Source organism: Tachypleus tridentatus, chromosome 13, assembly GCF_004210375.1.
Source record: "Tachypleus tridentatus isolate NWPU-2018 chromosome 13, ASM421037v1, whole genome shotgun sequence".
Lineage (NCBI taxonomy): Eukaryota > Metazoa > Arthropoda > Merostomata > Xiphosura > Limulidae > Tachypleus > Tachypleus tridentatus.
Window position 1 is genome coordinate 108,011,636 of NC_134837.1, and position 59,979 is coordinate 108,071,614.

A 59,979-nucleotide genomic window follows, 5' to 3' on the forward strand; every position below is an offset into this window, starting at 1 on the left:
TAAAAATAAATACAACATTATTATATCCTATAACGATACATGTTAATTAATCTTCTCTTTGATGTTAGAAGTCATATGTAAACTGGGAACAACTTTAAAATATAATCTCTAAGAACAAAGAAACAAGAAAATCCCAATCAAAGATATGTTTCTTGGATGAACTAGCAATACACGTGAGAAGTGTTTGTCAATCAGTTACAAAAGCAAGTATATTTGCGTGATTATAAATACAAATCCTTATGCAACTACATAATTTCTATGAAAATTGTGTAATGATGCACATCTGTTTTATATATGTTATTTATATTTTTTAAATAAACAACTGAGAGACGTGATCGCATTTTGTTCAATTGACATATAGCAACAATCGAGCTTCATATCTGTTCGTTATCTACATTTTCACAGTTGAAGATGTAGTGCCAGTGTGCTCATTTTCTGGTTAAGAGCTGGTTTTCTTAGCTTTAACAACGAGAGATTCTGACATTCTAAGATTAAATTCTTCCTGGGAGTGGAGGACGACATGGAAGAAACTGGAGGTAGGAATTAGAACAAATTATTTTAAGCAGTAATTGGTAATATTATTGGTGTCGTAGGTTTTAGCTTTACAGTTATTTTATTCGATTGCAGAGCCTTCTAGTGGTTAATTTAATAATCCGTGGTTGCACTTCCGGCTCGTGAACTAATATACTACTAGCGAGATAGCCAATGGATGTTGTTTGCCTTTAAAGTTGAAGACCTTTTAACTTCGACTTCATTTTAAAAACACATTTTAACTGGACTTGTATATCTAACTGTTTAGCTATTTATCTTAATCATATATAAAAATCAGCTCTTAACCAGAAGATGAGAAGAGAGAACTGCCACTACATCTTCAGTAATTAAAATGTAAAGGAAGAAGATAACATGAACTTAGATCGTTAAAACCGCGTAATATACTATGGAATACAATATTTTATATTTGTCGATATTAGAAAGAGTATATGTCTATTTTCTTCAGTAATTTTTATTATTTTCAAGAGCAAGGATCTTTGTATTTACATTTTTTGACATGATAAGCGCCAATCATACATAGATTGTACTTAAGGGGTCAATTATTTTTAACCGATTTGACCGACTAGCTATTATCCTTCCAGTCAATAGTTCATAATTTGGGACGGCTGTGGGTAGCTTTAATAGATTTGCTATAAATACAAAACTGCAAGACGGAGTATTTTTTGCCATTCATTGCCAGCAGTCACATTTCTTGTGTATATACATATATATATATATGGCAACGCTTTATTTTGATCCGTTTGCCTGACGATGATATGCTAACTCAGTGAAGCGTGGCAAATAATCTTATCTTCCCTTAAATCTGACTTTTTCATACAAGCAGAGTAAACATTATAACATATCAACGATATTTAACGTGTGTTGTAAAAACTAAACTAATCATCTGTTTGTAGCTAGCTTTGAAGTAGTACACATGGAAACAAAGATTTGAATGCTATAACAGCATAGGTAATACCCCAAAAAAATACAGTAGACTCGACCGTAAGATCACGTGACTACCGTGCCTTGGTTTCGACGTTCAAAGTCCCAGAGCTACGTTAATGCTGCGAGGCTGTAGAGGTAGACGGTGGTAATAGTGTTACTTGTGTTATACTTTTTTGTTCAATACAGGGTTAGGGCGCTCTGAAGACAACGAACTTTTGTTAGGAAGGAAGTTGGCCGTTTACTTACCTGTAAGGTATGTGTATGTTTTAATTTCTTCTGCAGTTATTTGCTTGACTTACTACAACAATAAAAATCGTAAGTTTAAAAAACTTAATCGTTTGATACGATTACTACTACTAGTGCAAGAGTTTAACTTACTACTGTTATCTTATTATGTACAGTGTACTATAGTACTAATGTTACTAAGCATAAACCTAAATTTAATTTCAAATTTGAATATTACACAGTCATTTAGTTCTAGTACAAGTGCAATCTGAGTTTGTATTGTACTAATTAGAATATGTAATTACAAAACCAAACAGTACTTTTACGTAAAACCTGTCACAATATATTGATACTAGCCTAGAAGTTGAGAATGTAACTTAAATAAACTACAATTCATTGTATAATGTTTTATTCCCTATTGGTGGTATTTTCCCTTTTATAATTTGGTAACTAGATGATGATACTAACCAGCTCGTGATTTTTACCGCTGTTTCTTAAATATGAATTTAGCCCCTCTGCATACAGTTTATATATGTTTAGGGAATTCATTTGCGACACATTCTCCAATCAGGTTATGCAAGATTGTTTTTCAGACTTTGTGCATAAATTAAAGTTCCTATACATTATATTAATTAGCGCACATATATCGGAAAGCTGAAACCATGGAACATTGCCATGTTGACCTAGTTAAACGTGGTCTGCTTTTACTTTTGATGTTGATGTGAACTGCGAGTAGCTAGCTATTGAGGGAATGGTACAAGAGGTAGAGCAGGCGCTTTGGCTCAAGAACCTTCAGTCTTGTTTTATCGAAAGATTTTAATATTAAAATTTATAAGGCCAGGTGGTTAGAGGGCGCTTGACTCATAAGATAAAAGTCACGGGTTCGAATTCTAGTTACACCAAATATGCTCGCCCTTTCAGCCGTGGGGGCGTTATAATATGACGGTCAATCCCACTATTCGGTGGTAAGAGTTAGCCCAAGATATGGCGGTGGGTATTAATGACTAGCTGCCTTTCCTCTAGTCTTAAACTGCTAAATAAGGGACGGCTAGCGCAAATAGCGCTATGTAAGTATGCGCGAAATTCAAACCAAATCATTAAAAGTAATGGCATTTATCGACAGTGTAGTCTTGGAAAGTTATTAGTTTGTGTTTATTACATAAAATCTACGGAAACTAGTTTAGTATTACTTGTTTATTACTGGAAACGGATTTTTTACTTTTTATCTCCCTTATTCAGTTCAGAAATGAAAGGAATGGGAGATGCCATCCATAACTTATCGATTGTCCTTTCACTCCCGATAAATTGGGATTTATGTGAAATGAAGTATAACCAAATACAGACCCGTGTGCAAAATGTAGGGAGGGTTCTGATTTGCGAGATCAAAACTCAACACATTGTGTGAAGTATAATCAGAATGCTTGTGAAATGCTTGTAAGCCCACCCCGAGAAAGGTTGAAAAATAGGTTATACGAGCTTAAATCTGGAGGCACCTTTGCATGAAACATATCTTAAACAGTTGCAAGGTTACCTAAAATCCACAAACATCCAGTAAAAAGTCAAATCTTCATTCTGTTGTTACGCTACATGGAGAGCTAAATTAGATTACTATAAAAATGTGGATATTTTATTAAAGTACTTGTATTACTAACTAACTGAAGTACCTGTCCCCTGGGTTGAAGTTAGAAAAATTCATGATTAATGAAAAGTTACCTTAGGGCAAAGAGTTTCTTCCCGTATATATAATTGTAAAAGACGCTCATAAAAATTGCAAAACACAAGATGTAAAACCGCAAATATGCATATATCTTCCATGGATCTAATAAACCTCCTTTGTAGATTTGATGAAGATTCATCTATAGAGGGTAAAGTAGTGGTAAAATCTCAAAATGCAAAACTGAAAATTTGTATATACTCCGCATGGACCTAAGGAACTTCCATAACACTGTTGGTAAACATCCATCCACAGTGTGAAGTTGTTACATGGATATAAAATAGATAGTACTCATTAAAATTTTATAGGGATTTAATGAACTCCGTACAACAATAACATATTATTCTTAGCTGTTTCAGTCATTGGCCAATCATATACGTACATATATGCACTACTGAAATAACGTGTTCCATTCTTTTGGGATGTTTTTCCATAAATAGCTTGCATACAATTTCAGTGTCGTAATGATCATGTATTAAAGTCTTTGTTTGGTTTGTGTTTACCACAGATAATTATTCAGCCTGTAACGAACATTTGTAAATACGTTTGATTTGTTTTAATATATTTCGAAAAGAATGGACTGTGTTGCTGTTTGTTTGTTGTTGAAATTTATCACCAACAAGCCATACACCTGGAAAGAATCCGATCGGCGAAACCTAACAGTAGCAATAGGCTTTCGGGATTCCAGTTATCAAGTGTCAACAGAAGTCACTGCATGCGACAGTTTCACAACAGAAAGCGCAAATTTTTTATTAGAAAATTGTAGACAGTGCAGAAAACATTAAATAGCGTAAATAGCTGCACCGTATCTTTATATGCATAGCTATGTCACATCACAGAAATGAAAGGGTTTGGCAGAAGCTTCTCGAACTACCTCAGTATATGTGCGTGATTACATGTATATGAACTCTGAGTACAAACGACCCAGTTGATGCACAAAAGTAAACACTTTAGGTCTGTAATTATATGATTATTTTAATATTCATCTTTTAATGTTTTCTCTTACTTAAATTGACTTGCTATACGAGAAGTAGACTTGAAATTTCTTAGGTTATTGTTATCAATCTGTTGACCTTAAACCGTAGTTTAATTGTAAAATGTGATTTTTTTTATAAAATTAATTTGACCTCAAGTATTGAACTGTTTTTTCTTTGCGTTTTTGTTATTTTTTCACTAATCAAGCTTTATTATTTTGTATACGTGTCACGTAAGCAGTTGTGACAACGGGTACGGATGACGTGATTTATCGAAATTAACACCAATCTGCGAGCTTGGTGCAGACTTAAGTGTATTGCTAGTAGTAATATCTTTGTTGGTTTCCGGTGATGAATAGATATAATTTCGTTCTAATCACGTGGACTGTCTACCATCTTATTTCAACCCTAGTACAGTTTTGTTCCTTTTGCAGACTTTAAGCGCCACCCTCGTGCTTCTCTCGAACTCGTTTCTGGAAAGTTTAATAAATTCGGAATTATAAACAGTTTTTCGAGTGTTGATCTCGATAATTAATTATTTTCAGAGTAAATACTTATCATGTGCAGCACAATCTAACCAAAATTAAAATGTAAGTATAAATTAAGCATTGCAATCTTATGTTTGAAATCAAAATAAGTAGTTAAGTCATATAAGTTAAGTAACTTGTGTGAAGTGTGGACTTAACGTTCTTTCGTATTGATTGTTTGTTCATGTAACCAAAAATGTGACATTCTAAGCATTCAGAGTAAATACTTATCATGTGCAGCACACTCTAACCAAAATTAAAATGTAAGTATAAATTAAGCATTGCAATCTTATGTTTGAAATCAAAATAAGTAGTTAAGTCATACAATTGTGCTGCGATGTCTTACCCCACAATAACTTTTGTGTAGTGTGGACTTTACGTTCTTTCGTATTGACTGTTTGTTCATGTAACCTATAATGTGTGACATTCTAAGCATGCTCTCTAACGTTATCAGACAACTATTTTTGTTTTCAAATATTGAGTAGTTATAATGGGAAAATAAATTTATAAATACGCACGCGAGGGTTCATTGCAATTAGGTACTTTAACTTCGAAATTATCTATATAATAATTACATGTTTAATATTAATATACAGGTGACATGTTAACGTCTTAAAAAAATAAATAAACGTCATTCTCTCAAGTGGTTTCGAAACTGTTCAGTGATCAATTGCAAACGAATTTTTAGATTATGGGATAGTTGCGTGTCCCTATTATTAAAAGATGATTCTTGCGGCAATTTAAGGCTGTTCAGGTTTTTTTCACTGGTTTTCTGGCGCGTGTCTCATACGTGTGCAGGAGTCATGCTCATTCCAAAAGATTTAAATAGAATACTACAATTTGTAGTATGTCAGTATGATGAATGAAATCATTTGTTTCATTCAAATTGCTGTCGAGAATTATCGAAACATTTTATAGGTTTATCGAGGACTAATGAGTAATGACTAAAGAAGACTTGATTCTAAAGCTTCACAGAAAGATAGCTTATCGGCTGCATTTAACATTTTCGAAAACTTCCGATGTTTATTGAATAATTTGATAGTTTAATAAATTCCAAAACTAGCACAAGGTTAAATATTTTACGTATGTCACTAGACTTTGAACTTTAAGTTTCCAGATGTTGCATACTTTATAGCCTCCAATTTATTTAACGGGGTTGGTAACGAATAAACACCAAGGACAGACGGTGTCGACTTCTGTGACCTGAATAATCATAATTGGGTTTAGTTATCTGTAATAACGGAAAACAAAATTGTTTCGGGCTATAGGCACGGTTTCAATTCTCACGACCTTGGGACTTTCTCAAGCAGTTGTTTACTCCATGGAGAGGTTTGCGGTTTTTGAGTTGCCAATTTTCAATTCAATTCTCGATGAATATATGAAACTATATTGTTAGAAAATGTTGGTGGAGATAAGAAAAAGACAGTGAGTGTCCATGTTGAAGATTAGAAGCATGCGAGTGGGGTGAGTAGCGCCACCTATAAGTTAATGAGGTCCACTTTAGGATGTTTAAGAAGTGAATGGTATGCAACATCCACTTAATATGTTAAGATAAAGACCGAAGAACGTTGAGATTGGGTTAATATAGGTGTGAGTCACGAAACATGGCCTATATAGCTTCAGCTTAACTACATTATTATGATTCGTGTTTAACAGTTTAAATCGGGGACTAATGTAACTTTTCACTCCACGTAGATGTCTTTAAGTTTATTTTATTATTATTAGTAATACACAAACTAAATATATAGTGAGTTTTACGGAAAATCAAGAATGATTCAGCCGCTCTTTATCATTATAAGAAATAATAGTTTGTTTTGGATTTCGCGCAAAGCTACTCGAGGGCTATCTGCGCTAGCCGTCCCTAATTTAGCAGTGTAAGACTAGAGGGAAAGTAGCTAGTCATCACCACCCACCGCCATCTCTTGGGCTACTCTTTTACCCACGAATAGTGGGATTGACCGTAAAATTATAACGCCCCCATGGCTGAAAGGGCGAGCATGTTTGTCGCGACCGGGATTCGAACCCGCGACCCTCAGATTACGAGTCGAACGCCTTAACACGCTTGGCCATGCCGGGCCGAAATAAATTAATAATTGAAACAAATCGTCTTCAGGTTTTTGTAGATTTAAGAGATGGAAAGGTAATTTCTGGTAAGGATTGTATAGAGAGTATTTTTTATTTTGTTCATTATTTGATTTATAATACAGCACGTGTGTTAATAGAGCTGTAGTTAAATATTTTATAATGAGAAATATCATGTGATGGTTCCATTTTATATGATTTGAGTACGAGTAACTCCAGTAGTAAGTTGTTAGCTTTGTTCACCTGAGTTGTTGGCCCACCCGCTGTGAATGGTTTGTGCAGGAAGATAAGTTTGGAGAACGAACCGTTGGGGGTGCTCTTCTTACAGTCATGCTCTGAAACGTAACACAAAAGAACAGGAAATGTGTAAGTCTATAAAACTAGTACAAAGAAACGTGAATTCTGTATGAGTGAAGTTTGGATTTTTTAGGATGGATAAATTTGTACTCGTTCTTTATATTTATATATATCATTAACAGCTGGTAGTTAGGTTAATATTTTGTATTCTTAGTTCTTAAAAGCGTGTTATTGATGTCACGCACAAGATGCAATTCTGCCCATTTTTGTTTTATAAAATAATAAAAGATTATTGAAGTTGTAGAAAGCGTAGTACTAGAGAATTGATGTTGTGTTCTAAGAACCAATAAGTGAAAGGGGATTTTTAGCGCAAAGTCCAGGAATCGGTCGACTAAATCCTAATGGCGTTAAGTTGAAAACTGATTATTTAATATCGTTATTAATTGCTATTACCAGGATTATTTAATGCTTGTAAATAAATTATATCATTATTTTGATAACTCCAGGGTGGCTCGTAAGTCCCTACCCATCCATATATCTTATGTATCTAGTGTATCGTCCCTCATTCTCGCTGCATAATATTATGCGACGCCATATTCTGTGAAACATTTTCCTCAACATAGCAGGGGTTATTGTTCCAAATGCCGCAGTAACAGCTGCCTTCAACTCATCATTAGTATTATAACGTTGTTTAGACACAATGTCCTTTATAACATATGGATGGGTAGGGACTTACGGGCCACCCTGTACAATATCCATGTTAAATCCCATCAAGTATTTATTTTTACCTGTTTTTCCAAGTCTGGCGCTAACGTTAAATTATTTGCATATACGTATGTAACAAGTTTATTTGCCATTAGGCAAATGGAAAGTTTTGCCCCATTAAATGTTTCTTGTAAATTTCAAGGTTTCATTTTCTGATTATAATGTTTGGTGTAAAAAATCTGGGTACACTTAAGAGTACCATCTTAGACATACGTATTAAACACATTGGATAGTACACCCATACCCTATTTATAAATGTACAGAGCCATCGTCTTTCGAATACCCCCCGGCCATTATTAGCCCTCTTTTTCCTGATAAGTCAAAATAAATTCTCGGTGCAGTAACAGATCTGAGGTCATGCAGAACAAATTATCATTACACTGATATTCGGTTTCCAGGAGAGAACCTCTGTCTCAATGGACGACTGTTATGTTTACTTGTTCACAGCTTTTAAAGGAAAATGTTGTGGTTACTCATTCACGATTAGTAACTCGCAACTAAAACAAGGCGAAACTAAAATTCAATGCTGTGGTATGAAGTACTCAATATAATAAACTTTATACCTCAACTGGAGAAACTGTGGAATTTCTTCAATGAAGAAAAAATGTATGCATTGATTTTATTTTACACTTCGCTGAGCTGTTTTTATGTAGCTCCATTGATTGCCGGTAGGTGGAGAATCCTCTATTGTGGCACGTGAAACAGCTGCTTCATTGCGTCTTTTTGTAAAATCTTTCTCATGTTTAACGAATACGCCAAGTCATGTTTTATATTTAGCTTTGATTGTATTAAAAAGAACTTACCTAAATATTTAATAAAATAATTGGTAGATTAAAGCCTTTTTTATGAGTGGGATAAAAAACGCACTTGTGTTCCAAGTTGTGTTTAATACGTAGTTGCTTTATCTATCAATTTTAAGAAACCAAAATTGGCTTTAAAACAAGTAATAAAAACTTCTGTTTCTATTAGACACGTTTGATCTGGACTAACCAGACTTCTTATGTCAAGTTTGTAAAGTATTATACCTTTATATATTTTTTGCCTTGCTTGATTAAAATTATGTACTATGTTTGCCAACCAAGACTGATGCTTCAATATTGGGGAGGGTAATTTGGGTGTGGCTATCTTAAATTGAACGTCTGGTCCTGGTCTGGAAGCAGTGAGATGGATGAAGTAATTTATTTCAACTTCGAAAGATATCGGAGATTTTTTTTCTTCTAAAAAGTGTTGTAGAAAGAACATTGTCCCAGCAAGAATTTCTGGGTGTTGTACCCAAACACCGAGAACGGATTATTCGTCTTGTTATAAGAGTGAGTGCAAGACAAAGAAGTGGTTTTGATGATGCATTTTTATGGCAAAATGGTAAGACAACATGTAAAACGGTATATGTATGTTCTTAGCTGACAATACTGTAAAGTCGTATTCGAAGAGACGTGTATATAACTCAAGTATGAAGTTCACTCTAAGAGTGTATATCGGGGCAACCCGTAAAATATCATGTCGGAAATTTGCGTAGCTTTATTTTATGTTCTTTTAAATGGGTATATTTAATGCCAGTCACGTTTGTCCAACTTGCACATAATTGACGTTCTCGCTATGATTCTCTCTACTACAACCATTTCACTTGTGTCACAGTTTAACTTAATCTGAACCCAAAATTGAGTACCGGTACTTGCTACCCAAGCGTTACCTACAATATTTTTGCAGCGTGATACGTAAATATCACTTTTTTTGCATAAATATAGCCTAAATCACACGCACACACAGGATATATAAGGTAACACCATCATTCGTTTTAGTAATTGGCATTCCGCCCAAAGTGAGTAGAACTATTCGTGTCTTGTCATTTGACGATTGTTCTTGACACAGCTGTAAATAAATACTTGTTACCACGCCTATACTGTGTTAGGCCTAACGGCTTTTGTTTATTCTTCACTGTGTTAGTTTCTTAACATAGATATGAGGATGGGCTTATTGATAAGTTTGCAATTTTTCATTTTACTTTTCTAGTATAATGTTATTTAATCTTTGAACTTAATTTTTTTAACCAATGATTTAATTGTCGCAAATCAACTTTTGTTGAATCAAGTAATTTTATGAATGTAAAAACCGAGTATATATGATTGTCATCAGCCGATTACGTAAATTTTTTTCGGAGTTAATCTTCCAACTCTTTACTCTAGTATGGCCCGTTGGAATGACGTAAGTTGTTTTTATGACAAAATTTTACGGTTATGAAATTGTTAATGACTTAAGTGTCTCATATAACTTATTTGGATTTTTCAGCAAATACGCATTTGTTTCCTACCATATTGTATTAATATCAGTTACTCATAATTATGTTAATGTTTATGTGAACTATCAGAGGTGATTGTACTTTTGGTTTTGTGTGTAATGTTATAACAAATATCAGTGTACATTATTATCGCTTTTTGAAGATGGTCATTCAAAGAATCCACGAGTGAAAGCAGATAAAAATGTATGATGTCAACCACAACTAAATGTGCCATATCTAGTACCAACGAGGCCTATCGTTAACAGCAAATCACATCAGATCGGCTAGGAATACAACAAACCAAGTGCTGTAAGCACTATATACATAGATAATAGTGTAAACCAATTAAGCAAGTTACTTGTAATTATCATAAATTTTAGTTAAAGATATTTGCATATCAGATTTTTATGCCAAGAACTAATAATACAGTAATATTTCAATTTCAACACCAATTATTTAGTTACTCATATTTATTATTTCTTAATTGGTGAACCAGGAAGCCTATTTTCTGGTGTCCTTTGTTTCTTCTACATTCATAACTATTAGAGAGAATTTAGGGCCACTTGAAATTAATTCTTAAAGTATATTCAAGTGTATTAAAATGTATATATGTATATATACGTACTTATTTTGCAGTCATATTGAAATTAGTTTGTTTTTTTAATACAGAATTCTGAGGTAATTTTATCATATTTGCTTTATTTTAGACTAATGTTTATCAAATATGTTTAGCATAAAAATTCAGTGATAAAGTTAAGATAGATATGAAATTTAAAAGCTGACAAATTTTGTTTGTCTACACCAATCCTCTTATCTTGTTATCGCAAACCAGACGTCATGTTGGATTGTTTTCTGACTTTTTGACAAAAATTGCTTTGTAACTTTACTGCTTTTGATAAGTTTATTCTTCCAAATTTATATATTTTTTCCTCTTTTACAGGCGTTATTTAGTTACTGTATCATTATTTTTCACATGGACTTGTACACCTGCACGCTTCATTGATTCATTTTTGAGTACAAATTAATAATTTCATAAACGTAGTAGAACTATCTCTGTATACCCTGCATTTTATAACCTTATTAATGCACGTTTTCATCAACTTCCATGAATGAGTACTCCGAGTTCCTGAACAATGTTTTTCTTCATTCGACAAACCGCTAACAACCATTTTCAGATTATCAGTACTCCAGATGTCGAACGATAAGAACTCGTTTTGAAGTGATGATTTTTGTATTAGCCAACGTAGAAACCTTGGTGCAAATATTCGAAAATTACGCCCCTTCATTTGACAAATAAGGTTAGACAGAAACGTTGAATCATTTATGAAGTAGTAGAATATAAGTATGCTGTAAACATTATACTATTCTTATTAAAAATAATACTGACAGTGTACTTTTTACTAGTACATTTTGACAAGAACAAAAAATTTTATCCATGTACATTACTGTCATTTTAACTATTAAGCTGAAACTATCCATTAACTACAATAACTTTGCTACTTCTTTTCATTTATGCTTAAGGCTAAGAAAAAGGCTTACATATCGCCAGGAAGTGCAGAACGATGTTGCTGTTATTTACATCATTGTTGAGTTTGGTTACGTATTTTTTCCGTCTCATTTTGCAGTATATGGCTAGACTATATATATGATCTTGAAATTCGTTTTGAGATAAACATGTTAGTTTGATAAATGCGGCATTATCTCACGTTGACTCTGGTGTGTGACTTTAGGTACTTGACACTAGGAAAGTACTCCAAGGTTGTTGGCAGGCGTTTCGTGAGTCAAGGGTGTATGTGTCGACAGATGAAACACGAGACCTTGAGAACGATATTGCCGTTATAACCTGTTTATTGAAAATGGAAGTAACATTTGGATCATACTGACGATTATTGGTTAGCAAGTTAGGAATAAAAATATTAAACACACTCACAAATCGTATGTGTATGTATTTCATTTTAATATTTTATTACACATTATAAACTGGAAGAGGGTTTAAAAATGACTATTTTTCCATTTTTGTGGATGAAACGAGCACTATTTGAGTGACGTAGTTGTAACGTTGAAAATATTATGTATATTTATTACTAACATCGTTAAAAGTTGAATTGCGTCTTTTACTCTGTTAATGTTTATATTTCATAAGCATAACATACCGTCGACTTTCGACTTCTGTAAAATATTTTTGAAAATATCAAAGCTGCATGCAATTTTAACGAAGAATAGTCTTTAAGGTTATATACAATTTGTAATTCAAACTCTTATCAATCCAGTGAAATCTTATTTCAGAATAAAGTTAAGAGGTCAGCGTGTCGAACTGAGGTATAAGAATGACGGTCAAATTTTATTTTTGAGTCCGGTATAAATTCCGAGGAGTTAGCGGCAGGTGGCGGCAAACTGCCTTACGTTTAGTCGGTTAATTCAAAAATTTTTAGGTACGACTAACGGAGGTAACCGTCGTATTACTGTAATATCTAACAGATATTAATGGTAAAGTTTTTGTGTTTATTTATTATAAGTCATGTGGTTCGTGATTATGATACATGCGCAGTGCGTGTTTACGTGTTTCACAATCACGACGTCAAGTTTAGTACGTACCATGTTTAAAAAGTTGAATACTTCTTCCGGGATAATATTGAAGGGCATCTTGCCCCTCCCAGAACAAGCGATCACGAACAGACTGACTAAAACAAGTCATGTGGCTGAATGCTTGGTTAATTTATAGTCACGTCACAGACCAATTATTTTTACACGCCAATTTTACAATGATTTCCATAAAATATAAAACAAGATAAATATGTAGGAAAAAACTGCTAAATACATTCATAGACGGACACTTCTATTGTTAACTTTATTACAAATTATAGCTTTAACAGGAAAGGAAAATATATTCTAAAACAGGTACGGCGTTTCATTCACCGGTTCTCAAGTATGTGTGTTTTAACGGGTTTTTCTTATCACGCTTGATGTTTAACCAACTGTAGTGTTGTTAGAAAAGCAAGTTTAAAAAATCTGAACGTAATATATATTTGTAACTTTTTTTTCAGTATTTGGCCGGCTTTTGGCGTTTGAACATTAGCTTACCCATTGTCTATCCATTGTTGTTTGGCGAGTTTTGTTTTTCTCGACCAGGAAAATGTTTACCACGTACCAATATTAGTCTTCACAGTTTAAATTCGATGTATTTCTCTTTTACGAGTGCTGCCTGGCTCTAACAGTTGATTTTCCACTGTGGTAAGGATAGTTTACCCAGAGTTGCTTTATAAATTTAGCATGTAAGGTCAAAAACACCGAACAAAGTATAGAACAAGTTATGGTAACCCTTGAAAAATATATAGCAGCTTTGAGCCTTTAAAATGTGTAAATTTCGTACACAGAAAAACATCCAAGTTAAGTTTGTTAATTTTAAAAGTAGATTTCATAAAGGAAACGTTGAAATGTATGAACCGTTGGATAATGAACTAAAATTTTCGGCAAATTTAAAAATAAACATGCGAAATTAAGGTTCTACAATCAAGACAAAATACTAGTTACATTTCGAGAGTGAAATCAAACCCCAGTAACTTTGTTCATATATTTAGCTTTCGCTTTAATAGATTTTTAAAATGAATGTGAAAATAGTAATCGTACTTTTACCTAAATTAAAGTTAACTGACAGTAAAGGTATGAGAATGTTTTACACTATAGCGAAGAATACACCTCTCGGAGCCTTCAGTGAAACATCTATTATTCTAGTATTAACAGTGGCATTAGTAATTTATATTCCTTTAGTTGCCGTGTGTTGTTATTCCATTCACGTGAACTTCTTGTTTATGCTGGTGATTAGGTTCGTAAATTGTCGACACGAAAGATCGCTAACAAATTATGTGGGTGTGTGGTGACCGGGAAACCAGACAGTTAAGTTCGGAACCTGAAGGGGTTGATAAAACAACCGGGAGGCCTTGGTTGCATTACATATAGACTGAATTATACTAGAAAGTCAGGTTGTAAATATTAATCAAATATTATGCTTATATAAGGCCAAACTGACAGAGGAAAACGTGTATTTGTTGCTTGGTAATTTATTCCTTGGTAAATAATCGTTCTTGCCGCAAATTTTAGTAGTGTAACACCAGTTGTAAACAGGGATGAATATATGACATTATTATATGGACATTGTGCGTGTATCATATACATGTAAATGTATTCAGGATTGTGTTTATTTCATGTAATATTTCAGTTTTACATGCCTACGTTAAGAAAAACTAATTTTCACTTCCTTTCTATTTTCCAGAAATGGTTGAGTTGTACGTTGCTTTTCGTACTTAGCAGTTTTACGAAGAGGCTGTGATGAAAAGTAGAAAACGAATGTTAGTGTTTCACAGCTGACATTTTGTTATTGTTTATTAACTTCGTCTCGTAGATTTTTGAACATGAATTTACCGTTGGCCCTCCTCAGCGCAGCCTTGCCAAGTAACTGTGCTTCCAAGAATGTGGAAATGTCAATACCAGTAATCCTAGTGCTTTCGTGTGCGATTATTTTCGAAGTGGAAGCCACCCATGTGGACGTTATTACTAATCCACAGGCTTTACAGAAGAGTAACTTTCACGTCAAGAGGTTTTGGGGAGTGCCAGACACCGTAGCGACTGCTGGTAAACTATTCAACTACACTATACCTGAAGATGCATTTACTGGACAGGTCGATCGGTTCGAGGTAAGAACTGTACATGTTTACTTCACAGGTATCAACTTCTTGTACCGGATATATTATTAACGTCATTAATATACCACTATAAACATGATTTTAACTTCAGTATAAAAAATTAAAACGTTTTTGTCCATTTCGAACTGAGCGTTTTCAAAATTTTTCATTTCCAGATTTGGAAAAGTTGTAGAATGGAAAAAGTGAATAAATAAACCACAAGTGAAAGAGTAGCTCGATCTCAATGTTGAATTAGGAAATTCGATCATCTTTCTTTATTGGGCGCTAAATACGTATCTGGAATTTCGTTTTAAATGACGTAGTAAAAGTCAGTCAAGTGTATCTTAATTGTTCAGGGTGTCTGTCAGGCTGATCAGATAGTCAGTCCATTGTGTAGCTTTGGGCTTTATTCCAACCAAGTTTCCAAGTATCAAAATTTCTTGCTTGAATCTCCATGTGCCAGTGTTTAGAAATATATAATTCACTTAAGATTTTTTAAACAATTGAAATACTTGATTTGAATAAATATATAATCTGTTTATAATATGATACTGACCTTAGAGATCTTTTGCGCTATTTTGTTCACTTAGTTATTATGGATAAAAATGCTTTCAAATATAACTACATAATGCCGCTCTCTGTATCATTACTTCATTTGTTACGTCACCTGTGTATAGTCGTAATTAAAATCTAGTTAAATTAGATTGTACAATTTTGACATTTTTTCGGAAGGTGAGTTGTTTATCATTCGAACACCTATCCATCACGCGATAATTTTGTTATTGATACTGGATGAAAGTATTAACACAATTTTGTTTAATCTCATTACATTTAATAATAGACTAGTGATTTCTGTACATGCTATGGCCTGGTGGTTAAGGTGCTGGATTCGCCATCTGGAGGCCGCGGATTCGAATCCCCATCACTGAACATGTTCGCCCTTTCACCTGTGGAGTTATAAAGTGATTGTCAATTCCACTATTCGTTGATAAAATAGTAGTCCAACATTTGGCGGTATGTGGTATTGACTAGCTGCCTTCCCTCTAGTCTTTCTGCTGAATTAGAAACAGCTCAGATAGCCCTCGTGTAAGCTTGCACGAAATTGAAAACAAACTGTACTCGCTTTGTTTACTGGTCTCGAGACCTTGAACGCTTGTTGGTACAACAGATGAGATTTTTCGGATAACGTAACAAATATTAAAGAAGTTTGAAATAATTATTACCGTTTATGATAAGTATGAAAAGTACCCTTCTACAGAATACAGATAGGTTGTATCGCAGTGTATTTGTACAGGGAAAATTAAAGATGGCATAGGATACATACACGGCTATGTAGAGGGCGCTATTTCTGTATATTTGAGCATTGAAAAAAATGTCCTTGAATTCGTCGTCTATTTCCAAACTATACCATAAATGGCATGTTCAACAAAATGCATGTGTTTAATAGTTATTTGGTATAACTACCGCAATGGATTCCAAACAAATGTTGTCACTTGCATGATTTGAAATTGTCAGGTTCAAAACTTGAGAAGATTGAGCTGAGTTTCAGTAGTGAAGTATTAAATGCCAGTAGGATTGAAATTATTGTGTTAAATGCGTTAAAATGTTTTCAAAACTAAATTATGACGTATTCAATGAAATACTTCTCCAGTAGAAAAAAAAAAGTATTGAAAATTGTGAAATTAAGGTGTGATACAAATATATAGTAACCGAAAATGAAACCAAACATTTTGAGGTAAATTTTTTTTTTTTTTATAAAGTTTCAATATCCTGAGAGATATTTCTGACCTTTATAATGACAAAGTAAAGATCATTTGTGACATAGCTGTCAATGAAATACTTCTCCAGTAGAAAAAAAAAAGTATTGAAAATTGTGAAATTAAGGTGTGATACAAATATATAGTAACCGAAAATGAAACCAAACATTTTGTATTTTTTTTTATAAAGTTTCAATATCCTGAGAGATATTTTGACCTTTATAATGACAAAGTAAAGATCATTTGTGACATAGCTGTCAATGAAATTGGATTTTGAGAACTGGTAATGTAAAGTCATTGTATTGAACATGACTTTTAAAGGTAAGTGTTTGTGATGGTGTGTACAAGTAAAACGACGAACCAGATGTTTCAAGTACAAACATCAAAAGTTTATACTCCAGAACTGATATGTTGATAATATTTTACCTTGTGGATGATATTTCATTAAGTATTTGGAATTATTAATTATATTATTTTCGTAACTTAAATACTTGATTTTTGGTTCGCACTTGTGTATACATTTTATTAACGTTACACTTTATGGTAGTATGGTAATTACTTTTGTGCTGGAATCCCAGGTACGTTTAATACGGTTCGAGCAATCGTTAAATAGCACCAGAAGTGCTGTTGTTCTACAACGAAGAGGGAGTTTGAACCCAACTGGAGCGGATGAATTCCCAATTTTTTTAGTTCATTTTATTTTTGGAACTTGGATATTACAGTTTACTTGAGCTACACATCTTTATAATTTTTGGTGCAGAACAACTGTTGTTACCGTGTAGGTTAGGCACCGATATATTGCATAATAAGGCGTGCCCCAGTTTTGACTTTTTTAGCTGAGTTCCCTTTGAGCTTTAAGTGGGGAATACTGCCTTGTATGTAACTGGAAAGAGTTTGTTTTGAATTCAATGATGATGGTTAATATAACAAGTCATTTCCTATCGTAAGTTCTCCCCCCCCCAAAAAAAAAAGTTTCTCCGTCTGTAACTTAGGTTTGACCTTTATGTATTTTAGCACCAAATTATACTCCAGGTATTATATCTTGGTTGAATTAAATTTAACTTTTTACTTTTTTACGCAGTTTGTTTAAACGCTCTTAGTTTTGTATTTTACAGATGATATACAAAGTTCTCTTTCCATTACGAACAACAACATATGGAATTGTTTTTTCTGCAAATTTTAGAATTTCAAATTATCATTGACCCTGCAGTTATAACGATTTAAATATCGGATTAACTCGATTTAAGTTTTTTATTGGGGTAGAATTTTTTTTGCGTGCGTGCGTTATTTAAAATCGAAGAAGATGGCGTAGACGTTTTTTTAAAGCAGATGAAAACATTATTCTTTTATAAACCGCCAACTTTTTCCTTTTCAAACATCGTGATATGTCTAGCTGTGTGTAATGAAAGATGAAACCATGGCTAGTCGTCATGTCGGTGAAACCGTGTAACGCACACGAACAAAACAGTGCTGTGCATGTGATGGAACACGTGGGATAAATTACTGTTATACGAACTCGTATTACTAACTTGGCATGTAGTCCAAGTTGGTTGCCCTCAGCTACACTAGTAGGAGTTCGCGAAACAGTGATGACGTAATGTTTTGCCTTTTTACGTGAAAAACCATAATGGGATGGCACTGCTTTCATCCGTAGTATTGGGATGAGAGGTTTTGCCCCATCATACAAGAGATAACATTGGTTTGTTTTGAGAAGAGCATATTTAATTGAAGATGAGATTGTCATAAAAATGGTTTCGTTAAAAACAGTTGTGATGGGCTATAATTATGGAGTCTTGTGAATATACCGTTTCCAAATATTATCTTCGTTTTAGGGATTATTTATGCAATTCAGTATAATTCAGTCAAATGTGTTCTAGAATTTCACTGAGATACACTTCTGTAATGTAACTGTGTATGACAAATAAGGTGCTTAGTTGGGTGTACCTTCATTGATAAGGCACTTTTTAAAGAAACGTTGCAGCTTGTTTGTGTGTTACGAAAAATCATTGACGGTCCCTGTAGCGAGCTGCCTTACCAACAATAAAATGAGCTGTTGAAACAATATAGGGTTACGTGATCAGAGCGTTGTAAACATTAACATAGTTAGACCATTAAGAAATTAAGATCATTTAAACCTAAAATGCCAGTTGGTTTATACTTAAAAATTATCTATATATTTAGTGGTTTTCTACCTTTACTTTCCAGTGTGCTGCTAATGACACTTGTATAACGTAGATATCGTTTTTACACGCACGTGGTAAAATGGAGATTCTAGAACGTAACAAGGGGTGGAGCACCGATGGCAACAGGATTTAAACCTAGAGAATACGCATATTTATTGGTCTACTCTTCAGGGGTCTAAAGTGTTTTACACATAAATTAAAATGCACCTTACAAATTTTTATTATAAGAATGTTGGCACCAGTGTTTTATGTTTTTCCCCAGGCAAGCCCATGGATACGCCAATGTGAAGTTTTGTATACAAAGTGTAATGTTTTATGTTTTTCCCCAGGCAAGCCCATGGATACGCCAATGTGAAGTTTTGTATACAAAGTGTAATGTTTTATGTTTTTCCCCAGGCAAGCCCATGGATACGCCAATGTGAAGTTTTGTATACAAAGTGTAAAGTCTATAGATGTACGTTTCTGTGGTGACGTATGGCAGACAAGGTGGGCAAACTGAAGCGTATAGTAGGTTTAGGTATATTGACGAGTTACTTTAGATTCTAAGGTAGCAGATAACCAGACAAGCAGGCAACTAAACAGAAAACGAATTTTCCGTGTAGTTCTAACAACGCAGTCATGTATATATTAAAACTGGTGTGAAAAAATGTGAAATCATACAAGATCTAAAGTCGTTAGTCAAGTAGCTGCGTGTGTGTGTGTGGAAAATTTAATAATAATTCTATCTTTTATACCTCATTATTCACATAAATATAAACTAATTTCTAAAATGTATTTTAAATGTAAATATAAATCTGTTCATTTGTGATGTGTACAACCTGACAGAGAAGTAGTTCTTTAACTATACGTGTTCTATTGAAAAATTCAATAACAAATTTACGTTATAAACCGCTTGGCATATTAAAAGTACTTTTTTCTTAATCGTCGTGGTGAATGTTGTACTTGATGTTCAAAGTTATAAAATAAACCTTAAAACTGACAGGTATTTCGGTTTGAATGTCTTTGTCCTCTTTGCTTGGAAACAGAGATAACCGGGGGTGCTCAGAAAATAGCTTTCTCTGCCCCGCCCTTGAATTGGGAATGTGATGGTGCGACTCGAGGGGAGAAAAAAAAACCAAAAAAACACACACTGAAAAGAGCCGATGACCGGCACCCGATTGCAGTTGTGAACAACGTACACTAGATCACAAAATCAACGACCGATATTGGACAATAGGGTCCATCAGGGTGGCTGGGATCTATAAATCCAGTGCCACATTTTTGATATGGGGAAACAGGAGAACCCCGAGAAATATAAAACAAAGCGTGTACAGTATTCTACTTACATACAACTTAAATCATAAACAGTTTAACAAAATCCTCTCTATGTAATTTTTCAATATTTGTCACAGAACGCCAAGTTTTGAAATGTCCTCTACACCTGTTTTTACAACAAGCAGTTGATTTTCATTCCAGTTCACTCAACATGAAGTTTTCATATTCATTTTTATCAATGTTAAAATAATAAAATATGTGTCGTTACTTTATTGTTATTTATTTTCTAGGTTTATTAACTTGAAATAGTTTAGTGTTTTGTTTTTGAAGTGAAATTTCGCCATTATTAAGAAAACGCTGTATAATTTATAGTAAAATTAATAACCGTGCTGCATATGGTCTGGGAGAAAATGTTGAAATATAGCTCTAAACTACCATTGTGTTTCAAGTAGAGCTGTTTGTGCTGTTGACTATTGGGTCTTATAGGTTCCAGTTAATTATTAAGGTAATTGACCAATATAAAACATCTTTCATAACATGACCGAGGGATTGGGTATTAAAGAAGTCCGCTCTTTAACTATTCCGTGTGCAGTATGTGTTTAGGATTGTTTCTGCTTACTTAAAGTCAGGATTGATAAGAAAGAAATTTTTCATTCGTCCAGAAATATAAGATTGAACAAATTCTTAGCTTTAAGAGGACTTATAACTGTGTTTGAAATTGTCCTTAACTGTCAATTACTGCTAGCAGTAATCAGTGTGTAACCCCTACATGTCCAACACTAGAAATGGAAAACGTGGAACGAAATACGTTTGAAATATTTTCTCGTATATTCCCGAATGGTTCGTTGGTACGTTACGGAGTCACAACGCCAACCCACAGTAGACAGAATACAGTTAGTCAGTTGTGTTGCTTTACACTAACGAAAAATTAATTTTAATTGAAAATATTAGAGACATTTAATTGATAATTCTTTATTATATGGGATATTTTATCTAACCTTACAGAGTTTGTCATTTAATGAATGGAATGAATCTTGATATTCACTTTACCTTTTGAAGTAGGATATTTTAGCTGTAGTGTCTGAAGATAGGACTTTAGGAACTCATCAGTATTTTGTAAGATGTGTATTTTTCAATACTGTTTTAAGGCTAATGTTTGGTCGGGAATTACGTTGGTCCATCCCTCATCTCGAATACTAAAATAATATTTTACTTTTGTAATTAATGAATTATTGCTCGAGTATCTGTATAAATATTAGATATACTGGCATTCAGTTTGAACCAGGGGCGTAGATCCTGGGGGTATAGGTGGTATACATCCCCTTCTTCATTTTAGGTGGGGGGTATGGACCATACAATCATTCCCCCTACAGTTTGGTCTGTTGAATTGTTTTATTGCATCACAGGCCTTCAAATTGTGTTTGTTCTTGTGATTCTCGTGTTCTTACCAATCGAATTACATAATTAGGCCTAAATGTAGGCTTTGTCAGTAACCGAAATGTACATTTTTAATATAGGCGTGCTTCTAAGCTTTACGATCTAAGCGATAGTTCGTAAGTATCAGTCAGTAGGCTTAAGTATACATGCAAGTATAGTGGAAACAAGATTACTCTGTGACATGTTTACAGCTTTCAGGTTCACGTAATCAGAGATTACCAATTTGCCAATTGAACAGTTCACATAAGTGGTTGCAAAAACATCCCCCCCCTCATTGGGTGTAAAAAATCTACGCCCCTGGATTGAACAATATGTAGATCCTGTTGTAAGAAAACGTTTTTAATCAATGTAAACTTGTTTTAATACCAAATTTATACAGATTAAACACAAAAATAACCACTAGTAAACGTGGAGTTTTTCATATGGAAGAAGTTGCGACTCGTGCTGTAAAGGCTACAGAAAACAAGGGAAGTGTAAAATTATTTATACAGGGTGTTCCAAAATTGTATACACACTTTGAATGATTATAAATACAATGTTTATCAAGATATATCTAGGTTTTATAATCCAAGTTTAAGAAACAAGTGTAGAATCTTTGGAGTTATCGCAGGTGTTCGAACTGATGACCGTTCTGATCCAGGCACTGCTGATAACACGGACAGATAGAATTGCAAACTTTACGAATCATTTCATTTGTTATCTGGGTGCATTCTCTTTCAATTGCTGCTCTCAGCTCATTGATTGTTGCAGGTTTTGTGCTATAAACTTTGTCTTTGACGTATCCCCATAAAAAAAAAAAAAAGTCCAGAGGTGTGAGGTCTGGTGAGCGTGGGGGAAATTCAGTGCTACCTCTTCGCCCAATCCATCTGTTCGGTAAATTTTCGTCAAGATAGGCCCTCACATTATGATGGTAGTGGGAGGTGCTCCATCTTGCTGGAAATAAAACTCCTCGTCTCCAAATTGTTCTCGAATGCGTAGCACAACAGATTCTTGCAGCAAGTTTAGATAAACGAGACCAGTGACTGTGTTTTCGAAAACGAATGGTCCAATTACGCCCAACGCTGATAATCCACACCACGGTGTAACCCTGGTAAGTTTACATGGTGTTCAACCGTAACATGTGGGTTCTGAGGTGCCTAGTAGGTGCAATTGTGGCGATTAACTGATCCTTTTAACTTAAATGTGGCCTCATCACTCCAGACAATTTTGTTTGGAAACTGTGTCTATCCTCTGCAGATTTTGCCAGGTACCACTTACCAAATTCAACTCTCGGTCAGGATCATCTTCATTGAGGGCGTGGACTAATGCCAGAACAAAACTTTTCCAATGAACGCCCTTCAACATGCGATGGACGCTCGATTTTGGGATTCCTGTCTCATGAGCCTAACAGATTTTCTTGGACATCGGTGGAAACTTTCCAACTGCTCTGCTTCTCGTGTGGGGCTGGTGGACGGCCGCGGTCTTCCAGGACGCCCTTTATGGACGTTTTGAACAGTTCCATTTGTTACAAAGTTATCTCTGCGAGTAATGGTGAACCGCGTTGGCGATCTGTTTGAAACTTCCTTTTAAACCATCTTTACACTTCAGCTACGTTCTCACACTTCCAGTAACACTTTTAGGTAAATTTCCTTTTCTCAAAGCTTAGTGTTGCTTCTGTCATAACTTCAAATCAGTTGCACCTGCAAAAAAAGAAAGTTTGAGTGAGTTATAATCATTCAAAATGTGTATACATGTTTTTGGTACACCCTGTATAAATAACAATCACAGTTCGTCAGATCTTTTAGGTTTTACAGTACAGAAGCATGCTAATCTTTATATTGGAGGATCTGAGATCGCACATGAACCCAATCAAAGTCCGCTGAAAACGAGTGAACATTTCAAATATTGTATATTTTAATAATATTTTTTTGTAATTTGTGTCCGTTTTGTCCATGCAAGGATTACAAAAGTTAGAAAACATATTTAAACTAGCCACTTCATTTAAAACTCGTTTAAATAAATGATTTGGTCTAGCAAATCACTGGAGATAGAGCATTATGAAGGTCAACTTGAATATTTATTTATAAGGTAAAACTTCTCTAAGTTGGCTTAGTTTTAATGTAATTTTGATTATTTTATTCACTTTCCAACCGATTTCAAGTTTTGTGAATGTAGTTTATTTTAATTTGTTATTATGTAATATTAACAACAAATAATTTCATTTTTCACGTGCTATATACGTATAACCCCAAGTCCACTTTTGAAGAATGCCATTTAGGTCACGAAACCAGTTAAAAAAATAAAAGAATTAATATATAGCCGAACCTTTCTTTTTAAGTAGTATAATTTACTTTCTAGCGTCAACATAACATTGGTATTATATCGTAGTATTTTTTGTTCTGACCAAAATGTGTTTGTGTACCTTTTTATTAGGTGCGCTATTTTATAGTGTTTACAAACCATACCTTTATCACCTCCATCAGTTTCGTTTTCTTCCTAGTTTGATTGTAATCATTTCTAAGTAGCAAATATTGAATAATTTATTCCCGAAGAATTAGATAAACGAACTCGTTGAATTATTCAAATACTCTTCGATCTTCGTTTAAAATTCCGGAAATATTACACAAAATGCTAACGTGTAATCTTATTTTAATCAAAATTAACAAAAACTTTTTTAAATTACGTATTTTTATTAGCTTTCAACTAGGACAGATGGCGCTTCAAAATAAAACGACGATAAGTGTCAAACGTCAAACTAACGAATAAAGGAAATCTAAAAAGGATTACCAAAATGAGATCTCGTTTAGTATATATATAGCCTGAGGCGTTGTTTCTATGACAGTCTCACATTAAGGATACATTACATAGTTTAAGGACACATTTTGCACTAATTTCAGTGATAGTTGTAACTAATGTCTATATTTCTTCAGTATCTTGAATAGGAAAAACAAAACTGCAAAGCGCGGAATTTCCACCACCATCTGTTGTGTAGCATCCTTTTGATTAGGCGCCCCCACATGTCGAGTTGGTTCCATAAAGACTTGTGTAATATGACTCATCTCATACAATGAGTCAGCGGATGTCGCTTTTCGAGACAAGATTTCTGCAGCTCCGCTATCTAGTGAACATTACTTTATTATTAGATGTGTAAAATTCATTAAATTTATTTTTTCTTCCTTTGTTATTCACATATTTGTGTACATCCTGGTATGAACCACGCTTCACATTTACATCTATTCATAAGATAATACGCAGTACTCCTTCCTAATCTGTATATGTAATTTTTCAACTTTTGTTTAAAGTCATACAACAGATGGATGCGTCTCAAACTCGATAACAGAAGTTTTTATGCAACCGGCACGCCGTGTTTAGTAAATGCAAAGGTTTTTCAGTTATGTACTTAATTACAGCACCACAGTAATTATGGTAGTTATGATTAACAATAACATCCGGAATAGTCTTTCAGCAGCGAATTATTTAGCATACAAGCATAAGACTTGCAAAAAAAAAAAAAAAGAGAGAGAATTCTACTGATTTCACGGAACAACTAAATGTTGCCTTCCTTACTTGCGATTAAAGCACCCATGCTGACAGTGGTACTGAATATGTCAATGTGTTATCTTCCCAGAATCGCCCGAATCTTTGTCGCAAAGTTATCCCTTAGTCGAGGAATGACAGCTATGTTAGGGTAATAAACCCGCATCTATAATAAAAACAGCACAACCAACTGTCAGCAGGATGAGGTCGTGGTAGCAAGGGTTGATAGTGGAGCTGAAAACCTGGCTTTACGAGTGATTTTTATGTGAAAAACTATCAATGGAAGTACATTTAGGTTTATTCATGTTATTTGTACAGACACTTTGAGTAATCTGTGAGAAAATAACAAAGTTGATACAACTCCAGATTATATTCATGTTATTTGTACAGACACTTTGAGTAATCTGTGAGAAAATAATAACAAAGTTGATACAACTCCAGATTATATTAACTAGTTGTAGAAACGGTAATCCTAAAAAAATGATTTTTAGAAACAATTGAAAATTTGATATTTTGACGGACGTATTAACGAGATAGTCCATGCAGTAAACATGATCGTGTAGTCTATAATGTTTGAGAGCTTTCAACATGCATGACGTGGTTAAAGAATTCAGTGATTGGAAATCTCGACCGATCGCCAGTATTTTATTGTTAATTGTTTTCGGAGCAGTTGTTCTGTAGAGCTGTTATGTATGTACATATTTAAATAACGTCACATGCCGTCAGTCTGAGTGCCTAGTCTTACACAAAGGTTTGTGAACACGATTGCCTTACCCGTAATGATGATCTGTTTGTGATAATCGTTGTACAAACAATTCACAAACTGTAGCTGTTATAGAAGTAAAAATACCACGAAATCCTAGTCTTCATGACACGTGTAAAATTAAACTTAATTTAGCAGAATACATATCAAATATTATGTTTAACTAGTAAACAAGTTTTTTTGTTGTCAGGAGTTACGAATCTGTCTCATTATACTTTAGGCTAAGCAGATGTGGGTGAGTCAAGCGTGTGGTCATACGATGATTTTGAGTGTTTTTGTTATAATAAGTTTTAGATGCTGCGTTACTTGTTAATCCGCCCTTCAGTTCCATGCGTTTCACTTTTCTTTACTGTAGATTTATATGTTCGACTTTTGTGGGTTTTTTTTTTTTTGGGGGGGATGGATGGCCAGTCAGCAGTGCTACATATTATTGGCTTGCCGACGACTGGCTTATGTATTTCCGTTTGCTTATGTCAACTTTCTCAATTTCGATGGGACTTGCATTTACTGTTAGATAGGGACTACCCATAAAAAAGGAATACAAGTCCTTCCTTGAGTGAAATTTCCTTTACATTTGTTTGTATTATTCGTAAAGATGGTGAAATGGACGTAAATGTGTCTCGCGAAACACCTTTAATTTCCATTTTATTGTAACATCTTCCTCATCTTTTGATCATCCATTGAGGTTTATGATAAAACATTGTCCTGTTATCTTTTAATAGTGCACCGAGGTTTTATTGTAACATCTTCCTCATCTTTTGATCATCCATTGAAGTTTATGTTAAAACGTTGTCCTGTTATCTTCTAATAGTGCACCGAGGTTTTTTATTGTAACGTCTTATATTTTAATTATACAGTGAAGAATATAACTGAAGAAAGCTTTCAAAAGAGCCGTGTAGGCCTCAAAAATAGGTCGGGGTTCGGGGGAGCTTTCAGATGTGATTGAACCAATTTTTAAATCTATTACTTAAAAATTAAATATGTAAATTGTCACTCCAAATAGATGATACCAATCCTTTTGCGATTTTTTTCAGCAAGTTTTCACCGCAGTTTATTTAAGTTTATTTTTGCTTATGAAATTAAAATGACCTAAACGTTTTTAAACATTTAACTGTAGTATTTTTCATGCAAACGTTTCATTTCCGAACGTATGCACACTGTAACTTGTTACACGCACATTCCCGGATGTATGCTTGACCTCATTGTAACACCTTGATAACATCTGTTGATAAACAAGTTCAAGACGAAACTACCTAAACAGATCGCGTTGTCACTGGGTTTTTTTCTTTTTTATTGTTTTATAGATATTTTACCTGGTGCATTACAGGTAGGATATTTTTGTTGGACTTGAGGGCCACAGTCAAAATGATTATAATATAAAATGGTATAGTTGTTCTTTGCATGTGTTTTTGAAATAGCTCTCTTGAAAAAGTTAATCTTTTATAAACTTTGAGCTTCATACACAGTGCATGTAGATCAACTAAAACCTCAAGTCCAAATATACGTATTTATGTGGTGTACGTCTTTGTAACAGTTTAGTTAGATTTTAACAAAATTAATATGAACTGTACCTTACACTGATTAGAAAAGTGTTCAGGTGTTCTGTTCTGGTTTGAATAATAAATCAACTACTTGAAACCCTACTTAAAGTAAAACCTCAAACCCCAATCACATATTGGCTCTGACAGTCACATCTTTGATACTTAATTGCTATTATAGGAGGTATCATACGTATATTATAGTTGTGATAACAACTAGTCATTCATTAACCTGCAGTGAATCCTGAAATTTTAAGTCTTCAGGTTGAGTTAATGTACAACCACAATGTTCTCTATTTAGTGAAACAACTTGCAGTATTCTTCAGTGAAAGGGTGTCTGCTTCTTTCTAACTGCAAGATAGTAACTTCTCAGTAATTCCTGCCTCAGGTAGGCTTTATTTTCCCTTTTACAATTTCTGTCATACTTAATTCCCCCTTTATTGTTACTGAAAACTGATAAAAATCACTATGAAATAAGAAATATAAATATAAGGTGCTGTGATACCTCTTAATAGTTGCATGAAAAATTTGCAAAATACACTTTAGTTCAATAAATAAACAAGATTTTAATCTCTTATCACATGAATAACAGAATTTTTTTTCATTTTTAAAACATGCAAAAGTATGTAAGACAACAGTGGCTTTTCACTCTGGATTTTTTTTTGTTTTTTGTTGCATGGACAAGGTTGATTTTGATCAGTGAAAATGTAAGTTGAGTCTAATATCTGAAATTCTATTTTTGAGGATAGGGTTTGGGATAATTCTTGTAGCTTATGATCTGGCAAATTAGAACATCCAATGACTCAAACTATTTTATATTTATGTTATAGAAACCTGGTTGTCTCACTGTATTTCTATTTATTTAAAGATTAGTGGCAGTATATCAATGTAGTTTTCTAACTCCTCTGTGTACATAACTGGTGAGCTTTTTATGTATGATTTTTGGTTTGTTAAATTGTCCACTTGTTTTATAGATGTGTACTATAATACTTCAGTGTTTATTTAATGCAGGGGGTTGAATCATAGTTTGTAAGAATGATTTGCATATATTGATGAAATGGCTTGTTGCCAGCAGCAGTTTAACACATGGATAATTTTCAGTCATTCAGTGGTGAAATATTGCAGTGGATATCCTGTCATTAAAAAAACCATGTAACATCTATTTTGAAAGAAAAATATTTGTACAACAAAACTGTCAGATGTAGAGCCAAAAAAAACAATTCCTTAGAAAGCCCTGTTTTCTTCACAGAAGGTTCCTAAAGAGGCATGGTCTGAGATTGATCTTGGTTCACACACAGTTTGTAACAATGAAAACTACAATTCCACATGTAGTCATAGCTATCAGATTAAGTAAAATGGACAGTGGAGAAAGTAGCTACAAGGGCAGCAGGGTATCTGGAAGATCACTTTATAAAGTACAATAATTCTTCAGTATGTTCATATTTTGTTTATTGATAAGCAGCACAAAATTGGGCCTTAGTAGATCAAGTTAGATGTCCAAAAGGAAAACAGTCCTTCTGTGTTTTTGTTGTTTTTAGTGTAATGCTATGACTTTATCTACTTATACAGATATTTTTCTTTGATAATTTCTTGTGACATCACAATAAGAATGTGATAATTCTTTCTTCACTAAATTTATGTTTATTTCCCATATGACATTAGGTTTATTCTTATTTTCTATGGTGTTGGGTAATCTGCTTATTTCCAGACTTCAAGAGGTTCATGTCAAGTTTGGGGAGAATCTCCTAGTGGGCTTTAGAAGAGGATTGGATTACAGCTTGGATATTGTAACAGCACTGGTACTCAACTGTAAACTTTATGCAGTCTCATTGCTGTAGATTTTAATTTTCTTGTGTATTGATTTATAGCAATAACTACTTGTAATTAGTTGTTGTTTTACAAGTTTTTCTTTATTAATATACAAGTCTTTGTGTAGTTAATTACTTTTAGCCTCAAGTTGTCACTACGTGTCATCTGAAGTTCTCTAAGTCAAATATATAAACACACTCACACCTACAAGGGTCTATCAGTGTAACTATTTATCCATGTATGCTAAGGGATTATATAATAATTAGCTGTTTTACATTGTTTTACTTGGTTATTGAACTTGTTTACTACAAATAAAACTGTTCTTGGAAAGAATGAGGAACAGCTATACCAGCACAGTCTACTTTAGAGGACTTAACTTTATAAGGGTGTAGTAACATTTCTACTCCATTAAGATGTCAATTCCATTTCGTCATGAAAGAGGCTACATTTTCAAGTCTGTACCAAACAGTATAATTTTAAATTTTACAAGGTTTAACTTCTTTCAGGTGGTAGCAATGCTGTTACTTCCTTAAAACACTGTAACCACTTTTAAAAATATCAATTGATTGCTACCAACATAAAATTATTTGTTTTGATATTTTTGCTTCAAAACTTGGTAAAGATCAAAATTATATTACCACAAATTGTATGATGTGATTACAGTTACATACATACAAAATTGATTAATAAATCCTAGGAAAAGTAAAAACAAATTTTTATTGACTCAGTATAATCTGGATTTTGAGAAGTACAAAAAGAAATAACAAAGTTATGGAAGTGTTTTAAAAAATCCTTGTCAACAGGTAAGAAACTGATACATCACTACACACAAACACTTAAAACTGAATAAATTAGCCAATATTTATCGTATAAACTGATATGGATAATGTTACTAACTTCAAAAGTAATTCCACCTGTTGTGAATTTTATAGGTTTGTTCTATTCAATTTGGGCATTCAAAATTTAGCGTTACACAAATGGAAATTTAGTATGCACTGAATAAGAAAATGAAAAGAAAAAAGTCTAGTGTAAGTTACTCTTTAAAAATTCTTTTACAGACAGCTTTGAATCTGTAGTCACGAAAACATTTTTTGGAACAGTTACAAATGCTATTGTTAGCCTAAAGATTTTCACAAAATACATTAATTGTGTTTAACCTGTTGACTGCCAAGTATTTCAGCTGCTACCGCAACTTCGAACCAAGTTCAAAATACAACTCTTATGCTTCATTTTGTAACCTTTTTTCGCAACGCCATTTTGGATCGAAAGTGAAACAATATGTAAGTAGGTCAAATGCATGTATGGTGCTGACATCTAGCGTTGAAGTTGGTATTATTGAGAACGAATTAACTTGTCCGTGGCACTGTGTTACCGATCGGCTTGGATGAGTTATCTCGTCTACGACACTGAACAGGTTAAAAATCATACGTTGTAGCACATACGATATGGAAACGCTATACCGATGTTCATTGATGTGTAGTGATAGTGGGGTAAACTGCCATACTCGTCAAACGTATCGGTTGGTAAGAGAAACCGTCGTAGATTTCTAAACTTTCACTACATTTCAACTTTTTTTCTTTTTACCGAGTACCACATTTTTGCACAGCTGCGCAGCATTGCCAACCGGATCTTTGATATTTATAAAATGTAATTACATGGCATTAAACTATATTTAACTTCGACCTTCCTAATTGACACCCAACAATATGAAAATACACCAAAATTGTCGTTTATTTCAGTTGAACGCTTTTATGGTGATATAAAAAGATGAACTGTACGAATGAAAATTTTACAAAAATTAGAGACTTGTATTTTTTTTTGTTTTTGAGAATACTGTGTTTTGCAGACGACGGTTTAGGCGTCAAAAAGTCCACAGTGTGTTTGCACTTTATTAAATTAATTTTGAAAGGTTCACTGACTGTGAGTACCCGTTTAAATAAGCAAGTCTCTGACCCCTGCTTCATCTTTAAAAAGACACATCAGTCGGGGTGTATCACAGTACTTATCAGCTCTACAACACACATTTCACCACTTATCTGTATGTATATGTATTGGTATGGAAAGCATCTAAAAATATAAACATTTATGTGCGAATGTACGACTGATTTACTAACTTTACTAATTTTATAAAGGTGTCAGTTTCCTCGCACAATGAAACATTTTTGAATATTACATGAACAGTGTAATTACTTCATTATAATAATTTCAGAAACTAGTAAAAATGTACTGAAAATCATAAATCATCATAAGTATAGTGTCCTTATCTTATAACGCTATGTAACACAAGTTTTGTTCCTGGATAGTATGTGTTATTTCTTAATTGCTTATGTTGTAAAAGTGCAGAAAATGGTCATTGTTCCCTTCAAACTTTGCTTTTGTGATTTGGATAATGAAATTTAGAAATTAACCTATTTTCTATGTAAAAACTGGCAAATTTGCACATTTTCGTTTATATAAGGTCTGAATAAAACATACGAATCAAGATTTACACGTACTTATACTAAAGTTATACAAAAATAAACAATGTTTAGAAGCGAATAGTTCTTTGAGATTTGCGACTGTATCAGCCCCAAAATATAGTCTCCCTTCATGTTTTCGTTATCCGCTCCCAGGTCACAAAAGCAAAGTTTGAAGAGAAAAATTGGTCTTTTTCATTTACTTTAGGCATAAGCAATTGGGAAATAACATTCTGCCCAGGAATAAGAAAAAATAATTTTATAAGTTGCGTAATATAAGAAAAGGTTAACCCTTATCTTTTCAAGAAAAACCTGCTTGCGTACCAATGCTATTATCGTGAAAGTTGCCAATATGCGTTTGACAGTATAGTGAGTACTTTTATCTCTGACAGAAGTAATTTCTCTACATATACCTGTTTAGCTACTTATTTAATAAACTTGCAGGTTAACTTTTAATAATTGGATAATAAATACAATAGTACTTCAATTTTCTCACAGTAGTCTTTCATGCAGAAATTATGTTTTGGTGGCAATCTTAACAACAGATCTGCTAGACCAGTTTCTCTTACAGTTCGACCACTGTCTTCTAATAATGCAGTGCAAGTTCCAAAGTGATGTTTTCTTAGTGAATAGTATTCCCAATGGAAGGACACTTGCTTAGGGTCATTTCATGTTAACTGTTATTTGTATTTTAAAGATGGTTTTTCTTCATATTAATAACATCCAGGAAGACATTGAACATATTAGAAATAACTCATTGTTCTTTCGATGTTTGTCCCTTTCTTTCTTTGAGATATGATCATATACAAACATCTTAGATTCTGAAATATCTAAAACAACGAAGCTGGTTACAATGAAAAGAACAAAGGGTTTTATATATATACAAGTGATGGATATCTAGAAGCGGTCCATGTATTATTGGTAAATTCTGCCCTACTCAATACGTTGTCAAGTTGGGTACTTTTTTCATAGTCGTTTCATCAGCAGTTCTGCATAGTAACTAACTAACAGCACTCAAAGTTTGGATGCCATCCACGTGTGTACCACATGTCTATTTCTGTAGTCTGTCTGAAAGGTTTTTTTTTGTTTTTTTTTTCCTTTCCCCTCTCCTCCCCTCGTCGCGTCTCGTATTTCCTCGCCAGTAGTATATAGTGGCATTTTACTTTTTGGGAAATGATTCATATGTCATTTAAAACTTACGTAGCGGATGGTTTACTGAAACAACATAAAAATATGTGAAGCTTTTGTCGTCACTTTTTAGCTAGACAGAAAATATTTAACTTTCAAAAGTACATGCATAGTGAAATGTTGTGTAGTACTGATTTACATTCTGATGTCAAATTTATGAGCTACAGTACTGTAAAAACTAGTGCACTCTTTCATGGCTCTTGTGTTCTGTAGTATAATAATTGTTTCATGAGTGTGAAGTTTAATAGTGTACACCCGCTTTCGTCTCGGATCTGTTGTACAGTACGACTATTTCGGTACTGTGAGAAACCTAATACTGCACTCGCTTTTATGTTTAGTATACATAATTAGTGCTTTATTTCAGTGGCGAGTTTTATTCTGTACCGCAAATACCTTTAGAATTTTGAGAGAGAAGTAACTTCTGTACAAAACATTTCGACTTTATAAGTAATAAAATGTATGTTACTTGAAAAATCAATACATATAAAATCCGCCTGTAGAGTTCGGCGAATGTTTGTACATATTGTATATAGGAGAGGTAGTGAGTGTGTAGTATGTTAGGAAACACTGTGCTATTTACTAGCACTCTTATAAAGTTTATCTAGTTTCTGAAATATACCAATTGTTATTGTAACGGTTATTTAAATTTAACTGAATTATGTGTGTTAAATTTAATATACAAAAGTCCAAAAAGTAAAACTAACATTGTAATAATCTTGTAACCAAATTTTCATTTATCAGTACATTTTATATGGAAATAAATGCATACGTGTGATAAGTTTTCTTGGAAACTATTTAGAACTGTTTTAATATTTATAAGTTGCGTGGATTTCTTCAAAATTAAGTTGTTCGTGCGTGAAACTGTTCAAGTAATTGAATATCTAAATGATTATGAACCACTCGGTGGGGACTTGATTCTACTCGCGGACCAAATTGCTAATTTTAAGTCAAAGATCGTAGATTCTATAATTTTGTTCAAAGCCTGAATTGTATGTCTCTCCGTCACACGTTGAGGGTTGTTATAAATAGTACAAGTAATATACAAATATTTCTTCCATTTAAAACGTAATTTTTTAAACAATATTTTACAAACGTGCATGTAAACTTGAGGATTTTTCTTGTGACATGTAGAAGTTTGACACAAAAGTGATTTCTTATCTCTTGCCCTGGTTTTATAAGCACTTGTCCGAAAAATATGAAATAGCTAACGTTTTAACTCTAGCAGGATACAGTGGAGCGCCGTTAAGCCGCGGTATTTGGGGGGTCAACCTGCTTAACCGCGGCTAAAGTGGTCCGCGGCTTAAACCTTTGTGACTGAAAAGCCGAAGTCGCCAACAGTTCCGCCGAGGAGTCTCATCCGGGCCATTGCGTGATCATTATAATATTAATGTATAGACTATTCAGATACAATTGACAAGTGCCGTTTTAACACAAACGACCAATGCATTGCGATGGTTCGCTTTTCCCCTTTTTAATAAATAAAATAGACAACACAGTTTTGATTAAGATTTATTAATAATATAAAGATTACAATAAAAATAAACCTTTTTATTATAAAATTTCGTCTTCCCGTGTTACATGCGGGCCGCCATTTTAACTCTCGTGGTAACGATATTGTGCAGTTGCATAAATTATTAAATTTTTAATACCGAATTTATTAACTAGCAGTTAAACAATAAGAAAAAACAAATAAAATACATTTCAAACCATTTTATTTCACATTTTTAAAAACATAAATATAAACAAAAAAGTTAGTTTCATGCTGAGTTATGAGAAACTTAAAAAAGCCAGGTAGTAGATTTAATACATCAAACATTTTGGGACAATACTTGCTACAGCGGCTTAAGCGATTTCGCGGTTAATTGGTCCGCAGCTTAATGGCGCTCCACTGTACTAAGCACTGTTTCGGTTCTTTTCTATTATACATTAAATATACTGTCTCTTCTGCTACTGTTTTTTACCATGGTACCCTGTTTTGTGACACATGGTGTTATTACCATGCTATGAACACATCAGTTAAAGACAGTTTGTTGGGATGGTGTACACACAGCTAAAGCACAGTGCATAAATGTTTAATGATACAAACTGGTAATCAGTTCAGTAATAAATTAAGATTCTGAAACGTTTCGTATCTATCAGTAGTGACTGAAATATTGTACGAGTATCTAGTTGACTTGATAGACACCAGGTGACAGAAATCTCGAATATTTTAAGACCTTGTATTTAAAATTGTGTGTAAAGAGCGTAATTAGAGGGTAGATCACGTGAACTTCAGTTCATTCGCAGCGGCTGAACTTCTACACAAAATACACAAGTGTTTCTGTGAAAGCGTATATGCACAAGTTATTTGGGACTGCACGTGTTGTGAAAGGCCTTTCAGCTTACTGATTAATAGTATAAGTAAATATTATTTATTTTTTATAACCGTATTTCGCATTGTTTTAGCACGAAATGTGTTGTTTATATTTTCTATACAATAAATGTAAAATGAAAACACAAAAGAGGACATTTTTTCGGATTCATTTATATTGAACATTAAAAGAAAATGATACTCCGTTTAAGCCTAATAAGAACCCTTATTGATGGTATGATCTGTGCTTTGGACGATTAGAATTTCTTGAATGATTTCAAGTACTAACAGATTTGCATGAAGCTTAAGTACTCGGCAATATATGATAGTACTGGACATTTAGTACAAATACTAGCATTGACTGAATTAAGGGATTTGCACCTATATTTGGCAGCCTTGCCATGTATTTCAAACACACGCGTGTACTTTACCCCCTGCATACTAGTATAAATAAAAACAAGCTTAAAAACCACGCCTGGAGTGCTGACATCCTTGGAAATGCCTGGCATCATTTAATCTCCCTCAAGACAGAAAGGCGACTTTGCCTCATTTATCTGCAAGGAACACACAAATATCAACTTATTGAGTATCGTGGTTTGTACTGCAAGTGTTTCCATGGAACTGTTGAAAATTAAAGCATGGTGCGTTTAGAAATCTGAGTCGTGGAAGACAATATAAAAATATTAACGGATAACTTGGAAAAACTCGCATAACTAAAAACCTGTGCATATATAGAAGATTGTTTAAGAAGCTGTTACTGATTAGATAAGTGACCTGCACTCGTTTAAATAAACACGACTTCGCCATGAAATAAAATCGTTTGTTGTTTTTTTCGTAGCTTTAATTTCATCTCGAAATCGTGCACACAAATAAGCAATATTTATGAGTAGAAATTATCGTATCATTTGTCAGTGTGTGAATAGTTCGGTCTTTGCTTTGCATACATACATATAATCAGTGTGTTTATGTATTAGTTGTAGGTAGACAGACCAGAGAGGTAAGTTGGTAGCACGAAATACGAACGAATGAATGGATATATTGGTAGAACATACTGTTTGATAAACATACGTGAGTGGATGGATAAATGAAAGAAAAGCGGTCATGGATCGCAATTTGCAGGGAAGTGTAAGAACTGTCATGTTAACCTCGACGTCACGAGTCTTTTGAAGTTAAGAAATCATTAGTTTTTACGATCACTCAGCTGACAAACGTTCTATCATATGTCAGTTCAGCATCATTTTTAGGCATGGTGTTCACTTACTACATGAAGTGAACCACCTGTCGGTGACTTAAAAAAATATTAATTTGGAGAGAGGGAGAAATAGATGGAGGTCAGGGGAGAGGTGAAGTCGTAAGCCAGTAGATCATTGACCCAAATTGAACGAGAAAGGCCTCCGCGTTCAGTTAACCTTTTTAAAGAAGTGGTTAACGAAAAATATTTTCCTCTCGCTAGTCTTTACGTATAGTATAGAATCAACATTTCAGAGAATTTGTGTTGAAGTAAAACAACACATTTTTATGTAATCTATCACTGTATATATGATTTCTCTATCAAACAATTTAGTAAATATTTCTCATCACAACAGGGGCGTCCAGATTTATAGACGACTAAATGAATGTCTACCTTTTGATGCAATGTTTTTGAATTAACGTCTATACTAATAATTTAAATGAACTCGTGGGATAAGTTAATTTACGTAATTAATCTTTGATCTTTAAAGTATGTTCTCCAACACTGTAATACTTTTGAGATTTTATTTACCAATTACAAAACCAAGAAACTTTTCTATGTAAATATATAATATAACTTGTTTATGCAGTAGTGTATTATCCCTATTGTTAAATGGCTTGGCATGGCTAGGTGGTTAGGGCACTTACTCAACTCGTATATTTCCGTCCCAACAAACATGCTCGCCCTTTCAGCTATGGGAGCATTTTAAGGTATGGTCAATCCCACTATTCGTTGATAATAGAATATCCCAAGAGTTGGCGGTTGCTGATGATGACTGTCTTCCATCTAGTCTTTCATTACCAAATTATGGACTGCTAACCCAAACAAGTCTTGTGTAGCTTTGCGCGAAATTCAAAACCAAATCCATTATTTCTGTTGGTCTTATTGGTAAGCTTCGTAATTAAATTCAGATTCAAAAATTTCAGTGTAAAACTTCTATTACGTGCGTACAATCCTTTAAAGATAGGTATGTAATAAACTCCAGCTTAAAATCTCTTATTATTGTTTCAGAAAACTAAAGTAATTTAAATGTTTTACTGCCGATTTAATATCAAAATGCTTATCCCTTTTCATCAGTAGTTTAATTGTTACATTTTGATTTGAAGATGGCCAAACTATCATCAGTATGTACTGTGTAATGAAGTGGTTTGAAAGTATCTTGATCTTCATCCAATCATCGTTTGTTATGGAAACACGAGCAACCTAGCCATTATTGTTGTAATCTTTAAACCACTGCTAATTCCAATCATAGATGTTCTATGTACACAAAAATAATTTCGTAATAAACTTTAATTTTGAATAAATAAATCATCTACAGGAGGATCTAAAATTAACTGTAACACAAAACTAACTTTTACAAAGAATATTAACTGTAACACAAAACTAATATTCTTTGTAAAAGTTAGTTTTTTCTATAAATCTTTATACACTAGCTGCATTGCCATTTTGGCCTCATTTTAAACGTTTTAATCCTGTTTGAAAACAATGCTATCGGATACCGTGGTTTGGTTTTCGTAAGTAGAACAAGTAAATATTCTAGGTAACAAGCCATTAATTATTATATTGGAGAATTTTTTAACCCTGTGCGCTGTGTAATCCGTATAAAAATATCTACGAGTGATTCCACTAGTTTTTAAGTTATGTTCGTAACTTAATTTCTCTAGTATTAGTAGGGTATTATTTAACATACCAAATACCATAGTATACTTCATAGGGTATTATTTAGCAAAGCAAATACCACACTATACTTCATATTTTTTCGTAATAATAATAATACCTTTTCGTGTGTCTGGTTAAGCTATAAAACGTATCCACATTTATAATACAAGTCATATTTTTATGTTCACTTTCCTTATATATATATAATCCTCAGCTCTACGCAATTTCATAGCAAAGCTAGTTCCATTAGAAATTTTGGGATGACACTGTTTAAAAGAAATATTACAAATTAATTTATTGGGTATTTTTAAGTAAAATATTTTGGTTGGGACTTGTTTAAGAACTAAAATTTTTTTAGTTATAGAAAAAGCAAACAGATGGAGCTATTTAAGGGAAGTATCTTTTATCCCCGTGTTTCAGGGGCTGGTCGTGGTTTACTGTTTCACTGTGTGGAAGTGTTTTATCAAAAGTTGATCGGCCCAGTATGGCCAGGTGGTTAGAGCATTCGACTCGTAATCTGAGGGTCGCGGGTTCGAATCCTCGTCACACCAAACATACTCGTCCTTTCAGCCATGGAGTCGTTATAATGATAGTCAATCCCACTATTTGTTGGTAAAAGAGTAGCCTAAGAGTTAGCGGTGGATGGTGGTGACTAGTTGTCTTCTATCTAGTCTTACGCTGCTAAATTAGAGACGACTAGCGCGGATAGCCCAGGTGTAGCTTAGCGCGAAATTCAAAACAAACAAAAGTTGATCGTTCTGTCCCCGCTTGTATGAAATCTTAAACCAAAATTCCATAAAATAATAATAAAATACCATCGTCCTAAACGTTAAAATAAGCATTACACAAAATTCAGTTCATTAATAATACACATCACAAATACTATAATAAAGTACCACTAACTTCAAATAACATTAAACTTATTGCCAATTTACCTAGTAGAAAAAACCCTGACGTTCTGGAATTATGCTCGCCAGGTTTTGACTCTTACACGACCTTGGAACACATTCTATATAATACAGTATCATATAACACTGATATTGTATTGTCGCAGTGTGATTGAAAGGTGATCTTATTTTTACTAACAATATTAACTTTTTTGTTTTTATGTAGTTGCTGTTCTAACATAAACCTCCTAGTGAAGCAATTGTATGTTTTTATTAGAACTACATATATTCATCAGTTGAAGTGTACTTTAAGTCAGTCTTAACTTGGTTCTATAAAACAAAAAGTAATAGTTTATAAGTACAGTAATGCTACTAGGAGTTTTCTAAAAATTGTTTACAATTTGCAAAGTTTTGTGTAAAAATAAGTAATATGTTGAACGCAGGAAGATTAACCTTTCATTCTTATTACAATTGTTCCATCAGTGATATGTCTGTACGTTATCTATATGATGACAGCTTACAAACAGTGCAAATAAAACTTCTTTTTGCGTTTCAAATTATTAATTATCATTTAATATCAGATATGGTCTGGTTGTTTTGGTTTGACAACTGGACAGTGAATGGGACTGTTTGAGAGGGTTAATCAACTGTTTTATTGTTATAACATAAGTGGTTGAAATTTATTGCAGCTGTATATGTTATAACGTTATTGAGTTACACCTTAAGTACTTGTATGAATGGGACTTTTAAACTAATCGGCTTCTTCAAACCAAGTGAAACGCAAGTAATTCTTCCGTTATTTGAAGTCGGGCTCCTGACAAAGTGATCATCAGGAGGCAAATGTGACGCGTTTTTTCTTACTAGTGTATTCCAGAAGACCAAAGAACACTTAGCATTGACTGGGAATGTTTTAAAATACCGTGTTGTTCAGTGTCGACAAATAACTAAACAAAGAAAATTAGAGTTAGAAAAGAACAACAATTGGACATTCAGTATGTTTAATTTAATCTGAAAGCCGTTTTTTTATAGATATTTCATACATTAAAGAATTACTACTTGTGTACGCCTTTATTATCTGCCTAAGGTATTGGTTATCAAATATATTAATCTGTGTTACGCGCTCACTTGGATAAAATATACACAAGGAACTTAATTTCCTGTAAGAAAAGTAGACATGGCAGAAAGATCTATCCAGGATGTTATAATTCGTTTTTATTTGTTTCTAACTCGCGCTATTCCTTTGAAGAGGAAGATGGGTCTATAGTGTAGCAAACAGATTTTATCAGCTTGCTTCCCGGACTACTTAGCTAAGTCTAATCACTTTTCTTTAGTGTGAACACAAACTAAGTATGGTAATCTAAGAATAACATTTCCAGAACCGAGTGTAGCTGATAGACATATAGTTACTTGGGTAACTTCTATATTAGAGAAGCCTAACAGACATTATATGGATTATACGTTTTGTATTTTAAAGTTTATAAAATGTCATATACGACTGATGTATAATATGTATATAAAAGTTGAGCCCTTAATTATTCTAGACAGTATGTTCTGTATATAAAAAGTTATTTTTAGATTGTAATTTCAAACATTATCATTAGCAGTTTTAGATTTTCCGCATTTGAATGCTTTCCAATATAATTGTTAATATGAGCAGTCATTACAAAATTCCAAAAGTTACCAATGGCTGATGCGTTTAATATAATAGTGTTTTTAAGCTGGATTTGCCAGACGACCCTGCGTCCGGGCTTTGGTCGTCGCGATTCTACATTCTCTACAACGATGAAAAAACTTTTGGTGTCAATTCGTCATACTTCATAACAAAGATGGTATGTGTACCTTTCAGACACCCCGAGGACTAAAATTTTTTTTTAGATGTTGACCGCCCAGGTAGCTTCTGACTCACCATTTGAGGAACACTGATCTAATAAGTTTTTGTTGTTTTTTTTCTGGCCCTTTTATGAAATAAAGTGGGTGATGAGGAAACAGCTAACCTGTTTTAACTTTTTACTCTCACTGCAGACAAAGTACATTTAAATCGAACTGCTAACCGTTCCCGTGGAGTGTTGTTATTTATTACTTTTCACCCGTGTACCTATGTCAAGATAGTAAACACAAAAGTTACTTTTTTCTTGTTCTTCACATAACAAAATGACCTAAATTCAGAGAGTGGTATAGGCTGAAAGTCAAGTAGAACTTAATTTATAATACTCTCTCTGACAAGCTGAAAAAATACCCTACAAATACTTTTGTTTTTAATTATCGACTTTTCCTCCAGGTGGTGGAAGCTAGTGAATCAACTCTCCCAAAGTGGTTGATGTTTGATCAGAACAACCGTACTTTTCTTGGAGTTCCAACATCTAATGACCAAGGGCAGTATTACATCAGCGTCAAAGCTGTTGGACCACCCGATTTAAATGGTAAGATGTTTTGAAGCCAATTTTAAAGAAGATTTTGTTGTTGGAAAACACTTATTATATAATTATTGATACCCCATTATTTTTATAATAGTAAAAAAGTTTCTTAACAGTGTATAATAAGTAAACATATGATGGAAATAGGCTTAAACAATCTACCAGAACTTATGGCTGCTTCGAACTGGTACATTTCCTATGTTTGTTAAATTTATTTAACAACTTTGGAGTAAGATACATTTATAACTTTGACATTAGGAAATTTGTGTTAAATGAACAGAAAACTTTCCTCGTACAAAGTTTTTATTTTTATTAATTAGGTGTATGCATCGTTTTTGTCTTAAGTATTCTTTTCAAGTAAAGCAACAGATAATGAATTTTTAAGAGTATAAGTTGTATTATCGAACAGTACTCGTAGTTTAGAATTAACAGGTAATCACAAATAATTTCTACGTAATATACATATGAAACTGAATTTTATTTTTGCTGTGCGTAAAGTTTGCACGTTTGTTTCATCTGCATATATTGACTAATTGTCATTAATCACGGTAGCACTTAGTATGTAGGGATAAGGCGAGAGATAAATGATCATCGCCTCCAGCCTATTATTCTATGACGCTTAAAAATGTTTTTTTGTTTTTGCATGTTTCATGATTACCAGTTCCATTTCTGTTTGCTAGATGGCAGCACACTACTCTTGTGTATCGACCATTGATGATTTTTAATTCATAAATGTCTACCAAAATAATTTCAGTTAAACTAAAGAAAAAGTTAATCTGAATTAGTATTAAAGGTATCAGCAAGATCAATTATTCCTGCAATTGACAGATCTTTGTACATTTTTATTGATGATGTGAATTTGAAAACCAGGTTCTTGATTATCAAAACAACACATCATATAGTGGTCTACTTTTCTTCACGTTTCTAGCAGGCCTAAGCCTGACAGGTGCGTGTGTGTGTGTGTAGGATTTGTATGATGTCTTTCCTATTAATAGACATAATCCTAACGTGAAGGAATCCATCGTATGCACATGCAGTGAGTTGAGGGTGATGTTGGAAGGCTGGGCTCAGTAGATATCCTCTTAACATTTGTCCAGTGCTCTGAAGGAACAGTTGGGGGTCAGGTGTAATCAGAATTAAAGTCTGACAAAATTAAAATATTAACTTTATATAGTTCCATTGAATTATTAAAATATAACAAATGTCACTTATCAACCAACTTAAATTGTTTAACAAAAGAGGGGAAACAAGTAATACTTAACTTTTCAAAACATTTTATTATGATGTATGAATGACAGTACCAAAGAAATAAAGAAACAAGGTGGTGATGCATACACAAAACTCCCTACAAGAGTAGCCACTGAGTCAATGTTACAAGCTTAGTTGCTGTCAAACTGTGTAGCACTATTCAGTTTAATTGCTTTTATTCAAACCTGAATTCAAACACCTGACAGGAACTTAATATTTAGTTATAGATAAAAGTTATTCTTGTAAATATTTTCCTACTTACGTGGGGACATTTGTAGGGTTTTTTGTGTATTTGCTCCTCCCTTGTAATTTTTACTTTTTTTTTGCTTGTGATAGTTTTAAGGTCCTAAGATGATCTGTGAGCTTCCTCAAGTTAGGTTTAACTAGTAAAGGTATTCCCACTAGGTGTGGTATTTAATTGGCTTTACATAAATGATGGGCAGCATGTGTGTGTGTCATTTGAAAAAAAATTGATAAATTGAAATAGCTGTCACTTTTAAAGTGAGAAAATAAAGTAAGGGATTTATGATTACTCTTAGTTATACCCAAGAAGTGAAAGTTTCTGGTGATCAGAGGTAAGAAAATTGAGGAATCTTTTGTTAAGGACAGACTTGCAGAGTCAAGTAACAGTATATATGTATACAGTGTTGAAGATTCCATACTAAAAGCTTTTGTTTTGTAGATTACAGCTATAAAACTTAGATATACAGTTTTCTGTATAACTCATTGTTTAACTATTTGAGTGACTATTGCTAACACTAATTTTATAATTTCAAAATCAATAATTATCAGCAGCCAATAATAGATGAACATTGAATGACTCATGTAGAAGACTCATTGCTTTTTACATTATAGTTGGGTATCTTCAGGGTGCTAAACCCTATATAATGTATGGAATGATGGAGTTAAAAAAGAAATCAATACAAATGATGTTAAATTTTATCACACCATTCACAGAATTCACTACCTTTCAATCAGGGAGGAAAAACACCCCAAAACAAGCAATAAAAACATTGAACATGAAAAGTGACTGTTAGTATGTAGTTTATCATAATTTCATGATCATGTTAGTGTAGGCATCAATGTCGTGTTACTAAGAGTTTAAGACTTGCATACAAGAAAAACCACATTGAGTCAAAATGTCTCAATTATTAGACATTTGCTATGAGATTGGGTGAATTATTAACAACCTCAACCATTTTGTATATGTACATTCTATAGCGTAACATTGAATTTTAATATTGAAAGTTGTGCGAATGACCTTGTGTATAGATGTTATCCTTATATACTCTTCAAAAAAAGAAACACAAAAGGCAAAATTTGAGACATAATGTTAGTAAGTTTATTCCAGGTAGTTATGTATGACATGTGTGAAACTTTGCACATTCACTGCTGAACATCCAAAGTCTGCAAAGGCAAAGTCCACGCTCACTAGTTGAAGTTTAACGTCACTCAACGTCAATAACAAGTATGGCCCTCGTGAGCATCAATAACTGCTTGGCATCTCCTGCCCATGGAAGCGATGAGATGACGAATCACATCCTGTGGAATGGCTGTCCACTCAGCCTGCAAAGCTGCTGCAAGCTGAGGTAGAGTCTGTGGTTGAGGTTGTCGCCGTCGCAGACGTCGGTCCAACTCGTCCCAAAGATGTTCGATGGGGTTTAAATCTGGTGATCTGAAGGGCCAGGGAAAAACGTTGATGTTGTGGTGTCTCAAGAAGACAGTGGTGAGTCAGGCTGTGTGAGGACGGGCGTTGTCATGTTGAAAAACGTCGTTGACGTTCACCATGATGGGTTGCACATGGGGCCTAAGAATCTCATCGACGATTGTGTACGGTCTGATCGGAAATCCTACGCAGCCCTGGTATGGTTGAGGCAGTAAACGTCACAGTGGTGGTCCTATCCCAAACGGATGTGCGTGTGCGGATGTAGCGAGGTCTGTGCAGATGTGATGGTCACAAGTTGATCCATGTTGTTGGTGACGATTCCATAGCCTTATGATGGTGCTTGGGTGGACCTTCACAGCTCTGGCAACATCTGATCAAGATTCGCCTGCTTCCAAGTGACCAATGGCGTTGTTGCGTTGTGCTTCAGTCTGTCTTGGTGTAACTGTATTGCGTGTCGGTGGCTTAACACTGAGCTATGGAAACCGAGAACCTGTCACTTTTATAGGGATTTTGCACATGTTGCACTTGCAGAACATGCAGATCTCTCAAACAAATTTATTGGACACGAATGAGTTTTGGCGAAAAATCCGATGTTTTCCTCCGTTTTCAAAGTGCACAACTTTTACTGTCATTTTGGTCTGACAATCAGTGCCTTAACATGTGTAACATCACATACTCTGAGCTTGTAACGTTATTACATATATTTCTCTTTAAAATAACAAAAATATTCCTTTTACATTTCTTTTTGAAGAGTATATTATTGTCTGCATTCTTTTTGACACTGCCATCCCTATATCATTTTAAATTTACAAGATGTTTTTTATTACTTGTTATAAATGTTTATTTCTGGCTTGTTTTTATTTTGATGAAAATATTCCTTTTATTAACGTGTCATCTGTGAGACAGAGGCCCCTTTACCCCTTGTCTATCCCATTCATTTCATTCAGCACCAACCTAGCCATATCTAGCCCTGACACTCTAACTACTCAAGGCTTTTCTTGAGCTTTCCAAGTCCTGAGGCATGTACTTCATGTAATAGATTTGCTGTTGTATATTTAATGTTTGTTTCAGTGTGATATATATTTAGAAATGCATGTAACTTGTACTATTATATGTCTATTGCAAAAGTCCCATTTATTCTCTAAATTTGTAGAAGATCCTGTGTGTAAGATATTACTAACTAAACTGTCGAGAATCTTTCCTAAAGTTTATAAATCAGTGTGCCAAGAAACATTTTTCATATTCATGGTTTGCTACAGTTAATGATACTTTAAACTCCAGAAGCATAACTTTAAGTAACACTTATTAATGAGAAAACTGTAGATATTTGACCAGGAGTGTTTATATATTTCAAACATTATATACTGTTTAACTTTAGAGAATTAACTTCAGATGTTAGTATTTCTACAAGGACATAAGATATCATAATCAGAGAAATACCAGGTTGTAAATGGTATGAGGACAGCCAAGAATAGAGATAGCTAGTTTATTAACTCAGAATTAATTCATTCATTGTGAACCATTGATAAAATAATCAATTCCAGGCCAGATAGGAGACTTAATACTGTTTATAAGTCTGTGAAACTTTTGTATATTAAAACATATTTGTGTTAAGAAAGAAAATTGCGTATTAATCTCGTTAACAAATGTCATAAATTTGATGAATATCAATATGCAATTAACTCCTAAATTCAAATTTACAGATATTTGAAATAGTAATGTAACATAAAATTGGACACTTATCTGAAGGTAACCTTTTCTAAAGGCAGACCTTATTTGAAAAATAAAAGTAGTTAATTTACAAAACGTTTTTCTTGACAAACTCTAATTTTTTTCCTCTAGTTCTTACAAGTCTTACCATTAAACATAAAGATGCATTTATTATATCTTTTTGCTTTATAGTTGTGAGCACTTCAGTCAGATCCCTTATAAACCTTTTGTCAAGAAAAATCATTTAGTAATCTTAATTTGTTCTCATACAAGTTTTTTCAAACCACAAATCAGAGTAGCCTTCCTTTGAACCATATCCAACACTCAATGTCCTTAAACTAAGCAGTCTGTGACTGAAAACAACTTGCTAAACAAGGCCCCCAGAGATAAGTACAAAGAAATAACTTCCCTTGACTTTCCACCCTGCTTATAACAACTTCTTGGAAGGCTTAAGATACTGATTGACCAAAACACCAACATCCTTTTCTTCCATAACAAAATTGAATTGATTTACATTAAGATGGTAATTATAATTAAATTATGGTATCTTACGTAATTACTTCATACTTAGTGTAATTGCCATCTGCCTCATTCTTATAGCAAGCTACACCCAAAACTTTAAAACTATCAATAACCTTGACCAATTTATTTACCATTCCCTTATCAATATCACTAAGGTATATCAAAAACAATGTCTCGGCTCTTGAACTCTTGCATACCCCGCTTCCAACTCCAATTTCGTGTGAATAAACTCTATTTATTACAACCCTTATTATTATATTTATTAATGTGAAACCTTAATTACAATGTAACAGAATTATAAATTTTAAGTGGTTTTGCAAGGTGCACAATTTTTCCACACATTCTACCATCAAAGAAATAAGATTAATTAACTTGTCACTGCCCCGAAATATTGGTATAACATTAATCACTTACTAGCCTTTAATACTTTGTTACTACTCAAATGCTCATAAAAAAACTAAAGGGCTTAATTATTCAATCCTTTTAACCCTTACAAAATATCTGGCTTAAGAGTCTTGTTTTCTTAAACACTCCAGTTTTTCTTCAATAACTTATTGGCTAATGTTAGGTTTATTTACAGCTATTGTATTTCCCACTAGTAAATTCTCAGAATCATGAATATGTACACCTTATTCATTGGAAACTCATGAAAATGAAACCTTGGCAACTCAACCATCCCATAATATTTTGTAGTAACCTTTCCTTCAACATACCCAAAGAATTCTCAAAGGTCCAATTTTTTCTAACTTTTTTTCCTTCTGTGGAACATACTCATCTTGAATATTCAACAACTCATTCTGCGCTTGAAACCTGGGGTAATGAATATATGCACTTCACTAACTACTCTACCCTTGCCATTCTGACTACTAAGTTAAAGATTAGTACAATGACTAAAGATAGTTGTAGCTCTTAAATTTAAAAGGTAACTTTAGTCATGATTTTTTTTGTTTAGTTATTTTGAATAAATTTTTGAAATGGGGGGGGGAAATTGCTGGAATTGAAACTGTTAAATGAACATGATAAATCCTTGAAATATTACTCTAGGTATTTGTAGAAAGATAGCTTTATTTTTCATTGAGTTTCTTTCATATTTTCCATATTTGTAAATAACTTGTATACCACAGTTTAGTGAACTGGAAAGCCAAAAAAGTTTAAACTTAATACTTAAATTTTAGGAAAAGTTGTTGACACAACATTTTTAGTGCCACATGAATTCAACAGAGTTATAAATACATAATCAGAGGTTGTTGTGTAATCTTTTCTAGAATATTCTAAAATGGTAGTTTTTTTTTTTTAATCCTACTGTCTTTAACAGAGGTAATTATTGCATCTTATTTCTTTGTTTGGAAAATTGAGCACTTGTTGAATTAAGTTTATGTACAGTGAAATATTTGGTAATTTCTGTCATTTTACTCAAATTACATGTTATTATAACACTAGTAATTGACATCTTGTAGAAAAAATATACTTAAAAGTTCTCTTTAACAGAATATATATATGGCCAAAAATTATGGTTTTGAAATTTTTCTGTGTGACAAGAAGCATTTTGGATCATTGGCATTGAATAACAAAATTAGTAATTGTTTTTGTTTTCATTTATTTAAGGGAACCCTTCCATTGGAAAGGATGTATTCACCATTGAAGTGGTACCAGAACTGCCACACTTAGCACAGGCTGCCTTCCTGCCTTATCCTGATACTGAGTTCTTCAAATGTCCTCAGGAGGAATCTGTTACTGTTACATCACTGTTTGTTGACACCATGTTTAATGACCTTAGTCCTTCAGAGCGATTAGATGTTATTTCTAAATTAGCTTCATTTGCAGGAGTATTAGGAGATCATATAAAAACATCTCTTTTAATGTCTGAGTGGAAGATATATGACAACTCTGCCATATTAGCAGGATCAGGAACTGTAAAGAAAAGAGAAAAAACAGGAGTGGTCTTCCAGTGGCAGATAGGGTGTTCTGGTCAAATCAAGCCCTCACATGCAAATAAGATATCAGAGTTGGGATGGTTAGCTGAAAATGGATCCTTAGAAAATCTGCTTGGTTATCCAGTTATTGGTTGGAATGTGGTTAATCAGCAGCCATTGCTACTCCATCGAGAGAAGAGAGAAATGAGTGTAAGAGGAACTCCTGTCCCAGAAGTGCCAATTCCAAGCAAATGGCCAACCTTTTCAGAAATGGAGGGTCTAGAAGAGCCTTCAGAAGAAATGGAAATCCCTGAGTCACGAGTAATTCCTACAATGGCATCTCCATCTTTTACAGTACCATCTCACAGACATAGGCATCACCATGGTGAAGAGTTCACAAAAGTAGGGGATGAACATTATACAGGTGATGTTGAGATAACTCCCTCACCAACTTATTACTATCACCATTTGCCCTCAAGTAGAATTTACTCTCCAATGATGACACCTGTTTTGCAACCAGAAAGACCATCAATTTATATTTCTTCATCTGTCATTGAAGAATTGCAGCCAAGTAGAAGCCACGTAGAAGAAAAGACCCCTCTAGATATCTTCTCTTCATCTTTAGTAATGCCAGAGACTGAAACTTTGCCAAAGCCATCAAGAACTTTCGTTGTATCATCAGTAGTCATAACAACTGCAATCCAGCCTACCAAGAGTTACACATTTGAAGAACCAACAAAAAAACCAGTTGTTCCTGTTAATTATAAGCCATCAGTTCAAAATCCTATAAAGAATATGAAGGTCTATGCTGGTCAAGTATGGAGCTTTGAGATACCTGAAGACACTTTTTCAGACAATGAAGATGGGAACACAAGAAATCTGAAGCTAATATTCATGACAAGAAATAGAACAACTATATCACCATCACTGTGGATCCAGTTTGACCCAGAAAAACAAACACTGTATGCTCTCCCTCTTGTTGCAAACATTGGTAAACATAATTTTACTTTGGAAGCCATGGATAGTCATGAGATGTCTACTTTTGACCATTTCCAAATTGAAGTATTGGAAAATCCATCACAACATGATCTCAATTATGAATTTACAATGACTTTGAAGTATAAGAAATGGAAGTACCCTGCTAACATTGATTGGCAAATAGAATTGGTTAAAAAGCTTGCCCAATTCTTTGGTGATGATGATGCCTCTTATGTTTCTGTCCAATCTGTTGCACAAGAGCCTACTTCTCTGACTTGGACAAACTTTTCCTTACCTAATTATCCTTGTCCACAGGAAGCTATTCATGAGTTAATGAGGAAACTTGTTGCCAATGATAGGAGCCATCCAACAAGACCTCTGAAGAAAGTAATGAAGCCAGAATTTAATGTGCAAAAGGTTCATGTCAACTTTCGTGGAATTTGCCATGTACCACCGATTCTTGTTCCTGCTAATAATCCTCCAGAGTTACAAAATCCACTTAAGAATATTGAAACCCAAGTTGGGGAAATATTTCAGTTTAAAATTCCAGAAGATACTTTCTTTGATATTGAAGATGGTAACACTACATATCTTAAATTAATGTTTTTAACATCTGACAACAAAGAACCTCTGAATTCTTCTTGGATTCAGTTTAGCCCAGAAACTCAAACTATATTTGGCCTTCCATTTGAAGAAGACTTTGGTAAACATATATATCAACTTGTTGCAGTTGATGGGGAAGGGAAAGAGGTCAGTGATGATATTTTTATAACTGTTAACTTACCAATTCAAAAAAACAATAGTGTTAAATTTAGTATTCATATTAAAATGGACTATGAGCAATTTAACCAAGATACTACTCAGAAGGTACTTGTTGCTCATAAATTAGCTCATGTATTTGGAGATTCTGATCCAAAGAACCTAACAGTTTTATCAATTACCAATGGCTCAGTAGTATATTCCTGGACCAACAATACTCTTCCATCAGAACCCTGCCCAGAAGATTCAATACTTGAACTTAAAAAACACATGATTGAGGAAAACAATACAATCTCCAAAACGTTTATTGAGAAAATGAGCCCAGAATTCGAAGTTGATCAGGTTAATATTCACCCACAGCATGCATGTGAAGGCATTTTTAGCCCTGTCTCTGTAAGTGTTGGGCTTAAACCACCCATTGAAGAATCAGCAGTTCCAGATGATGATGATATTTATATTACTACTATTATTCCTGCTGTTGTCATAGTGGTCATGCTTATCATTGCAGCTATGGTTGCTTGTTTCTTGTATCGCCGAAGACGTAAAGGAAAAATGAAGATGCAGGATAGTAGTTCTTTCATGAGTAAAGGCATACCAATTATATTTGCAGATGAGCTTGATGAAAAGCCAAAACCTGCCAAATCTCCTGCCATAATGAAAGAAGAAAAGCCTCCTTTATCCAATCCAGAAAATGGAAAGTCAGCAGAGGAAGCTGCTCAACACATTCCTCTTCTTCCTAAAAACCCAGAAGCTAGTCCTGATGCAGGCTCCTCCCCACCATACCACCCCCCTCCTCCCTTTACTACAAATAGAGACAGTAAAAACACCCGTCCAAAAACCACACCAACTTACAGGCAACCTCCACCCTATGTTCCTCCATAATATTTGCTTATAATCATGTGCCTTATGCCTGTCACTTTGGTCAGAAGGTTGAATATGAACTACAAGAGATTTGAAGTGCCAGAACTTCCAGTTGTCTTCCACGCTACAGTGGTACATCTGTTTGTGTTTTCGTGTATGTCATGATTAAGCTTAGCTCGTATTTCTAGTAATCCTGAAGTCTAAGACTCTTCATTGCTGTCATTAACTCTGAATACAATTTGATCATTTCTAGTAATCTGTCATGCAAGATTTTCCTGTACTGTATTCATTGATACTTCTGATTTAAGTAAAGGGATAGATCACTAGGTTGGATTTACTCTATAAAAATGCAGCTATCCTATCTTAGGAGAAGCTATAACTTATTATAGTAGAAGATATGTTTACTGCAGTCTAACAATGCATACTTGACATTGTTTTTCTGCACGTTTTGATTATGATTCACTGTCATATTAGTTATTTACTGTCACCAAGTGAAAAAGATTAGTGCATTGATTGCATTAAACTTATCTTTCTTTGCTTTTGTGTTCCTGATATTTGTCAAATACTTAACATGTTTTATTGATTACTTACAAACTTCATTGATCAAATAATGTAGCAAACATTTAAATTCTTTAAGAACTGTAGTTCAGAAGTAGTATGGTCAGAATTTTGACTAAAACTAACCATCAGTTTTTGGTTTTTAATCCATTTTGATCATTCTATAACTAAATGTATGACAATGATAAGAAAACAGTATGTTAATGTTGTTTGTAATATTTCAGTTTGACTAATGAACAGCTAACTAGCTGTGGTATTGCTTCTATCTAAAACAATAAAATTATAAAATGAATCATCACATCTGTGATTGTTATAACTGTTAATCTTGTAACTATTACTTGGTTATTTGGAGTTGATCTCAAAGTTTTTGGACAGGTAAGCAACTGACAAGTGGTTATAGTGTTCATTTTTTGTGATTGTGAAAAACTAAAATTATTTACTTTGAGAAAATCCTTATTCATGCTGTATGTCATTAAATAACTTGGGATAACTTTTATTTAGGATTATGAACTCCAGATTTTGCCAAGATCTCTTGGTAAAATGTTACTGATCAGTCATACAGGCATATTTAATCCCTTGTTTATGTTCCACAATTCTTAACATCTCACAAGAGTTGTGAATACCAGTAAAATGTCAACTAGTATTTATTTAAAGTGCTTAGTGTCAGGAATACTGTCATACAGCAAGTAGCACTTGATTGAAGGAGTTTTGTTTGGTTTTTTTTTTTTTCATTCTCAAAACATTATACATGCAGTACAAAATTTACTAGTTCTGATAGTTTTATACAGTAAGTTCAGGCTGACAAGCTGCTTCTGTTCTGTACTTTCATTTTAATTATAATTTGAAGTTTGTTCATTTAATAGGAATTACAAATGCATTTCAATAGAAAAATCCCAGTCCAACAACTAGCATCAGTTATGAATGTGGCCACTTTTTTTTTAATTTTCTTTCTCCACCATTTGACTTCCATGGGTAATAGGTTGGACAGTAATTTAATATGTAAGATAACATTTTATTTTTGTAGATATGGAAAGGAATTGCTTAAGATACTTATGAATTTGCATTCATGTTTGGAGATAACCCAGTAGAAGGAAGTGTAAAACCTTTTTATCTGAAATACTAATTTTTAATTTTGAAAATGTATTTATCAAAATTTAATCATTTTAAAATAGTATTTATTCAAAATAAAAATATTTGGGTATTTTGTAAAAATAGCTTTTTCTTGTGTTTTAACATTTTCACTTGGCTCTGAATTTCAATAATACCATGAATGAATTTACAATGAACTATAAAATGAAAGTGAATTGAAATAATTTTTAAATGAAACATTGTTTAAGTAACTCAGTGTATTCATACTTCAGGGTGTATTCAGTGGTGTATGTTGTCTAGTGTTTTAAAGACTGGACAGTCTAAGTTTGAATTTTTTGTTTATAGTTATAAAGTATTTAAGTTTCAAATTTTTGTCTAAAATCCAAAAATTAATTACAGATGGTTTCAGATCAAAGCTTAGTTTACTACGATGGGTCAGCAATACTTTTACAGACTAACAGCACTGATATCTGGAATCTGATTGCCCACATTGAACAAAACACAATTGTCCACTGTATAGCCTTGTTTGTTTGTTTTTTAAAAAGTTTTAAAGTAGGATTGGAGATTACTATTTTTACCATTGTTTTTTAATGCAATGTTTGCAAGCAGAAGTGACTTTTTTACATCGTAAATTATGGCAAGCTATTTTAATTATATGTATAGGCATTTCTCTCAAATTATTTTCTCAATGTTTTACTGAAATAAGTTTTATAACTAAATACTGTGCATGTAGAATAGTATAAATAGTTATAATTAAAAAGTTCAATTCAAATTGAGAATTCTGTATGGTTGTCTTGGTACCATACCTTTAGCAATTAAACTTAAATTAGCACTTAAACTTGCTACCCTACTCTTGTATTTACAGTACAAAGAAAGGAAAAGTTATTTTTTCTAGATATAAAATACAAAATAAACTTTGGTATATTTCATTATGAAATATTTTTATAATACAGCACTCGAATAACAAAATACACTGGGAGTGCTTGAAAAACCATTTTTAGGAATATTTTTCTAAAACAATGTACACGCACATAGGTGGACACGTGCATACACATATTAATTCTAAATTTGTTTTAAAAGACTTTCATATTAGAGCAGAAGATATTTTAGGTGCATATCTAACTTGCAAAATTAACATATTACTATTACTAGAAAATTACCACTATTTTGTAGGTAAATATCTGTATGCAGTTATTTTTTAACAGTGACTGTAAATTTGTTTAGACAAGAAAGATTGGTGTTTCCGAATAGGTTGTAATACCATAGTTAACTATTATAAAGTGGTAAATGACAAAGTTATAATGGAGAATAATTTGAATGCAATGCTATTTTGAATATTTTAAGTAATTATCCATTGTCTATGTATTTCTGAATGATATAACAATTATATTAACAAATGGCAGCTCTTTAAGGCTATTTTTGGAATTTTGTTTTTGTTAAAAATTATAATGCAGCAAGATTGTAATGGGTACCCACTAGGTGGCTAAGTGACAGGTTTGATCTTACAATAGAGAGCCCATTGTGCAACTTTGTGCTTAACAAATGAACCGGAGTAGACATTTTCACAAATTAAAAATAATTACATTGGTATTAGACTAATCATATAAAAACGTGATTTGTTTGAGTGTGCATATCTTTTATTGTAATGGTATCATAAGTATTTTTAAAGCCACCTTAAGTAAATTGATGCATATTTATATTCAGTGTAAAAGACTAAATTCAAGGTGGAAGAATTAAGATAATATTTTACAAGTGGTTGATTTTAAGGTACAATTGATATCTTATTTAACTTTGCTCTTGTAATAACCCTCTGGTTAATGCAAATAAACCTCAAGAAACAAATCAGAGTGAGTTCCTTTTTTTTTCCAGAAAATCCCAGATGGTGACATCTTTTCACAATCATAGTGACAAAGCAAACTTATTAAGGTGCATGAATATATTAAGGTAAAATAAGATGGCGTTTCAACACAAATGTCAGTAGGCATTACGTAATTTGTTACTAGATAGATCTTCTGATAGTGACAGAATCCTTTAAAGTAACAAATAAATGTTGTAACAACAAATTCAAGAAAAATTAGGAAAAAAATGTTCTGTTAAAAGCAACTGAATAACACTAACTTCTTATGGAGCAGGGTGTATATAATCAATATATTAAGATTTTGATGTGTGATAGATTCTCCACTACAAAGTTAGGTATGAGTGTGTAGGCTACTCTTAGCTGTAAACGTACCTCTATCCCTTTATGAAACAAAAATTTAATATTAGGTCTTCAAAACGGGAAATTTTGCACTTGGAAGGTAAAGAGTAAATAAGTTTGATTCAGGATTCCATGTAATCCACATTATCAAGCAAGGTTTATTGACAAAAAACACGTGACAACCACAGTTTCCAACTTTTATATACTTGGTATATGACCAGAGAAAGCTTTACTTGAGACATAATGTACATGTTACCAGGACAATAAAGTTCTGAGTTTACTACATTGTATGTCTGCTGATATGACGAGATTATCAAAGGACGAGTCTTTGTGCAATACAAAATTGGGAACCTGTTTGTCTAGAACTAGTAATAAATGAATTTGCACTGAAATGTTGAAGATTTGTTTTTTAATATATCGAAATATATTTGTATTTTAAGTTATGGAGCTGCTTGGTCATAATAACTACGTGCCATGTTACTTCTTCCTGTTAGCTTCATGTTATTCTTGACCATTTTTACTTTTAAAGTTCACTCCAAATATTAATTCATAACTTAAAAGAAACTGCACTTCAAATGCAAAGTGTACTTGACCATAACATCACAAAGTAAAAGGATAACTGAAAGAATATGAAACTTGAGGATACTACCTCTTTGGTAATATCCTTGTAAAATTAGAGAAAAGTGCCATATATAGACTGCATGAAGTAAAATAGATGATTACGTGAAATTACCAAACTATTCAAGTAAAGTCATGGACTCGAATCCCCGTCCTATTAAACCTCGTACTTTCAACCATGAGGAAGTGATAATGTGATGGACAACAGTATACATTGGTAAAATAATGGCTCAAGAGTTTTTGGTGGGTGATGACTAGCTGCATAGGCAGGGGGGTTAAGGCGCGCGACTCGTAATCTGAGGGTCGCGGGTTCACGCCCGCGTCGCGCTAAACATGCTCGCCCACCCAGCCGTTGGGGCGTTATAATGTGACGGTCAATCCCACTATTCGTTGGTAAAAGAGTAGCCCAAAAGTTGGCGGTGGGTGGTGATGACTAGCTGCCTTCCCTCTAGTCTTACACTGCTAAATTAGGGACGGCTAGCACAGATAGCCCTCGAGTAGCTTTGTGCGAAATTCCAAACAAACAAACTGGTGCAATGAAAAACTTTACTGTCAACACACGCATATATAACAGTACTGAGGGAACATTACATATATTTTGCACAATGTCTTTACACCAGGATAGGTCTAAAACTGAATGAATGTGTTGGTCTGGCACTGTCAAGTGGATGTTTTCTTTTCTTTCTGCAGGTGTTTTACAGATTATGTCCTTATCCCTGGCTCTTAGTTACCAGTTTTGTTGATTCATCGTTAGTGTTAACTTCTCTTATGTAGTAGTGGCCCTTCTTACTTTGGAGGAAAGCTCAGGACAATGTCCACTTCACTTGATGAATAGATATAACTGATATTCTGAATGGTGCTGAAGTCAATGATTTTACTACATTATTGTTGCTTGACACTGGAAGATTTGTCTATCTCTTTGTTTATGTGCATAGAAATTAGTAAGTCTTAATTATGAAGATTATTTGTTATGCTTGGGTTAGCATCTGTCGCACATCGTCGTCTTGTACGAATACCATGCGTTTTTTTAAGGTAACTGGAAACTATGTAACAGCATGTAAGGGTTGTTTTGTTTTAGGATTTTTGCTCAAGAAGGGAGATAAAGAACATCCTCAAATATGACATATTTCTTCTTTTTTATAGACCTTTGACTTTGAGTCAGAAATAATCAGTTAAAGGAGTCAGTTATTAGTTCATGGTATTCAATGAGCATCTAATGAGGTCATTAGGGATTTCATAACGAAAGACAAAAGATAACATTATGTACCCTTAACATTAATACCATTTTACTCTATTAATGGATGTCATTCACCCACGGCTGAAAGGGTGAGCATGTATGGTGTAACGGTGGTGTTATAGTAAACAGAGCTTACCTGGACTTTTGTGTTCAATGTTTTAATTCCTATTTACCTCTAAGACAGTATTCAGCAATGATCATGAATTCCTCCAATATGTTTTTGAAAATGATATCTTTAACTTATAGAAACACTTTTCACCCATCGATCAATAAAAAATGGCTTGAGACTTATTCAGAGTTAGTAAGGTAACATATATTTTGTTGAATATTAGCATGTAATGGTTGCTGTCGGAGCCAATACACACATATACAGTCCAGGAGCCATATTGAGCATGTTTATTTTGGTCCAGCATGGATAAGTTGTTAGGATGTTCGACTCGCAATCTAAGTGTCATGGGTTCGAATCCCCATCCCACCAAACCTCGCACTTTCAACCATGAGGGAGTTGTAATATGATGGCCAACATTATGTATTGGTAAAATAATAGCTCAAGAGATTTCGGCCTGGCATGGCCAGTTGGTTAGGGCATTCGACTCGTAATCTGAAGGTCGCGGGTTTGAATCTACCTCGCACCAAACATGCTCGCCCTTTCAGTCGTGGGGCCTTATAATGCGACAGTCAATCCCACTATTCGTTGGTAGAAGAGAAGCCTAAGAGCTGGCGGTGGGTGGTGATGATTAGCTGCCTTCCCTCTAGTCTTACACTGCTAAATTAGGGACGGCTAGCGCAGATAGCCCTTGAGTAGCTTTGCGCAAAGTTCAAAAACAAACCAAACCCTCGTTTTCAGACTGATTTTTTCATGTGATTCTGAATATGTCTTGAAAGCAGCTTTTATATTTTGTCCTTGGATATGTGAATGGCGTTTGTTCCTGAACTTTGTGTTTTTGAAGTCCTACCTGTTACAATATGCCATCTGTTTCTTATCACATTAGAATACGACTTAATATAGATAATGGTACAGCTATCTTGGACAAACTGACTAGGAATACAATGAAAAGATTACTAAACTGTGTACTTATAATTTACTCGCATTTTATACCAGTTTTAAACCACGTGACATTTGCATGGTCAGTGGACACTTTTCTTCTGCTTTTAACATGACTTCATTCTGTACTCACTTGTTGGACTTCTTGGTAAGCAAATAATATTTCCTGAAGGTACATGTCACAGTCACGTGGTCTCATTTATCACATCCTCTTCAGCATACTCTTTTAAAAGTCCATTGACTCTTTCACAGAGTCCATTATATCTGATTTTGTATGAAGTGATAAAAAACTGTCTAGTGCTGAACAGTCTACACATCTTTCATCAGTTTTGAAGTAAACAGGTCTATCTGTCATTCAGTACTTTTTGAAAGCTACTTTTAGGACACTTCTAATAGGGCTTCTTCTATCTCTATCTTCGGCAATACTATGTCATCTGGGTCACGTGTTGCATATTTAATTATTGTCAATACATACTGACTGCCCTTGTAAGATACAGATGCAAATGGTCCGATCAAGTCTACAGCTATTCTAATGAATGGCTTCTCTATAGTGGGCACCATGGACAGGGGCACCTTATCTGCCTTTCCTTTAGGTACTGTTCTTTGTCAAGTCTCACATAACTTGTAGAACCTGGTCACACCTCTGATGACCTGTGACTAACGGAAGTTGCTGGTGATTCTGTCTACCATTTTCTTCGTTTCTATGTGTCATCTCATAAACGACTTGTAAGCCAACTTCATCACTTGAGTCTAGTATTCTGTTGGTATTATGATCTGTCTAACTACCTCAGTAGAACTTCCTTGATAGATCCAACATAATGCTCCTTTTTTGTACTATAGTCTTTAATTCCCTTGTCCCTTCGTCTTGTGCTCGACATTCTTCTGGGTACTGCCCCAAATTTTTTGCAGTGAAGGGTCTATCTTCTATGTTTCCTTTTGTTCTCATAAGTTATCTGTGCTCTGTCCACCACGGGTATCGAAACCCGATTTCTAGCGTTATAACTTTGAAGGTATACCGCTGTGCCACTGGGGAGCTGGATAAAATGAAGTAAGTGATGATTTATGTTGAAGGAATATTTTGCCAATTAAAATATGATAATAAGACGTAATAACTATATTTGTAAACGTTTTCAGTTTGTTTTTATTTTACTGACTAATGCTGCGTTAAATAATTATCGTTATTTTGTAAATTTATAAGGCCCAATGATGTTTTTAAAACTTTTTCATTGAATCTTGAAATACATATACTTGGATTAGCAAAACAATAATAATAATATTTCAGAGAACCCCTGCTAGTACAGCGGTAAGTCTACAGATTTACAACGCTAAAATAAGGGGTTCGATTCCCCTGGATGGGCTCAGCAGATAGCTCGATGTGGCTTTGCTGTAAGAAAAACACACACACACACATTACAGAGAAAATGGCGCTTATGGATACATAAAAGTTCATAATATCATTTAGGTATAATTTATTATTTCTAAAAATTACTTGTTGCGATTCAAAGAGTACAGAGTGCGCTTTTTAGGCCTTTGTAAATCTCAAGAGTTAAAATTTTATTTGTTTATTTCCATTAAAGTAGGATTAAAAGTCAAAAATATTTATATTTTAAGTCTAATAAAAAAATGAATTTTGTGTTTTGTTGGGAAGTTCAAAGTTTCAAAAGTCACAATACTTGTTTGGATGAATTTGAAGCGTCAAGAGACTAAGAACGCTCATATTAACAATGTGTCGGCAAGACTGTCACCAGTCAAGCGTACGAATGGTTGGTTTTGACCCATCAAAAATCCATTGTACTCATGGAGCTTTGACCGATTCGTTTGGTTGGTTTGTTCAAGGAGTGTTAGCTGGCTTAGCTTTCACTTGTCTCATACGTATGTTAAACATTTTAAATACTACCAGCAGTATTATGTGCTTGCTATTTTGACACAGTTAATTTTAGTGGCCCAACACAGATTCTGTTTTAATAAATAATTTCTAGAACTGAAGAACTCTAACTTGTTTGTTGTAATGTTACGATGAAAAATCCTTTTGCACAGTACTTAGTAGTAGTACTAGTTACTACTAGAACTTACCAGACTGTTACAGTATAGTCTTACTCTTACTAATAGTTCAAATGATATA

The 59,979-nt window shown here is 33.7% G+C and overlaps 2 protein-coding genes across 4 annotated transcripts in view; both read left to right on the top strand.

Annotated features, from left to right (window-relative positions):
• Positions 1 to 1,212: 1,212 nt before the first annotated feature.
• LOC143240792 (dystroglycan 1-like) lies at positions 1,213 to 54,602 on the top strand. Of its 3 annotated transcripts, XM_076483854.1 has the most exons (6): positions 1,213 to 1,729; positions 12,066 to 12,276; positions 13,380 to 13,566; positions 14,606 to 15,026; positions 41,321 to 41,462; positions 48,208 to 54,602. In XM_076483854.1, the coding sequence occupies exons 4-6, from the start codon at positions 14,745 to 14,747 to the stop codon at positions 51,132 to 51,134; spliced, it is 3,351 nt and encodes a 1,116-aa protein (XP_076339969.1). In that variant the 5' UTR covers positions 1,213 to 1,729; positions 12,066 to 12,276; positions 13,380 to 13,566; positions 14,606 to 14,744; the 3' UTR covers positions 51,135 to 54,602. The 3 variants fall into 3 exon arrangements, with proteins under 3 accessions (XP_076339969.1, XP_076339968.1, XP_076339967.1); XM_076483853.1 differs by lacking the exon at positions 12,066 to 12,276; XM_076483852.1 differs by lacking the exons at positions 12,066 to 12,276; positions 13,380 to 13,566.
• A 4,755-nt stretch (positions 54,603 to 59,357) lies between these two features.
• Positions 59,358 to 59,979, top strand: part of LOC143240794 (store-operated calcium entry regulator STIMATE-like) — a 23,612-nt gene continuing 22,990 nt past the window's right edge. Inside the window, exon 1 of the mRNA XM_076483855.1 lies at positions 59,358 to 59,729. Within this exon, the coding sequence (XP_076339970.1) occupies positions 59,582 to 59,729 (148 nt within the window). The 5' untranslated portion in view covers positions 59,358 to 59,581. The remainder of the gene's footprint in view (positions 59,730 to 59,979) is intronic.

Bases quoted from the DNA above. Each gene is read 5' to 3' on its own strand.
- LOC143240792 (XM_076483854.1), top strand. From the start codon at position 14,745: ATGAATTTACCGTTGGCCCTCCTCAGCGCAGCCTTGCCAAGTAACTGT. The intron at 15,027-41,320 runs GTAAGAACTGTA...CTTTTCCTCCAG, and splicing joins GACAGGTCGATCGGTTCGAG to GTGGTGGAAGCTAGTGAATC. The intron at 41,463-48,207 runs GTAAGATGTTTT...CATTTATTTAAG, and splicing joins TGGACCACCCGATTTAAATG to GGAACCCTTCCATTGGAAAG.